This window comes from Athene noctua, chromosome Z (genome assembly GCF_965140245.1).
Source record: "Athene noctua chromosome Z, bAthNoc1.hap1.1, whole genome shotgun sequence".
Classification (NCBI taxonomy): domain Eukaryota; kingdom Metazoa; phylum Chordata; class Aves; order Strigiformes; family Strigidae; genus Athene; species Athene noctua.
Window position 1 is genome coordinate 23,733,527 of NC_134077.1, and position 67,819 is coordinate 23,801,345.

The 67,819-nt window shown below is 41.8% G+C and overlaps 1 protein-coding gene across 1 annotated transcript; it reads right to left on the minus strand.

The window, feature by feature from the left end:
* Positions 1-37,680: 37,680 nt before the first annotated feature.
* Positions 37,681-39,162, minus strand: HTR1A (5-hydroxytryptamine receptor 1A). Its single transcript, XM_074932815.1, has one exon. It carries the CDS (start codon positions 39,047-39,049, stop codon positions 37,808-37,810), a length of 1,242 nt encoding a protein of 413 aa, XP_074788916.1. The 5' UTR covers positions 39,050-39,162; the 3' UTR covers positions 37,681-37,807.
* Between the last annotated feature and the right edge of the window lie 28,657 nt (positions 39,163-67,819).

Below are 67,819 nucleotides of genomic sequence, written 5' to 3' on the forward strand. Positions count from 1 at the left end.
AAGTGTTTCTTTGATACTTAGAGAAGAAAGTTCACCCATCAGAAAGTCTGGTCATGAGATATAGTGCAAGTGCCTTTTCCTAATACAAAGCCTGACACCTTTGGATCAGAATGATGCAGAGGAGTCTGCTTAATGGCCCAGATCACAGGCCATCAGTCTTTCTTGCACTGCCTCATTCCTAGTTTTTAAAATCTTTCAATTTAGACTGCAATATTCATGAATAATGCCCTGATTCAGCTCCCACTGAAGTCCAGGATAGATTTATAATTGATTTAATACAAGCAGAATGAGGTCCTGAATCTTATCAATTGTAAATTCTGTTAAGCAGACAAATAGTTTTATGGTGTATGTGTTATCCATCTAAATACACATTGGTTTCTCAAAACAGTTTTAATCCATTAGGCCATATTAAGTTACAAAGTTAATATAATAAGGTTCACCTCACCTGAATTCTGAATTCACCCTATTCTCTAATCATCAGCAATGGAAGAAAACATGAAGGATAGAAGATTGACTTTGGCTAGATGCATTAACCTCCTTGAAAATTTAATTTGAACTGTTTAGTGCTTAAGTACACAACCTTGCTCTGTTCCTTCTGTGCTATACTGCCTTCTCATTTTTCAGAGCTTTGCCCAATTTGCCTTCACATGAGTAGCTGGAAGGAAAACTTGTAATGACTCTCAGAATAATCTACAGTTTAAAGGAAATCACACATTTACATCACTCTTCTGTGTCTTGAGTTAATTAAATGAAAGGATATACTCAAGAATTCTCCAGCAATAGTGGCTGTGGCATAGCTGCAGCCCACCAGAAAGAAGTTGTGTGGTCTGAATGGTCTTAAGGTTCATGCAGTCCTGCTGATAAATAACAAGTACTGCTCAATGTGGTAAAGGACAACACTGGGGGGGGGGGGCGGGGAAGGAAAATTGGCTATTTTATTAGAGACCAAGAGCTGGATTTCAGTGAGTAATACACTACAGGTATGAGAGCTGGAACAGAACTGATGTGCCTCTTTAGGAAAAGCAGTGCACTTCTTTCACAGGCAGTGAAGAGGGAAAAAGTACCCTCTTTTCTCAAATAGGAAGAAGCTGCTGGTACAGCATGCTTCTCACGGACTAATTACAAGTTCAGCTCCCTGTAAGCTCCCTCTGCCGTCTTGTTGCTGAGGAAGAAATGAGTGATGCTTTCAAGCTGGCAGAATCTCAGTGAGGGTGCAGTGAGCCTGGTCTAGGTTTGTATGGAGCAGAGAGGCTCCTAGGCAGCCTTGCTCATCTGGCCCTGGACTGTGGTCAGTGCTCTCCCCTCCTTTCAGGACAGCAGGCAGACGTGACCCCCACTATATTTCAATCAACACTAGGCATCCTTCACAGAGGCATTCACCATGGATGTCTAAGAGCATCCATGTTTCTTTGTTGAACTATTTAACATGATAGCTCAGTGGATGTGTTTGCGATTTATAGAAGGACTGAATCATTGTGGTGAAATATCAGTGATGTTTCCTTTCTGTAGAATGAAAAAAATGAAAGTTAGCATCAGTTTCACCAAGGCTCCCTGCAGCAGAAGTTTCTGTCCATATTTCATCCTTAAGAAAGATAGACCAAGCCTTTTTAAATTTGTCATATGAATTTTCTTAAAAAGAACTTTACAACTTTAAAAGTGTTTCAGGATGAAAGTTTTCCTATAAACACAAAAATTGTCCCATTCTCCAAGGGAACCACCTGGACAAAAGTTAGGGGACATGTCCAATTTAGCCTACTGCTTGTCAGCACTACTGTGCTGCTAGAAGTTTCTCCATCTATAAACAGTTAGGAGGAAAAAAAATAAAATTGTTGTTTCTCGTTTCTCTCAAGTAATTACATTCTATCTGAAAACACATTTGATACATTTTGATGCAAGCATGCTACATTATATATGTTGCATATATGACTTCTCAGTCATATGAAACCTTTGTATTCACATTTTCCCTTGCAGTCTGAAGGTTTCTGTGAAAAACAAGCAAAAATCCAGAGCAGTTTGGTATCAGTGAAGAAGGTGTACTTTTAAATTATTGATTTACTTGCTTTGTTGATCTCACAGAAACTCTAAAATAAAACTAAGAATTCACTCTCTATTAAGTTTAATTAACAGTGATACTAGAGTATACATACACTTACACCAGATTAATTTCTTCATCACCTCACCATAGTCATACCCTAACAGAAAAGACAACATCTTGATACAGTATTCCAGACACACTGACTCCAGAGGACCACCTTTGGCCTAGGTACCAGAACCAAAGCAGATTTTCTGCTCCAAGCACTCTGCATCTGCTGCATATACTGCAACCTGCTCTAAGAAAGGTTTTTTTAAACAATTGAGGGGTGGCAAAAAGGATTCTGGTATCTTCAGAAGAGAGTCCTCAAGATCATGATAAATAAACACATAAACACAGACACTAACAGTAAAAGATGTTTCCACCTCAAGCAGCTTGTGAACTGTGTGGCTTAGGCCGAGTGTTGGAGGAAAGGGATACAGCAGATAAACAGGGTAAACACAACAGATCACCAGTATCACTTTCTTTTATCTGCCATTCTTTCTCTTTGCTTCTCAAACAGGCCCCTGACCATACACAAGCATGTGACCACAAATCTGACGCTGCCTTTTAACACTTCATGCCTCGCTATTGAAGTGAAGGAAGGGGAAGGGAAAGTTTCTGCTTGCTTTTTCATCTTTTCTCCTCTGCTATTAACACTATTTCATTCACTGGAAATTGCCTGGAGGGCACATCTGAACAGATGGTGGTCCCCCAGCAGAGGGACATAAAGATAATTTGTTTGCAAATAGGAGGGAGAAAGATGCATATTAGAAGTGAGGAAAAAAAAAAAAAAAAAAAAAAAAAAGAGTGGCCATCAAAGTGTTTTTGAGAAATACTGAGTAAGAAATTAATGAGAAAAACTAGAAAATACAAGGTCAATACAGGCCTCAGATGAGAGCATAGATCTGTTAATGAGAAGTACAGATGATAAAATATTAGGAGCCATTATCAATGCAGAAAGATTGAAATATCATGCAGAAATTACTATAGATGACCTCAAGGTCAGGGGTAATTGAGATTGATTACATGAATTCTTACAAGGTGCAAAATAATGTAAATGTAAGAAATGCTTAGAACTTCTCCTATAAGCTCAAAAAAATCATATGGAAATGACAGACCCAATAGCTGATGTCAGACTCTCTATTATACCATCAGTGTAATTCAGCCACAAACAAAGCAAATGCTCCCATAAGATACAACAAGATATATATTTCCTAAGAGAATTACTAGTGCCATTGTAACAGACATTGACTGCAACACTTCTTGAATACTGTCTACAGTATTGCCATAAACATGAAGATTAACTCAAGCTAAGAAAGGTACTACGAAAGGCCACCGGCATGCAGCTAAGGCTAAATGAAGCTGGACCACTTGATCTGCTAGACTGAAGGCTGAGGGAAAAAAGCTGACGTGTTTGTAAGTGCATTGAATGAATAAACACAAAAGAGCCATTTGAGAGGGAAGATTAAGCTGGCATTGAGAAATGTGTAAAACTGCCATGAATAAGTGCAATTTCACCACACTAGGGAGGCTGCAAAACTGCACCAAGTGCTGTGTGTAAGTAAGCTCTCTGGTACCAGCAGAAAAGTCATGGCAGTCATGACATTTCTGGTGAAGTCCACAGTGACTGGAGAAAAGGAAACATTGCACCCATTTTTAAACAGAGTAGAAAGGAGGACCCTGGGAACTATCAACCTGTCAGCCTCACCTCTGTGCCTGGGAAGACCATGGAACAGATCCTCCTAGAAGCTGTGCTGAGGCACATGGAGGACAGGGAGGTGATTTGAGACAGCCAGCATGGCTTCACCAGGGGCAAGTCCTGCCTGACCAACCTAGTGGCCCTCCGTGATGGAGTGGCTACATCAGTGGACAAGGGAAGGGCTACAGATGTCATCTATCTGGGCTTCTGTAAGGCCTTTGGCATGGTCCCTGACAACATCCTTCTCTCTAAATGGGCAGGATGTGGATTTGATGGGTGGACTGTTCAGTGGATAAGGAATTGACTGGATGGTCACATCCAGAGGGTAGTGATCAGTGACTTGATGTCCAGACAGAGATCAGTGATAAGTGGTGTTCCTCAGGGGTCTCTACTGTTTAATATCTTTATCAGGGACACAGACAACTGGATCAAGTGTGTCCTCAGCAAATTTGGAGGTGACACCAAGCTGAATGGTGCAGTTGACACATCTGAGTAAAGGAATGCCATCCAGAGGGACCTAGAAAAGTTTGAGAAGTGGGCCCATGTGAACATGACAAGGTTCAATAAGGTCAAGTGCGAGGTCCTGCACCTGTCAGGACATCAGGCAAAAACCAATAGGGATTGAGACCAGCTCTACAGAGAAGGACTTGGGGTTACTGGTAGATAAGAAGCTCAACATGAGCTGGCAATGTGCATCTGCAGCCCAGAAAGTCAACCATATCATGGGCTGCATAAAAAAAGTGTGGTCAGCCAGTCAAGGGAGGTGATTCCCCCCTCTACTCTTCTCTGGTGAAACCTCACCTGGAGTACTGTGTCCAGCTCTGAAGTCCTCAGCACAGGAAAGACATGCACCTGTTGGAGTAGGTTCAGAGGAGGCCACAAAAATGATCAGAGGGATAGAAAACCTCTCCTATGAGGAAAGGCTGAGAGAGTTGGGGTTGTTCAGCATGGAGAATACTCCAGGGACACCTTATTGCAGTCTTTCAGTACTTGGTAGTAGAAAAAAGATGGGGACAGACTTTTTAGCAGGGCCTGTTGCAATAGGACAAAAAGTAATGGTTTTAAACTAAAAAAGGGATAGATTTAGGCTAGATATAATGAATAATTTTTTTACAATGACGGTGGTAAAACACTGGAAGTTTCCAGAAAGGTGGTAGATGCCCCATCCTTGGAAACATTCAAGGTCATGTTGGCTCTGAAAAATCTAGTTGAAGATGTCCCTGCTCATTGCAGGGATGGGTGGACTAGATGACCTTTAAGGGTCCCTTTCAACGCAAACTACTCTATGATTCTTTGAAAAAGAATGGCATAAGATGTGAGAGGGATACAGCTGGCATAGTGCATGGAAGATGACTGTCTGACTTATGTTCAAGAGATGCAGTAAATTCCTTTTAAAACAGTAGTATATCAGTATATCATAAAAGCATTAAGGAAGGACCTCTGAAGGTCACCTAGACCAGTTGCTACTCAAACACTACACTCATTACCACAAACACTAGATCAGACCTGTTGTTGCTGACTAAAGAAATTCTCTTGAGGTATTTCTGCATATCTCAGGAAAACAAGCCTTAATTAATAATTCTGTCTTTCAAACATCATTTATAATAGTGGAATAATTCTTCAATATCAAAGTACAACCTGGATGAGAAACAAATTTCCAGAGATTCAGCTTTATTACTCTGCAGGCACCAGCACTAGTCTCAGGCTTTTACAGGACTGAAGACCAGATGTTCTTACATAAATGGCTTTCAATCTATGGCTTAGACACAGACAGCATCTTTCCAAGAGTTAAGAGAGGCAATTTAACATCATCTTTACCCTGATTTGACGCCCTGGTCCCCCTTCCAAAAAGAGAAGCTTTATAAGAGAATCTGTATAAATTCTTCAAACAATATCAAAATAAAAGGGGGTGGGGGTGTGAATCTTGCTTGGGTAAAATCAGCAATGTTCTATGGTAAAGGAATTTTCTCCCCACAAAAGAAACAGAAAAATTACCAGATTACTGCAGAATACTTACTCCTTCCTGTTGACTGGCTTCGGCATTGTTCTGAGTTTTCTTACATACAGAAGGCTTACTGGTAAAAAAAAGTGTCTGGTGAAAAAGAATGAGAGAATATGTGAAAACTATAATACCTTATCAGTAGTGATCATTCTTGTTTCATTAATCCCTTGAAATCAAGATCTCAAGTTTTATAAATTGGATTTTCCCAGTTCGCTCCTCATTCCTGCAATGCAACTCTCAGCGATGAGTTGAGCTGAGATAAAAAGATTAAGAGAACTAACATTTGCTCCATATTTTCGAGACTTAGCTGCTTACAATAACAGTCTGTCACTACACACCTAAGAAGAAGTGCTCTTCAGCAATATATCCGGGCATATTGGTTTCCTGGGACAACTGGACTTGCTGGATTGAGTCTCAGGAAACTGCTGAATTGCAGGAAAACTCAGAGCATGTGGATTTCATCTATTTATTAACATTTTTGCCCATTATTTGCTATCAGGATTAATGGTTCATAAGGACTCTCAGAAACAGTTGCCCAAGTTTGATCAGCTGCTGGTCACATGTACCTGCAAAGGATTGTCCTTGTGCAGGGGGCTGCAGCCAAATTATTTGTCTTTGCCCAGCCAGGGTGGGGCTGCCCTTCAAAGTCAGTCCAGGAGCTGGTCCATGGGGCTACAGCAGACAACCTAGTCAGAGTGGGGAACTGGGGAACTCCACTCACAAAGGGACAGAGGAAGCCAAGAAACACTGAGAAGAAGCTATGTAAATTTGGCAGCCCAGACCCTGCTGCACTGAGATGGAGGCTGTAATGACAGTAAGGATTACAGGCCAAGTCCAAGTCAGGGTCTTCTACATAGCAAACTATTCTGACTCAAACAAAATGTTTCTCAGAACTGGGCTTTGTTCAACATTTTATAACAGAAAACTGAAATTTTTGACAGCACTGAAATTTTCTAGGCTGGAGGCTGACAGAAGAAAAAATTATGGTTAGAAACTGAATTTTCTGTCACAAAAGCACGTGGACAGAGAAAGTTCCAAACATTCAATATATTTCTTGAAGGCAATTAATTTGTTCTCAAACCTCCTTCAGTTATTGAAATACCAAACACTCAAACACTGTCATGTGAGGGTGCCAAGAAACTGCAGGGAATGTTATTTTAGCCTGAAATTAAGTAAAACACAAAGTTAAAGAAAGCAGTTTTATTTTTTTAGGTCTTTGTATAATTTTCATCTAGAGCCCTTCCTTGCTCTGTTTTGCTTTTCAAAATTTAAAGAGACAATTCCCATGCTGTCTACCACCCACTGTGGTGTGATCTCTTAATTTGCATGAATAAATCCTGACAGAGTCTGGAGCCCACGGCTGTCTTAAGCAGCAGACAAGCTCACTCTGTTTATGAGAAGCTTTTTAGTTCAAACGGCTCAGCTGATTGTAATAGTGCCTGCTGATTGCAAATATCATGGGAAAGAGAGTCTAGGTGTGGGCACTACAGCTAATACACTAAACCTTACAGTTTCCAACATAAAAATAAAATAACAATAGGATGAAGTACTGAAAGGAAAAAATCGTCACTACTGAAAGGAAGTATTCCACCTTCCACATTCAGCAGAAACAACAGGCATGGTTATCTCCACTGTTCAAGTCTCAAAGACATTGGCAGATCTCCTCCAGACTACTGAATGTTGCACACAATGACTGGTTATTGGCACATTCAGATGGCTGGCTTACATTTCTAACTGGCTGTTTGCTATCAGACTAGTTGTGTATGCAGACTCAAGACATACACTACCCTTACAAGGTATACAAAGTTTTGAAGCTGCATGGCCAGGAGCAGCAAGGACTTCTCCCTAAAGTCATGCAAGCCAGAAGCCAAGTGCAATCCCATCACAGGATGTACCTTCACCCATGTGGGACAGTTCCACCGGGGCTGTGCACACCATGCAGAGCTGGTTGCTAGTGACAGGCTCCATCAATACTCCTAGACACGGTCAGGAGCAAAAGGAGATGATGCCACAGGCAGAACTGAAGGCAAGGCAAGAAAAGGCCACAACATGGGTTCAAAGTTCATCCTACCAACCAGGCCAAAGGCTAAACTGGAGACAAGCTACAACATACGCCTGGGGTACACCAGGACACTACCCACAAACGTGTTCAAGACCTATGCAGGAGATGGAGCTGGAGACAGGGACATCCTTAACGCAGCTCAGACACAAACTGTGTTCCCACACCTGAGCTGAAATCAGAATCCCAGACCCAGGAGCATGGAGCTTGACTGGAGACTCAGAGGAGACTCCTCAGGGCCATTAGCATACAGGAGCTCTCAGGTCCCAGGCACTGGAGACTGCCTTCTTTTTGCTAATATGGAGCTTTAAAAGCCCTTTAGGTTTTGTCCTGTAGATTTTTTTTTTTAAGCAAATGTGTTGAGAACTCTGATATTGGGTTTTAAAATTACTCCATATTTCTCTGACTTCTGAAACTTACATAGAGATATTAAATGGAGAGACTTCTTAATGACATCTATGCAGATTATTGTGGGCTGTACTCTACTCAGATTTGCTGCATTTGATTTCTTCTTGATTACTTGGTCCCCTGCCAGGATACCTGCAACTCTCAGACCTACCAGAATGCAGTAGCCTCCATCTAGGATCTCACAAACTATCTCCAGGTCTCTTGCTTCATTGACAACCTACCAGGGGCTATGCCTGCTGCACAGAGCCAGAGCAGGACAGGGTCTAATGTGTGGTGCTTCCACTGGGGAGGCAAGGACCATGGCATACAGCAGACCCTTGGGTGAAGAGATGTCCATGCAGGCAATACAGTTCCCACCCATAGCCACACACTGTCACTCCACCTCCACAGCAGGACCAAGGGAATTTGTCAGGGCTCAAAGGTCATTAGCATCAGTGCTGTTGTTTGCACAGGTCCTCCATTTCTTCTGCAGTGACTGTTCCAATTTTCTTAAGATACTGAGGCACTTCTAGCAGCAAAATCGTCTAACCTCAGTCCCAGGCAGTGTTAAGCTCTGGCAAACACTTGTGCATCACCACAGCCTGTATTTTATCAGTTGCACCTAACAAGCTATTTGCAGCTTCCTAGTTTCCTCCAGCACATTGCACATTCCTTCAAATTAGAGCAGTGAGAGCCAGAATTGCTGACAGGTTTGCTTGCTGCTTTTACCAACAATTTGCAGAGATTATAAGCCTGTCAGAAAGATATCATTGGAGATTTAAGGGATTGCTTTCTAGAGTCATTCTGAAATGACAGTTAATGTGGAGATAGCTTTCCATCAAACTCTCCCACCCAAAAAAGCTTCTTATGTACAGTAAAAGTATGCTATATTTACAGAAAAAAAAAAAAAAAGAAAAAAGAAGTGCATTATATTATGAAACATGTTTGTGAAGAAAAATGTATATTTCATACAACTTTCCTAATACATACATTCATTTTGGAGCTACAACTGTTCTTGTCATTCCACTCCCATCATAAGTGGTATAGAAAAGTATCACCCACCAGACTGGGAAAGCGTGACATATGTTAGAGTAACTGGTTCATGGATCTAACTTACGCTGGCTACAGCAAGGAAAATCAAACATAAATCTCAGAAACTGTCTGTAGTTTGTTACACTGCATTCCTGTTATGCAGAAACATGAGCATGACCTGTGAATAGTGGACCATAAGATCTTCTGATAACAAGGTTCAACATCAGGAAATACATACAGGTAAAATACTGGTTTCAGCTAAGCAGTATAGTAGTAACATAACTGATGTTTAAGTGGATTTAAACTTTAATGGTGACTTCCTTTATGGTACTATGTACCTAACAACCTCTTTTATTTAGAAGTTAAAAGTTAAAAATTAGTTTAATAATAGACCAAATGATACACTCAAGTTATACCAAATGGAAAATCACTAGCTAAAAATGTCCTGGGTTTCTGCCATTGTTCACCTCAAAGTCAGGTTTCTATAACAAGAAAAGTGAGAAGAATTCAAAATTCTTTTTCCTGTTGTCAATCTATTTTAGACCACAATTCTGGCAGCTGCACAATACATTTTAAATGAAGGGGTATGAGGCATTAAATAACAGTGCTATCAGCTTTTTCGTAAGCTGACAGTGTTAGGTTGAAAGAAATTCAACTGTAGATGTGTGACTGTCTTGATCTATTGTTCCACCACAGCAAAGGGCAGTCAGCCACTGAGAAGCAGCTGGATTAGAACAGGAATCAATTCCTTAATGCTGAACCAGGTTAAGAGTCTTGAACAGCAAGGTTCCTCATATCCTTTGTATGAAAACACAGTGCTCACAATTCATTGTAAAAACGATAAATAAGACCAACTTCTTGGAGTAGAACATATATTCATGGGGCTAAATTATGCTCTTGGAAAGAAAGTGTATCAGGGTAAGGGAGGCACTGCTAGGAAAAAGGCTGCAGGTTTGGGCTGAATGGATCTGAAGCATGTCTTGAAGAAAGCCTATGTTTTATCTGTACCTCAGCCTTCTGAGATATATGTTTATTCACTTTCCTGCCTAGAGAGAAGCCATGCTTTTAATCTTGCTTTATTGCCTGTACAGGTAATTTTGTTTAACTGGTGGTCTGTTTTATCCTCAATAGCTGTGCTGCTTTGGGAGGTAATCTTAGTTTTATCCACATAATTCTCAGCACCACCACTTTCTGCTCAGACTTTCTCTTTATCCTTCTTTCCACATTTTTATTTCATCATATACTGGAGTAGTGATGTGACAGTTACATCTTTTTTATCCCTTTTTTTAGCTCTACATTTTGACCAAAGAATTGATGAGGATGTGATTTTTTAATTTTTTTTTTTTTTTTTTTTGGTCGTGTATGTTTTTGTATGATAAAGCCTTGGGTGTTTTCATATAAGAATATTACAGAGTGGGTAAGTGTACTTTCTGGTGAAGTTAGTGAAAACTTCAGAGGTGATGAGGTCAGCCTGGGCTGACCTTCAGATTGATCTCTCATGGAGCAACTGATAGTAAAAATGAGCATTTTATTTGCTTCTGATTTTCCTGTCCTTGCATGTGTCCCTATCAGAATGATTCCTACTCAGAAGCTAGCATTACCAGGTGTTATTGGAAAGGTAGCCCAGGGACAATCAGGCAGACCTGAAAATCCAAACAGTCATACACATACACAAATAACTTTGAACTGCAGTTTTGTATTTTCTATTTCTGACTTAATGTTCATGTTTGAACTATGGTATGTTTTTAATATGCACATCTTAGCAACAAATTGTAAATTTTTAAGAAAACAAAATTTTCATATCAAATCATCATTGTAAGAGAGTGTTGTTGAACTGTGAAATTTCTTCTTATCAGAGATCTCAAGAGAATAGTTTAATCTGTCTGTTTTCTAAAACACAAAAGAGGAAGCCATCATCCAGCACCCTTTCTGCCTTCTTCCACTCCCTCCCTCCATGCATACTAGTGATATTAAGCTTTACACAGACCATATGCTGTTCAGTGTCAGTAAATATTTATCCTGTTTTCTTTTGAGGTATCTAAATGCATTCTTAATCCTAAAACCCACACCTATCAATAACAAGGGAATCTAGGTCCATCTCTTCCAGCTTTCTTACAGCTTTGAATAAATTTACACATTATTGTACACTACAATGTGACATTTATTAGAATAGAGCAAGCTGATTAAACATATAGATCATCCTTTCAGCTTTAATCAGATACCTCCTCTTCAAAATGCATGTTTTTATGACTCAGTCTCAAGTCTAAGTGAACAATACACACAACTAAAATTCTTTGTGCTCCTGCAGCTAATGGAGGCTCAAGTATTATCTGCTATGCATAAAGATGTGAATAAATTGCCACAGCTCAATCTCTTCTCACAGAGTTTGAGTAATTACTTTCCCAATTAGTCACTATAAAGCATTGCTAAAGAAAATTGTATTACATAGTATTTATGGGCAGCATAAGCACACATGATGCTTTGCTCTGGATGGAAAATGGAAGGCAAATACAATAAGCCTCTCCCTTTGATCAGAGGATAAAGCTTGTATAATACAGTCTCCTTAATAACAGGGCAGAACAAGTGTTTAACGATAATGGTTTTCTTTACAGAACAGATGTATATTTGCAAGTGGTTTTGACAGAACAGCAGGGTATTTTACATGGCAGGAACTCCCAACCATGAGAAAGGCATGAGTGAAGCAGTTAAGAGGTTACAGAAGTTTTAATGCAAAGCTATGTGAAGTAAAAAGAAAGAGTAGAGTTTTTACCAGATATTGGAATGGGCTCAAAAGAACAAAAAAGGAGAGTGAAGAGGAAGCAAGAGACATGGTGCTCCCCAACCATATCTATGGAGATAGACAGATTCTTTGGCAATCCTCGGTGGAACGATGACACAAGAAAATTGCTACAAACAAAACTTTATTCCAACCTGGATCCTCTGCAGATCCAGTCACTTTACAAAACTAGTATCCAAGACCCTCTGCAGATCAGGTCCAACAAGAAGAATAATGTTAATAAAATAATATTCAAAAAAGGACAGTAAAACTTAAACTGCTGTACTACCTCTCAGGAATTCAAAACTAACAAGAAAGAGCTTGAGCTCAGCTGCAGTCTCCAAAGGTATAGACAAAAATCCCCACAATTACTTCTTGTGGTAGTGCCAGTGCACAGGTTGAAGGAAGACCTGATTAACTCAGAAGATGATTTACAAAATCCCAATCCTGGACATCATAGGAGGACTCTTAACTTAAGACATCATAAAATCTGTTCAGTTGTGTTTCTCTTCCAGAGGACTGAAGCACTATTCTCATGTTACAGTATGGTGTGAAGACACAACATGAAATATGAAAAAAAAGGTTGAGTAGTTGCAGTCACAATTCTGGATCGAGAGCCTGGGGAGAGCAGGCTGTGTAACCAGAGCAGGACCACAACAGATGGAGCTTAACTTCAGCGCATACTTCCTTAGTGACCCGCGTGATTCTGCCTTTCCTGTTACAACATTGCTTCCCCTTGGCTGCTGGCAGCCAGTTGGCAAGTCATATTGGTGTTGCACCTGGTTACCTGCCCAGTGCCACCTTCAGGCACTGTGAGCTTCAGCAAAGGCCTTCCTGAAGCCCCAGCTTGGGCCATGGCTTAAAGCCTAGTGCTGCCTGGGATGCGGGAGAGCTGAAATTCTCCATCAGCCTTTAAACTGGGATGGGAGCAAAGTTCAGTAGCAAACCCAATGCAAAACTTGCATTTTTGCAGTTTAGTTGCTTCAGCTGTATTTACATGATACAAGAAGCCTATGCAGAGCTGCTTGGTATGCCTTGACAGTGAGAGACATGCTTGTGAAGGATCCTGCCATCAGTTGTGTTAAAGGACTTTGGGAGAGCATTTGCACAAGAGCTTGGAAAAATAATCAAGTAAGCAGCACTGATTAGTTGACAATCTGCTGCTGAATCCTTATTTAAAATGCTGGTCCACGATTCAAATGCTTCCCTCATGTGCTGCATTCCATTTTACTTAGTAAATGAGAAGTGTTTCAAGATACTATTCAAGTGCTTTTTCTCAGCAAGCTAAATGCATTTTGCTAGTGATTGAGAAAGTCTATTCCAGCCTTTGACAGGAAATGACCAGGGCTGTCAGGTCAGACTGGGTAGAAAAGAATTAAATTCTTCTCATATTCAATCAGCCCCCAATTACAGTTTATCAGAAAGAAGGCAGATCAGAAATGAGTTTCTTTTCAATTGGAGCTCTCTGCATACAGCCATGAGTCTTGGTGCTCCACATCTAATAAATAACCCTTCGTATTTAGTTTCCTTGGATCAGTTTATCTACCTGATCTATCTGCTTCTTCTTATGATCACAGGTTTCTTTAAATGAGAAAAAAATATCAAAATATCCAGCCAATGAGAAATCTTTTGTTTGTTTGTTTAAAGTTTCAAGAAAAAAATGCAGCTTTATTTTTTTACCTTTATTCAAGGATTTATCTATCTTATTTCCTTTGACAGATCTATTTAGTCTATGATGAATCTATCGTATGTTGAAAGTTAAACCTATTCAGACTTGAATAAATCCATGAAACTTGACACAGAAAATCTTTTCTCCTAAATACACTGTGAACTCAGATATTATGGTGTATCTGTCTACTTTGCTGAATATTTGCCTAAAAATGTTTTCCTGCTGTAAATAAACTAAACTCCTTTTCCCCCTTCCTGAAACAATTTTCACGTCTACAGGGTAAGAATAGGTTATGTATTAAAATAAATGTCCGTATTTATTTTGAAATAAAACTGAAAAATAGTAATGAAATCTCTACTATGCAGATGGAGAGAAGCTTTATTTTGTCTGTTAATCTCACATCAGCCAAAGCTTTCCTCAGTAACCAGAAAAACACATATTTTGGCTGCTGAAGGAAAATGCTCAGCACTAGCAAATGTTTTTGCTTTATGCTATGGCCATGCAGAGGTACATATAGTTGACAGGAGCACACACCAAAAAAATGGAAAAGTGTAGTAGAAAGACTATAGAATTTGATTTAGAGACTTCAGTAACAAGGTTTTTTTTCTCTTGATGCACATCTTCAGCTCTGGACTGCCTACTTAAAATTAGAGATCCAAAATCAAACTCTGTTTATTCAGCTAACTGATGCTACAGGCATGTTTTATATGGGTATATATATGCATGTGGTCCTTATTCAAACTTGTGTATTCAGAAAGAGCATAATGCTGTCTGTTTTATACAAATCTATCACATAGTCACATGTATATAATACATTGAAATGTATACTCACAGAATATAATTTACTGTGGATTATTCTGTAAACCTATATGGTCTAAAATATAGTATTATTTTAACCTTTCCCTTCTCCCTTCTGTACAATTTTCAGGTATCCAAGAAAAAAAGAAAAAAAAAAAAAAAGCTTTCAGGAAAGAAATTAGTTCAGTGACTTTAAAGCTTTACTTTAGCACCCGTTCTTTATGTGCAGGAACAAAACTGCTTCTAATGATTAATAATGCCAGCCTTCCCAACCTCGACCATTCTGTGATTCTGTGACCATAATGGCAGCAATTTTTCTAGAAACAGAGAACATCTAGAATATAAATAAAAAAGTCCTAGCTGAAATGTTCACTGATAGGTAGTCTTGAGAGCACAGCAATCAAGGTACTTGATGCCAAGGGCTATCACTTCTCAAGCAGAAGCCAGGATTTCAGGAAGGCTGCTGGCACATACCTTTTTTAAGATCAGCGGTGCTCAGCATCTGATGGGCCAGGAGGAAGCTTTGACATTCAGATCCTGCAGCAATGACAGCAGCATTTATTAGTCCTGAGAGCAGGTCATCCTCTGGCATGAACTGTCACAACTCTGTTGAAATTAATGGAACTGTGCCAAACTCCACCAGCCAAAGGATCTCATTTGGGTTTTGATGTAGAGAAGATGAGGAGCTAAAAAGCTTCATATTAGCAAGTTTCAGTTAAAGGACTGTGTCAAGTTTGTACTATATACCTTTTCTGAAAGAATTGTAGGTGTGGTTGCACAAATTGACTTTTTTTCCTCTAGTAATGTTTAATCTCTTTTTTGGGTGCAGAATATGCTCACTGACAGGTGATCAATACTTCACCTACTCCATATATCTTCCTCCCCATTCCTCTCAGGTTTAAGAAGGAGAAAACTGCTATGCTCTCCTCAATGCAGCGATTTCCTAGCCCTTCATCTGGTCACAAAGGGTGGAAGAGACTCCTTCCAACACTCTGAAGCAATGGTAGCATTCTAGGCCCATGGTGGATGTGGTTCAGATAAACTGTAGAAGGTGGAATCCAGGGAATGCTCTGGGTTTTCTTCTTGGCATAAAACCACTGCTAATGCCTCCCTTTACTGACATGAATCTTTGTGCTGCTGCATCTGAAAGGGGACACCAGTCCCCATGCTGGAAGGTAGAGAGTTGAGAAAAATAGCTGAAATTATAGTAATTTTCTCTCTCTTTTTTTTTTTTTTTTCCTAGTTTTCATCATTGTGGCAAAGAACAAATGGGGTTTCATTTGTCCTGCAATACTCAACAATACTAAGAATGAGTATTCTGAACTTTATGTTTAAATGTTCATGCTAATTGCTGACCTCAGCTGGCTTTTAGGAAAAAGAAGAGGTTTTTATTCCCTTGGACTGCAGAGTGAATGGAGCTGGAGTTTTTCAAAGGTGCCATTAGCAGGGATTGGACACCTCAATTTTTAAATCAAATCTTGGTCTAAATGTAAGAGAAAGATGCAAGGCTCCATTATTCAAAGCTGTGCAGTTGTCCTTTGATCTATCATGGGTAATTTAATACAGGGCTTTGCTGGCTCTGGTCAATTTTTTTCCATTGCTGCTTCTGTTTTAAATAGCTTCTTGCTTTTGAGTGTTTCACACATCTTTGGTACAGATTTCCCTGAACTATAGGGCCCTAGAGAACAAATTCAATGAGAGCAGAGAGATGATTTGCTAATATAATGGTTAAAGTTAAATGAAAGCTGCCATAACAATGTGCTCCCTCTGCCCACAATGCAGCAGCAATATTTCATTGATCACTTTTCAAAGAACAGAGAAAACAAAAATGTGACTAATTTTGACCTGGATGACTGTTGCTTCTGACTGGGGAAAAGCATCCATCAAAATGTAGAAGAGGCTTTAAAACATTCCTCAGCAATGGTGCTGGGGAGAAACATGTGCTGCTTACTGCATAGCAAATTGAAAAAGCAGCTCCCTGACAGTACCTGTCCATGCTGTTTCACTGCACATTTGCACATGGCAGGGAAGCCATGCACACCACAGATTACAGAATCACAGAATCACTCAGGTTGGAAAAGACCCTTGGGATCATCGAGTCCAACCATCAGCCCGACTCTACAAAGTTCTCCCCTACACCATATCCCCCAACATCTCATCTAAAAACCCTTAAACACATCCAGGGATGGTGACTCCACCACCCCCACAGGCAGCCTATTCCACTGTCTGACCACTCTTTCTGTGATTTTTTTTTTCCATAATGTCCAGTCTGAACCTCCCCTGTTGCAGTTTAAAGCCATTCCCTTTTGTTTTATCGCAAATTACCTGTGAGAAGAGACCAGCACCAACCTCTCTACAATGTCCTTTCAGGTAGTTGTAGAGAGTGATGAGGTCTCCCCTCAGCCTTCTCTTCCTCAAGTTGAACAGTCCCAGCTCCTTCAATCTCTCCTCATAGGATTTATTCTCCAGGCCCTTCACCAGCTTCATTGCCCTCCTCTGCACTCGCACCAGCACCTCGAGATCTCTCTCGTATTGAGGTGCCCAAAACTGGACACAACACTCCAGGTGTGGCCTCACCAGTGCAGAGCACAGGGGGACTGTCACATCCCCACTTCTGCTGGTCACACTATCTCTAATACAAGTCAGGATGCCGTTGGCTTTCTTGGCCACCCGGGCACACTGCTGATCATATTCAGCTGCTTGTCAGTGAGAACCCCCAGAGCCTTCTCTTCCACACAGCTCCAGCCACACCTCCCCCAGCCTGTAGCCATGCAGGGGGTTGTTGTGGCCCAAGTGCAGGACCTGGCACTTGGCCTTGCTGAAGCTCATCCCGTTAACATTGGCCACTGATCCAATCTATTCAAGTCTCTCTGCAGAGCCTCCCTGTCCTCATGCAGATCGACATTCCCGCTTAACTTGGTGTCAGCTGCGAACTCACTGATGATACACTCTGTGTCCTTATCAAGATCATCAATAAAGATGTTGAACAGAAATGGTCCCAACACCGAGCCCTGAGGAACAGCACTTGTGACCGGCTGCCAGCTGGATTTAGCTCCACTGACCACCACTCTCTGGGACAATCCATCCAGCCAGTGCTCGACCCAGCAGACCATTCGCTCATCCAGGCCATGGGCAGTCAATTTTTCTATGAGAATTCTATGGGGAACTGTGTTGAATGCTTTTCAAAAATCCAGGTAGACAATATCCACAGCTTTTCCCTCATCCAATAGTCAGGTCATCTTGTCATAGAAGGAGATCAGGTTTGTCTGGCAGGACCTGCCTTTCATAAACCCATGCTGACTGGGCCTGATCCCCTGGTTGTCCATTATATGACTTTTAATGGCACTTGAGACGATCCGCTCTGTGACCTTCCCTGGCACCAAGGTCAGACTGACAGTTCTATAGTTTCCTGGATCCTCCTTTCTGCCTCTCTTGTAGATGGGTGTCACATTTGCCACCCTCCAGTCCAATGGGACCTCCTCAGTCAGCCATGACTTCAGGTAAATCATGGACAGTGGCTTGGCGAGGACATCTGCCAACTCCCTCAGCACCCTTGGGTGTAACCTGCCTGATCTCACAGAGTTGTGTGCATCCAAGTGGTGTAGCAGGTCTCTGACCGCTTCCTTGCTAATTGTGATGACTCATGGCAAGTGTGCCCTTGACTTTTGGAAGGGTAGATTGTATTATTCATGCTTTCTGACCCTTCACTGTTTATGAGAATTCTATTTAGAGAAGGTCCTAGAGATGATCCAAATTGGACCAGGCTCAGATGCATTTGTCCCGGTACTTGCCTGCTCAGGTCATGGACAGGCAACAGGATAATGCAGCAGGCTGGGGCCAGGTACCTCATGAGGCATTGTATTCTCCTCAAAGCAGTGACAGCATCAATGACTGCCCCACTCCCCAATGCACAGTTGAGCTATACCCTTCCTTCCCCGTGTTTCTCCAACACCATCTTTCAAATACTTCCTCTTGCTTCTTCTACCAAAAAATTAGTATCTAAAGTAAGGGTGGGGAGGAGAGGTAGACAAATGCCAGCCTGGAAAGCAGTAAGGCATCACTGTTAGTTACCCAAGATGAAGGGCTGTCATACAAGCAGGCTCTGGTTTAAAATACAAAAAATGCAGAAGAACCAGGGATGCAAGTCCAGCTTCTGCTGGGTAAGTGTTGATCTAGAAAATGAACGTCACAGTTAGAGTTAGTGATGTTTTGTTTGGCAGGTTCAGCTGGGGCTGGAAGAAGACCAGAACAGCTCTGAGGCCTGGGGATATTCTGCTTTTGAGGAACCTAAAACTGTTTCCTGCTGTGGTAATTAGAACAGCTATTAAAAATAGCAGATGCCGGCTCTTTATAAAAGCAAGGATGCCTTTTGGAAGTGCATTCTGTGGTGATTACTCTGGTGGGGAAGGAAGGGAGTCTCTCCTGGGCAGGCATGTGGTGCTATCTACCGCCTCTTGGGCTGAGGGGAATGCATCCAGCAAGAGCAGGTGGCTCCAGGAACCTTTCTTCTTGACATTTTCCAAGAAACAGTAACTGATTTACTCTTTTCCAGGAGATGGTGGCTCTGTGTGTTAGCAAAGGGCTGACGAAGATGCAACATTGGCTGTAAAGGACTCTGTAGTAGTCATAGACAGTGCAGAACTAGGCAGTGAGATGTGGCCCAAAAATGATATATTTTTAAAAAATTTTAAAAGTCTTTCTCTTGTGCATAAACAAGTAAAACCTAAGCAAGAGTCAGACATTGCCACCTGCAAGACATGATAACACAGGAGCAGAAATACACAGACCTTGGGAGGGACAAAATCTGGCTGTTTAAGATAAACACCACCCTAGGATGAAGCCTTTTTCAGCTTGCTGGGTTGTGAAAGCCAGGTGCACAGAGATCCTGTTTCTTCCACTTTTTACCTTCCTACACCTCCTTCAGTTTTATGTAGAGAACACCTTGTATAATTTAAATTTCTTATGTCTATATCCACTTCTTCCTTGAAGTCCCCTGTGAAGCCAGTCCTTCATTCCCCTCTCTGATTCTTTATTTATTCTGTACCCCCATTCAGCTTTACAGCCTCCAAAATCCTTGAGGTCTTTTGGTCTGGGTACCCCACAAGCAATACTGATGGATAAGACATACTAGCTAGAATAGCAGGGTTTCCATTATTTCCTCATTTTGCCTCAAATATTTTTTACAGAGTTCTAATGTGATGCTCCAGACAAACCACTGAGTACTTCCATAAGATATTTCAGTAACAATGCCTTGACAGATTTAAAAAAGTTGCTTCCTTGAACCCTATTCATAATTTACATTAAAAATACTGATCAGTCACTATGAGACCTAATTCTACATCTTATTAAACCTACTTAAAAAACACTATCAAAGAAGACTTGAAGAATTCATCTTATTGGACTGATGGAAATTTCTAGCCAACAGCCTACAGCTGCAGCTTGATAAAACAAAAAATCCTATGGGGTTGGGTCATTAACACCTAGTTCTACAAGTTCAAAGCAGATATTTTCTTAATTTTCATTTATTTTAAAGTCCATCTCAACAGCTGGGCCATTTAAAATTGAGAATTTATAAGGAACTGAAGGAAAAAGCACAGCATATTTACCTCTTATACTGCATGAATGAGATGACAGGCAAGTATATTTTCCAGTCTAAAATCCTGAAGGATGTGATGACTGGAATTGTTTGGTTCACATATGTAATTTTCCTTGTAGAATAAATTGATTAATTTTAAAAACAAAATACTTTGGTTACTTTAAAAATGTCAAACTGTATGTAAAATATGTTTAGTTATGTTTTAAAAGGATTTTTTTTCCCAAAATATTTATTTATAAAGTAAATAATTATTGAAATACATATTTGAAATATGAAAAATCATTATACCAGTTTTAGAGATTATACATGTTGATTTTCAGTCATGGTTTAAGCAATTGAAATAAGTTGAATCAAATTGAGTCACCTGGAATCCCACCCATTTGCTCTTAACTAGCTCATAATTAAGCCTAGATTTAGGAATTGTATACACATGTAAAAAATAAATCAGTTATGACAGACAGAACTTTCCAAATGTCCCTTTCTCCTCAACCCCTTTTCTTCCAGAAAAGTTTCACTTAGTGGTATCATTTGTTAGTGGATTTGTTGATATTTTTTCCTTTTGAACATATTTCCACCTAAAAAGTTGTTATTATTTCCCCTTCATTTAAGTCTTTTCCTTCATGGATAACCCACCTAATATTAGAGAAGAGACACCAAAGCTCTACTTCAGCTCTGAGTTTTCTAAGAGGTTCTTTATTTTTCATCACTGAAGAAGGTTTTGTCTACACTAAATCTGCAATTTACAGTAGATCGTTAAGAACCTGATTTTAAAAAGGGAAAATGGGGTCATGCATCAACATTCTGCTTCATTTTTTTAGTCTTATCTCAAAAGATACTGTACTATGTCCTTAATCCTCTGGGAATGGATGGCTATTAACCATAAATTGTCCTTGTATTTATAAGCTTTGCACTAAATTTAAATTGCCCCCTATTTTTTGCATAATCTCTCCCTCCTTGAATTTAGTCTTTCAAAACAAAAACAAAAATATTCACATTACCTGATTCACTGTCCAGCTACTGGAAAGGTCTTTTCTAAATGGCTTCAATGGTATTAAAGAATCCATAGGAGGTATTTAAGACGGATCTAACTGGAAGTGTCCGTTATGGTCATTTAATAATATGCATGTCTTCCTTTTCGTAGAGAAACATATTAAAGCTGTTATTAAACCTAAGTTAAGATTTGCTTTTATTTAGTCCCACTCCTGCAGGTACAATTACACTTTATAGCTGGCTTGCCAAAAGCTAGAACAGAACATGCTGTCATAGCATTATAACTGTTTAACCAGGGAGACCTTTCAATTAATGTATGACTTCTGGAGATTCACTAGATGGGGAGAAAAGCTGACCTCAGTTTTCTTAAAGAAAATAATTGGGAGTCTGCTAGATAGCCGTATCAAAAATATAGCTAAAATTTACTACATCGTTCAGAAGTTTCTCTTTCTACTAAAACCTGTAACTGATGAAATCCAGGCTGTTGGTGAAACGGAGCAGGCAAGTGTATAAGACCACTTTGCTTTTCTTTGTCAATCTGACAGAACACTTTAGCTGTGCAAAGAATGCCCAGCTGGAGAGCAAATGCATACCTGTCGAGGGGTATGTCAGACGGTACCCATTAAATGCTTTACAAAAGTTCTCTTTAACTTGATCTGTTGCCCTGCAGCCAAACAACAGATTTATTATGTATTTAGGCAAGAGAAAAAGGAGTAGCAAAAGGCTAGAGGATGCAGCTAATTATTCTATAGAAAGTACTGAGGAAGACAAGCAGCAGTAGCTGTAAGTAAAAACATTTCAGACGGGATATTTTAAAATTAAGCATTTGTATTTTTTCAATATCATATGTGTAGATTGCAGCTCTCTGCTTTACTTCCATAAACTGTGTTTTCAGTAAACACTCAGAAATGATGATACAAAGGCTCTAGTGGAATATTTGTTCAACTTCTGGGTCACAAAGCCTGGGAAAAAGTCCCTACTTCCCCCGTTAAACCCATGAAAGGCTTGCTGATTTTTTTACTATATGAGATACCTGGAAATATAAATGCCATCGATATTAAATAACAGGCATGTGTGGAAATGAGCATTTACAGTACTGCTTTGATTCAAGCAGATTAATATGTGGCTTACAGCAGTGACCTGATCATTTTTAAACAGCTACAGGGAAGTCTAACTCATCTGGACAACTCACTTTTTTGCTTCTCTTTAAAACAATACAAAAAACCCCCTTCCCAACCCAAGACAAAAGAAACACCTATCTCTAGAACTGTTTTACCTTTTGCAAACACTGTTTTAATGCTGTCTCTTCACATTTGTTGAGTTACAGCAACACATATCAATACAATTGGCAAAAGCTAAGCAAAATTCCTGGCCCTGCCAGGCTACCTGCCTTGCCCCAAAAATGCCCATGCTCCGGCCCATGCAACTGCAGGAGGGATTGCTGGTTGCTGGTGGGCAGCCAGCAGGTGCCTGGGGTCACACACAGCCAGTCCAGGCATTGCTGTCATTGCACAAATCTCTTCTAAAAGAGAAAAAGACAAGAAAAAAGGGGAACAAAGGGTCAGTTTTCTTGAGCGGTTCTTCTAATAATCATGAATTACCTTGGTCACAAATTTTATAGCAGCTGCAGTGTATGAAGCTAATATGTTTGTTCAAGTCACTGTATACCTGCAGCAAGAGAATCACATGCTTTGCACTACTTAATTTTTGTCATGCTTTTTCCTGATGATAGCCTGTTCTGTTTGTATTATGCAAAGTGAGTAAGCTTCCACACTGTACATAACTTTCTCACAAAAAAATGAAAGTATTTTGGCATCATGAAATAAGCTTCATTGTCTTCATATCAACAATGATCTCATCTGACATCAGGGACTGTAACTATGCTGCTAGATGAGTTTCTTCTGCTGTATTAGATGCCACTGATTTTCTTATTTGTTTGATGCTTTCTTTCATAGAAGAGAAATTGCTTCATTTTGTCAGTTAATGCTTATGGCAGAAAGCAGTTGACTTTGTTCAGGAAAAATAAGTCAAAATACCTCTGTATTCGGCATTCAGAAATCTACAGAGAGAGTAGAGGCTATTGCTTTTTTAATAATTAATTATAATGGCCACACATTTCTGAAAGCCAAAGTAATATATTCATGAGAATACAAAAAACCAAGACTGAATGTCCCCTATATTGTCCCTGTCTAGCAATTTATCAATCTGTGTGCAGTGAATCACTGATGGGCTATAAATTATGAAATGCTACAACTACAGAACATTATGAAAACCAAAAAACTCCCTGTGAATGGGAAAGGAGTAAAATTGGGGAAGATGAAAAAAATAAACATTGAAAATGTGCCAGTTTATATTTGGTTGAAAATGAGCACTGCAGTGTGAACACTGGAAAAATGGTATGTGGATTATTTTCAAAATAATTAGACCATTCAGCTGATTTTGTCTTAGGTGGGCCTTTCATTGATAAAGACTCTGGAGCACCAGTAGGTATCACAACCTTGACTTGAGCAGACCAAACACAAAGGCAAAGGGTAACTCTGACGAGATGTGCTCAGATGTTTGCTTCATTCAGATACTGTTGTGCCTAACACAGAGGCTTGATGCCCGGGTGAGAGGCATACATTAAAGGACAGACGGTTAAAGATAGAGCTTCTGAATTTACTTGTTCTCTGTACTGGTCTGCCCTCATTATGTCACAGTTTATTTTATCTGACTGAAATGGATGTTAGCAGCCCTTGACAATACTCACAGAAAGGGATGGAGTAGTTGGGCAAACATACTGTGTACTTGAACACAGGAAAAGAGACTAAATTAAGAGAAATAGTTGTTTATTCATGTGCAAATATCTTCTTTTGATTAAGGGAAACCATAAACAGGCTTTTCAACATCACATGCATTAAGGTATCAGGTATTTATAGGTAATATACCTATAAGCATTAATTAAACATGACTAACTCCATTGTTTGTTCTTTTAGTTTTGCTTATACAGAAATGTAACATTCATTTTAACTATGTTTTATATAGCAAAAGACATATAAATAAGGAGTCATGTGAAACATAGAGCTAGTTAATTCTGCAAAAACATTTTTTACAAATAGTCATACTCTGAACTGCAGCTTTTAACACCAGTCTTAACTAGCTCCTGTGAACATCTCCATCAGCGGAGCTTTTACTTGACCATTTGGCAAATGGCAATTCCTCCCACAACAGTAGGCACTGCATCTGAGGAAACAGCATATCCATCCACAACAGCCCATCTGCTTCTCGCATCCCTCTGCTGCTGCTAAGCAGTCCTGAAGCAAAGCCTGTACTAAATGACATGGGCAATCAGCTGCACCCACCGATGAAAAATAAGTAATGCCAGTGTTCATGAACATCCAAAACCAGATTGTGTACACCAAACGCTTGGGAGAAAGTGCCTAATGTGACTGTCCAAAGATAGTGGCAGTGCTACGGCACCGGGAAGAGGTGGGTGTCAAAATGGCACGAAGTAAGTTCATTAATATCTTGTGAGCAGAAAAAATAACTTAAAAATTCTCAAGAGCTTGTTCACAACGACCAGTTCATCTTTGCTTCCTAGTAAATACATGTCTCTCAACTTCAACCACTGTATGAAAGCACATAAGGAAAGCAAGTACTACAAGTGCTCATTCTCCATACCATCCTGCTCTGGAAACTACCCCTCCACCCCTAAGCTGCAAGTGGTAAAACACAGATGAAGAGACCTGCTGACCAGCTTTTCCTGAGGTCACCTATTTTAACTGACCTCTCTCAGAATTTTATAGGAGGGCACTTTTGACACACCACTGCCTGGGAGAGCCAGACTTGGCAAAGCGTTCCTAGAGGAAATACTGTTGGGCCATTTACCAGTCATCCTGTATAAGGAATACGGTTTGCAAATTACTCCTGATTACACAGCACTGCAAATCCCATATGCAGGAACTTCACTGAACGGTAAAGTAGCCTTACCAAGGATTAAAATGGAGGGATGTGGGGGTTTAACTAACGTTAAACTTTTAAATTATGCAGCTGCAACATACTAGAGAAAATCTAGATACAGCAATGTGAAGCAGCTACATGAATGTGGTGCCTTGACTTCCTGGGCAAACAAATGCTAAAATACAACCTAGAGACATCTACATTTATCTGCCATTCTAGGTGGAAAAATATTCCCCTTGGTTGTTTCTTTTTCAGACAACTCCTTTAGATTCAGCTTCTGACTTGCGCAATTTACAGCTAGAGAAGTTTTGTACTAAAAATGTAAGACTTCAAAGCTGGGCAGTGTAGCACATTCATCAGAGTCTGCATCTGCTGGCATACAGATAGCCATGCAGTTCAGCCAACCTTATATTGAACCCATTTGAGTTAATGTGCTCTGACTGTCTGCCTGCCAAGTCTTGAAGTCATAAGCCTTCATCAAAACTGGGATAAGTGGAAAAGACTAACTGGATCCAGCTCCAGATACAAACCATTCATCTCTAAGGGATGTATTCTAACCTGCAGGATATCACACCCACAGAACCGAAGCATGAACATCTATAACAATTGCCATACACAGCAATCCGAAATGCATATAGATGGATGATTTTACAATGCTTCCTCTTCACCGACACAATGATTGAGAGATAGTCCAGGTCTGTTGTGTAAAACAGGTTACCAGGATGAGACTGACAAGTAGAAAGAGAGGAACCTGAAAAAACAGGATCCCGGTTAAGTGCAGACAGATAGTCCAGTTCCCAGACTTTGTTTGGCACTTAACTAAACTATGTGACTCTCTCTTGACTGAAGACTGGGCACTGCATCTGAATAATTCCTTCCCTAACATTTAGCAACAGAGTAAGAACAGCCTTCCTCCTGGTATTTAAATCTTCTGCCACTCATGATGGCCATAAATGTTAAAATGAAAGATCTTGCTCCAGGGAAAGGATTCGATTCTTTTTTCCAGTGTGTCCTGCTCCATCTTGCCCCCTGGGGCTTCTCACCAAATTGTATGTGTTGATGTGAAGACATAACACATCAATACATCTTATTGTATGCAAATTTGTCTATCTACAACTGGACTGAGCCACAGGCATTTTGCCTTGAGCATCACTATTGGGAGCTGTCATGCACACTAGGATTAACTTCCTCATTTTTGTTAATTTATATCTTTAACATATAAAACCAATAGTAGAAGGACACTGTCCAAATGTTTTTTTAAAAAATTAATTATATCTGATTTTTAAAAATGCCATCATGAATGATGTGTCTGATAACTGACGCTTACTTCTTCTAATGCTGGTGCTGAGTGCAGCAGGGGAATTCCCTACACCTCCTCATTCTTCCTTCTACCAGAGACTGACTATATCCCAGGCTTGTTTAACTTTTGAATTTCATCCTGCTGCAATACATTTTTTATTAAACTTTTGTCTGGTTGGGGACAGGGATTAAGTGCTGATATTCTCCTTTATTTCTTCCTGCTGCTCTGGTATGCATTGAAAAACAAACAAAACCAAACAAAAGCCAGAGGAATTGTGATTCCTGTCAATTTTTCTATTTTGATGGCAAAATAGAATGAAAGGAAGAAGGCTGCATGGACTGTCCTGGCCATCACTGGTATCAAAGTATTAAATATGACTTGCTGTGCCTTATGATTCTGATCACAAGGATATCTTTAGGCTTCAGGAACAACACTCTTTTTATCAGTCTTTTAGGTTTTCAAGTAAGTTCAAGCCAAAGCCCTTTTTGTACTGAACCTGCTGCAGGTTTACACCCTTCTGCCTGCCTTCTGACGAGCATCTAACTGGCCCCACAGCACAGTCAAACACCATTCATCAACAAGGACCCAGAGTCCTACTCTGCTTGTGATGAAGTAATATCTTGATTAGAAGGAGCTGATATTTTTTTAAAGTTATGCAAATACTTTTAAAAAAATGGCTGAATTAAGTACATATTTTTAAATTTCATATTAAAATTTCAATATACAATAGAAGTAGCCCATTTTAGATTTTTAATTCAGACTTCCTCTGACATGATGCGTCTTTTGCTTTTTTACCTGCTTCCTCTGGAAAAGAAGGATGAAGTCACAAGGAAGGAAAAACATTTTGTTTTCTCACTTCCTTTTCCATTTAAAGGCACACTGTAGGTGCACCCTAATACTGATCTTAGCAGTCTTCAATGCCAGGGGTGCTCCAGCTGTCATACCTATGTCTTAATCTGAATAGCTCTTATGTTCTCGTTTTATTTAAAATTTACCTTGCAGGAAAATGGCAGTCAGCTTTGCAGCTATCAGTGTCTTGAGCTCAAGAGCAGGACATTCTGGCCCAGGATGTAGCAACTATAAGTATACTGATGAGTTGCACTCTGTGTGTGACACTCTGGGAGGCATAAAATGTGCTTGGTTTCAGACACAATCTCTTTAAAGTGATTTCTCTGGGGCTCTAACACAATGGATACAAGGTTACCTCCCTTGGAGAGGTTGGCATGTTTGTGCATGCTTTCCAGGGGAATGACATCCAGAAGAAGATACAACACATCAAGTTTATAACAAGCAGCATGTGGTATGGATCCCCTCTACAATCTTACTGACAAAATTTCATTACAGCAACTACTGTCCCTATTCATAAGCAGTGATGCCAAAACACAGTAACCTTCCAGAATAATAATCCCAATAACTGGCTTTAGAAATGTGGATTTACCAGGCTACTTTACAACATAAGACTAAAATAGTAAAACTCTACATTTTACAAATCAAACAAAAGGGGAAAAAATGCCAATCTTTATTCTGGTTGTAAAGATTTCTACTGGAGGTTATATATGTGAATTATTTTGCTCTATATTGTAATCTACTCTGTATTACATTATTTCACATTACTATTACTGATACTAATCTTCTGCAAACAATAAATCCTAAAATACACCAAGGAAAGGAAAGGAAAATTCAATTGCTCAATAAACAGGAAGCTTTCCATGCAAGGAGAGTGCCAACCATAAGCATCTTTACTTGTTGAAACACAACAGTAAAAGTTGACTGAATTATGAGCAAAATTACATCACTTTTTTTTTTTTTTCCTCTCTTTATTTATCAAATTCTGAAGAAAGTTCTTAGAATGAAATGTAATTTTTTTCTCTTTCCAAGGCATATGTCACTATTCTTCGCTTTTTCTTTTTTGGTAAAATACAGCTACTGAAAATGTTTTGACTGGAGAGGTGAGTCATGATTGGGACTTCAGACATTTGAGTGAAATAAAAAGAGGTCTGTGTGACATATTAGAAGGCTGTTGAAGTTCCCACTGCCATGCAGGTGCATTTCTGATTACCCCATAATCCACTGCTAGTTTTCTCTCTTATCAAGTTTCTCTCTTTGTCTTCAGCAACCGAGTAATGTTTCCTAGTTCCCTAGCACTAGACTGATTTGGACATTGCAAATAAATAAAAAACTAAAAATAAACTAAAATAAAAGAAGTCCTGCTACTTTTTTATTTACATAAGACTTTAATTCCAAATGTTATTCATTTACTTATTCTTCACCTGCTTTTCAGAAATATTGTCACTTAATACAATGACATGTACAGATATGTAAATCTCTTACTTTGTAGTGAGAGTGATGCAGATTTCTGTGGACAGCATCACAACACGGATGTTTAGCAGTGGGTAAGTACTGCAGTATCATACTGGCAGCTGGGAACTGAGCAAGAAACTGTGCTCTCAAAGCAGGTCCCTTACACAGCTGCCCACGCCCAAGGTGATATCCCTGCGAAGGCAGAGGTTTAGCCCCCATGTGCTTCAGGGGTGGGCAGTGGAGAGACACATCTAGAAGCACTCAACTCTCCTGTAAATGACACTGCTACCTCAGAAACTCTTGTGCTTGGGCAGTAATTTGATGGGGAGAAAAACATTTAGCCATAACACAATTTTTGTATAAAATACATTTTTTTTTTAATGAGATGCTGTAAAATTCTAAGCATTGGTGAATTATTTCAATTCTGAATGTGGCTAGTGTCTTTTACATGGCTATCTTCACATAATTCTATTATGTCAATATTAGAAAGATATAGGACATAAACAGTGTGTCATAAGTCACTAAACACAGCTGCTACTTTGCACTGCTTGAAACATTTTTCTCCACTGAGTGGGTCATAAAGGAGATGATTAAATCTAGGTAAGACAAGATGTTACCTGTCTTTCATTTTAATAACTTGTATATTCTTTTTATATTGTTACAGTGTCCTCTTACAACAGATCACATTCTATTGTGATGCTGTGAAAACTTCTAACATCCTCAAAAACGTGCCACACACATTTAAATTCCATAGGGAAGCATTGTTTTGCCTGTCTCTACTAAAAAAGCCACAGTTCTGTTGGGGGGTTCATGCAGAGACAGGCAGCACTTGTTACATTCTGTTTCCCTTCCTGAAGCCAGACTATAATTTGTGCAACTCTGATTTTTTAATTTTTTTTATGGAACTGCAGAAGAAAACGAGACTTCAAAGACAGATTTCACAGTAATTTCATTGCAGCAGTATTGAAAAACTAGAGAACTTTTACCCAGCGATTTTGAGCAACTGGCTAACTTGCCCACAGGAAAGGGGGGAAATAAATCTGAGGGCTACTGAAAATGGCATTTTCAGGCAACTAGCCCAAGGATTTTCACAATTGGTGTCTGTAATTGAAGTACAGTGGGGAAAATTGCCTCTTTGACCTGTATGGTGTTTAGATTAAATGCACGTGCACTGAACTATAACAAAATAAGGTAGTGAATCAGCGGGCTTGAGACATAATAAACTAAATTCATGCCTTCTGCAATTTTTCTGAAAACAGCAGTATTCTTCACGGACTTTTTCAAACTCATTGGACTTGATCCAATGAGTTTCATGCGCCTTTTTTTCCCCCTCAATCTGGATTTTTTTTCCTTTGCACATGAGATGGATAAAACAAAGCTTTGCAAGGAGAGCTTTGAACATGGGAATTCCCAGTTTTACCTCCAAGTCTATTCTAGCTCAACCGCAAACGCACATCAGAGGAACAGAGACAGATGTGATACTAAAGAAAATAGCTGTGTAACCTAAACATAACTCCTATCGAAAAGGACAATCTCTGCATGTGTTTTATAGTTAAATGGACTTTGATGATTTGTTACAGATAGTTTCCCCTTTTAAAGTGTAAGAAAAAGCCAGAGTCTATAAACATTGCACACTCTTGGATATAAAAGTAGTAAATCAAGTCCAACCGAAAAGTGTGTTTACTGTCCTGCCTACATTATCTCTCTTGAAAGTATGATGATACTGATGGATACAACCAGCAGTTTTCAGGTCTCCTTGGTGTTGTGGTTTGAGTGAGTAGCAGGGGGTTTTTGGTAGCAGGGGAGGGGGCTACAACAGTGGCCCCCTGTGAGAAGCTTCTTAAAGCTCCCCGGCTCCAAATCAGACCCACCTCTGGCCAAGGCTGAGTCAATTAATGATAGTGGCTGCTCCTCTGTGGTAACCTATTTAAGAAGGGGAACCTGGGAGGAGTGGTGGGAGTTGTGAGAACATCTGTGTAAACACCGAGGTCACTGGAAGAAAGGAGGAGAAGGGGTGGAGGTTCACTGGAGCAGACACTCCCCTGTATCCCACTGTGAGATGGCAGGGCTGCCCCACCCCCCGCCCCTGCCACCACCCATGGGGGTCTATGCTGGAGCAGATGTGAATTTACAGCCTGTGGGGGGCTCCACGCCAACTCAAGTGACTGCATCCGAAGAAGGCCGGGACCCCATGGGAAAAAGGCCCCGGTGTTGTAGGTCAGCCCTGTGAGATTGCAACATGTGGGGGTGACCCACACACCTGTGGGAACGACTCACGTCAGCGAGTTTGTGGAGGGCTGTCTGCTGTGAGAGGGGGACTGCGCTGGAACAGAAGTTTACCCCTCCTCCAAGGTGGCAGAAGTAGCAGGACTGACCACATCCCCTTTCCCTGCTTCCTGTGCTGCTCGGGGGGAAGGAGGTAGAGATATTGGGAGCAAAGCTGAGCCCGGGAAGAAGGGAGGGGTGGAGGGACGTGTTGTCAAGATGTTAAGGCTTCTCACGGTCCTACTCTCTCTGTTACGCATTGTCGTTGTTAGTGTCTGAAGTAAATTTATGTTCTTTTTTATTTCCCCTAACAAGTCCAGTTTTTGCCTGTCTTAAAGAATGACATCATCCCTCCCTGTCACCTCAACTTTCCAGGTGCTTTGCTTGCGTCCTTCCCAGCACTTATGGGGAAGGGGGGGAGAGTGACCAGCGTTTTTGCTTATTTTCCCCTTCTCAGCATTGAGGGGGGATGGGGGGAGTGAGCAGCCGTGTGGTGCTCGGTTGCCCTCTGATTTCAAACCATGACACTTGGCCAGAACCGTAGGCAATCCAGGGACTCCAGACAGTCAAGGCTGTTTTGGACTAAATAGGTGTGTGCCACTAATTCAATAGCATCCGTTCTAAGGCTCAAGCCCAAGGCTGGCAGAGAGGCCACGGATGAGCATTCAAAGGGAGGTGGAAAAGCCTCCTGCCTGGCTCGCACAGAGCTGACAGTAACTCTTAGGACTGGAAACAATAGAGGCAAAGAGCAAAGTGTGCTGGAGACAATTTTCAACAGGCAGTTCAAACAGATCAGGCCTTCTTCGGCTCAGCACTGGCCCATCTTGAGGTTTACAATAATCTGCCTCATGTGATAAGAGCAGTCATGTCCATTTCAGGAGCAGAAACTTCTGAGGCTGCTATTCAGCATCAGGACTCCTCTCCAAAAGCAGGGTGAGCTGATGCTTTGTTGTGAATGCTCTGACTTGCTGACTGCTCCTTTCCTGCCTTCAAGAGACTGCAAGTGTCAAAAAAACCCCTCAAGGACAAACCCCAAAGACTATCGTAGGCATCTCCCCTCCAGGGCCTTTGCCTGCACAGTCCCACGTGAATTGCCCATGTTATTCATTGCCTATAGAAAGCTAGAGAAAGAGTCTGGAAGGTGATGGAAGCAGAAGGGCCACTAATTTGAAGGAAACATCCAGCCTGGCATTTCATCTACCCTAGACATAACTTTTCCACAAACTCTGACTGAGATCAGCATCTGGGCAACAGGCAGCCAGCCAAACCTGAGTCCAGGCAACACCTCTGAGTGTAGTCCACATTCTATATCTGACAGTTTGGGTGTCTGTCTTCAAACACAAGCCAGCTTCACTTAACCTGGCACCATTCTTCCAAATCCCTCCTCGAAGTGAACATCCACAGAGATCTTGACTTCAAACACATGAGGTTTATATGTCAAATTTAATAGCTTCCTAAATATTTCACAATTCACTTCAGTTCAGAAGACTTATACTCAGTCCATAGCAGAAGATACATCTATTTTCATTTGTCATTGGATAGTCTAAAATCATAACCAGCCTCTTAGATATCAAACTGAAAAATTACATTTTACTTCTGAGCCACTTGAACAAAATACTGTGGTATAAGCCAAATGCATCTTACCAAGCAGATTTCATTTAAAGATCAGACTTTGAATGATACTCCCTAGTCAGGATATGTGTGAAACTGTAGAGTATACTGTATGATACTTTCTCCAGTCCATTCTGTACAAACTGTCTTAGGCCTACTTCTGCCCACCAAACCAACCACATTGGGAATACTAAGAAGTAGGAAGAAGGTACAAGTTAAAATAGTCCATATATCACCTTTAGCTTATATCATCCCCATCACTCCTGTGTATAAGTTATGGTTCAGCAGAGTGGGTGTAAATAGCTCAGAAATATGAAAATTGATTTGGAAGGATTTTATTGACTCTGTCTAATGTGCTATTAGACAAGTGCTGTTTAGTACAAACAATAAAGCAAGATGTTATTACAGCAGGAGAAGATACTGACCTCTACTTATGCTGGCCAGTATTTTTATTACAAGACTTGTGTCTTTTTCATTTGTCTGTCAGTTTGTTTGTTTGTAAGAATATGTCTCCACAATTTTCAATAGGGTTGTGAAGCTTGTGAGAACCATCTGGATAGTCATGTGTCTTTTTCTCTTTTTTTTTTTTTAATATAGTCCTATCAAATTTTGTTCAGGTTTAGTAATTTTAAAAATATTTTATAATGCATCTGTTTCCTGTCCCTCATCTACATTCTGCAGGACAACGCTGACAGCCTGCCAGATTAACTTGGCAGAGACATCTGCAAGGCTGGGATTTGTGGCCACATGTAAGTGTTTGTAAGGAGGTTGAGTCTCCAGTCTTTTTTGTACCTGAGCGTTTGCCTTCTCTCTTAATTGAGAGAGGTATGAAAACATCAACAAATCTCCTGTCACTCACTGCCCAAGTCAAGAAGCCACCCCATTCATTAAGTCAAGTAGTTTAGACTACATTCTTGCATTAAGGGATCATGGACCAAAAGTTTTTTGCTTCCAGTCCAACAGAAAGAATCTCATACTGCAGAGTTACCCTCTTTGTGGCTGGAAGTTACACTGGCTACTCAGAGAGAACAGGAACTCAGCTGCAAGATAAATCGAGGCTCACAGCAAGATATACCCAAGCAGGGTGACCTGAGCTGAGATCCAGAAATACAGATGATACAGTATTTTTTGCCCGTAAGAGAGGCATGATAGTTTTAGATTTTGCAGACCCCCACTAGACTGTTCACATGCTATGTGACAGCCATTTAGGATTTTCTCCAACCATATCCAAACACTCACTTGTACTCAAAAACGCTTTCTGAGCAGCTGTGAAACAGAAATTCACTCCCAGCATTCTTCTCTGTTTCTTCTCTCTGAGGGATTAATTTCTTGATTATGTGTTTATGGTAAGTTTCACAACGTTGCCCTGAGAAATGTTTGAAACTGCAGATTTTTAACTATGAGGACATTAATTGCAGGACATTTGCTGGGGGAGGGGGTTGTTGTTTCTACCAGACCTACAGCATGTTTGTGTTAGGGAACATGTGAATGTTAGGGAAAAGTAGGTACTCTTAAACATTTTATGGGAAAGATTTCTATTTAAACAGATGAAATTGCATGGTCACAAAATCCATTTTGCAGTTTGATCCAATATAAATTATGCCAGCACATCTTTCCCTTTTTTCTACCTCTTTGTCTCCCCAGCCCCAACCGTAAGTACAGTTGGCCAGTGTAAGTGTGCTTGGATTGCTCTGCCAGTATTCCTTGTCAGATTCAGACACAAATGCAGCCTGGACTGGGGCCCCAGAGTGGAGAAAATTCAGTTATGAAATTTTCTTGTCATTTTACAGCAGTCTAGAGAGGCATTTTTAAAGGAAGAAAAGGTTAAAGCCTTTTTGTTTCTGCCAATCTTTGGCATTCACAATTGACCCAAGTTGTTAAAACTCAATTTTCTGCAGTTCTGTTTAAAACATAACACCTTTTGCTTTCTATTTGGATTTTCCTTTATTCATTGCTTGAGCTTCCTGAGGTCCTTTAAAACTGAAACGAAGCTCTCTAAACTGTGAGGAGATTGCTTGTTAATGGAGCAAATACAATACCGCAACCAACCACAAATACTGACTTAACATAGAATCGATTTCTCCTTTAAAAAACATTAAATCCTCTGTTTGGTTGGGGTATTTCTAATCTTAGTGGAAATCAAACTAGGAATTTGAAAATTACAGCACGGAAGCAAAGTCCCATCTTTTAAAGCAGGCCGTTTCCTCCACATTACAGAATTTAGTAACGGAGACAACAGAGGGAGTGAGACGTGTAAACTGTTGAGAGCAACACTGTCTCCGCTGAGGTGAGGGGAGACGCTCCCGTCGCGGCTTGCGCGGCGCCGGGGAGCAGCGCGGGCCGGGGGTGCGCTGGGAGCCGCCCGGGGCGCCGCGGCTGCCGGCCAGGCGTAGCCTCCTCAGGGGTCCGGCCCGTTTGGCCGCGTCGCGGGCGAGGGAGCCGACGGAGAGCCCTTCTCCCTGCCGCAGAGAGGCAGGCAGGCTGGCGCTGGAGGGCGCCGGGGGTCCGGGACTGCGCCCACCCCGGCAAACACCGGCGGGGCCGGAGGGGAAGGGCGCGCATCACCACCCCGTGCCCGCCGCGGAGATTTGCGCTCCCGAAGTTCCCGCCGCTCCCGCCGCAGGCAGCACCGACACGGGGCGGCTGGGGCACCTCGCAGCCCCCGGCGCGGGCTCGGGGGCTGAGCCCCGGCTCCCGCCGTCCCTCGCCCTGCAGCGCGGTGCCGGGAGGCGGATGGAGGGGCCACGGGAGCTGCACCCCTCTTGCCGCCTCTCCGATGCGGCTCCGGGTGGGCCCTGCCTCGAGGTGCCGGGGCTTCTGGCGGAGTCGGGCGGCCCCTGTCCCGCAGTCACGCTCCGTCTCCCGGGGCTCGGGGACGGACTCCGCCCGGTCTGCCGTGTGGGGCCGGAGGGCGGCCAGGCTTCCCCAGGGGGGATCGTTGCCGAGGAGTTTGCTGGAAGGTTCGCAAAGGGGAAAAAAAAAAAAAAACAAAAAACAACAAACAAACAAACAAAAAAAAAACAAACAACAAAAAAACCCCACAACCACCAAACACCACATACACACCAATTTTAAAAGGGCAAAACGTGCAGAAACGCACTTGCAGGAGTCGGCGGGAGGCGGGGGAGGAGACGGCGGGAGGCGCAAACTCCGCTGCGCGGCAGCTCTTCCGCCGCACCGAGGCTCGTCGTGCCCCACCGGCGCGGCCGCGCTCTCCGGTCCGGGTCCGCGGTGCCCGGCGGCTCTGCCCAGCCTGCACCCCCGGCGGGTGGAGTTCCCAAAGTCACGGGATATCCGAGAATTCGGGAGACGTTTCGGCTCCCTAATCGCTGCAGGCTGGCTCTTCTGACACTCCGGCACTTCAGGAATATATAGGACACACGTGGTTAGGAGTGATCAAAGAGGAGATAAGATCAAAGATCACTTTAATTGCGAAAATGAGGTCAAAGACAACTTTCAGAAAATCAGCTATGTATCTGAGGCTGTTAAAAGCAGTATTGTCATTTAATGTAAGCGGTTGAAGAAATGAGTGGGCACTTACATTCACGTGACGCACAGAGTTAACATTCCCTTTTACCTACAGGTAACACAGATTACACAAAAATAAACAGGAAAATATATATATATATATATGTATGTATTTGGTCAAGCATTCATTTCAGGCAGCCCGTCGCAGAGGTACGCGGCAGCCGGCCCAGTGCCAGCGCCTGGCCGGCCCGGAGCCATAACCCGCCCCCCCCCCCGACCCGAGAGCGGCCCCGGGCCCCGGCCGCAGCGGCGGGAGAGCCAGGGGCACGGCGGGCACGGGGCAGGGGGGCTGCGCGGCGGGCAAGGCTGTGCTGCTGCCCTGCTCCAGTCCCGGGCTGGGAGGGAAAGGGGAAGCACACCGAGTTTCCCGGGGCCAAGCAGCTGGGATTGACGGGAGAAGGGGGAACCCTCTGCGGGGAGAAGGCTTGCGGAGCCGCCACGGGGACCAGACAGGCTATGCTTGGCTCTCCCTGCGCACGGCATCGCAGTTACACTGCCTGCTTCTGGCCGCAGCCCTCAGTTTACGGGGAAGGTCGTGCTCCCCCCCGCCAGGGTTGGCCCGGGGGAGAAGGGAGCCTGCCCGTTCCCAGCCTGCGCCCAGATGCCGCTTTCGCCACCTGCGGCTGCCACCGCAGGATGCTCTCGGCCCCTCCCCTTCTGCCACGGAGCACATGGCAATGTTTTGGTTGATCGGTTTGGTTCCTTTTTCTGTTCTTTGTTTGCGGTTTTTGTTGTTTGTTTGTTTGTTTTTCCCGAGCAAAATGTGCCGCAGCTGGCTGCCTCCGAAGCAACCGCAAGGTCTCCGGAGAAACTTTCAAGCGGCTTAGGAAATAAATTAATAAATAAATAAAAGAAAAGCTACTTCGCAGACTGCTTAAACTCCCTGTGCCGCTGCGTGCGCGGAGAACTCAGGGACAGTCGCAGAGCGCCGAGCCGTTCCTTGGTGGGAAACCCTCGGTCAAAGGCATTTTAAAAATATATATCTCCATATAATGAGGCGTGCGGTTGGGGTTTAAGCCCCATCACCTCCCTGCGCTGAAACGAAGGGAAGCCAGATGAACTGGAAAGTCCTAGCATAGCAGGAGAGCTGTTAGACACACGTAATGCAGACGAGGATGCTGCCGTAGGTACCTTGCAAGGTACTACACGGTCGCTTTTCCCCGAAGAAAATCCCCTTTGTGATTTCACAGCCCGGGAAGCGACGAGCTCAAAGCCCCTTCCTCCGCTCGGGGCGTCGCCTTCAGCCTCCATACTCACGCTACCGGGCGGAGGTCGGACTCTGAGCCCCCCGCCGTCTCCTCGTAAATCCAAGGAGAACCCCCGACACGGCGGTTTTCTGCATAGGCTGGTTTATTTTTACCGATGCTACTCGGGCAGACACTGTGGTTTACAGTGACCACAAGCAACGATCTGCAAACCCTAAGTCTACCCAGAACGATGGAAGGGAGGGAGAAAGGGAGGAGGGACGGAGGCGGGAGCGCCGGCGCCCGGCAGCGGAGCCCCGGCGAGGCCAGGCGAGGCGAGGGGTGCCGCGGAGCCCTCCCGGGCCGGGCGTCTCCCCGCCATCCCCTGGAGCCCTGCCCTGCCCTGCCCTGCCCTGCCCCGCGGGCCTTGTCCGACAGGCGAAGGAACGACAGACTCGGGCGCTCTGCGGAGGGAGGTCCCCGAGCCCCCCGCCCTTCTGCCATAGTAGAGGGACTGGGCGGGGGGGACACTGCAGCGGGGCCAGGCGGACGGAGCGAGTGGCAGGACCCCGCTGCCCTGTCCGGCAGCGGCGGGCTTCACTGCCTGCAAAATTTGCACTTGATAATTTTCTTAAAAGCACTTTGGAAGTCTTTGTTGAAATAGGCATAGATGATGGGGTTGAGGAGGGAGTTGGAGTAGCCCAGCCAGTTGATGACTGCCCCCAGCCACTCGGGCATGTAGCACTTACTGTCACAAAAGGGCAGGACCAGCGCCACGATGAAGAACGGCAGCCAGCAGAGGATGAAGGTACCCATAATGATGCCCAGAGTCTTGACAGTCTTCCTCTCCCGGGACAGAGCCATCCTCCGCTTGGCCTCCGTGTTCTTCTCGTTGCGCCTCTCGAAGGAAGGGGGCGGCGGGGAGCCGCACGCCTCGCTGGGCAGCGGCAGGTGAGTCTTGGAGGAGCTGTGGCAGCGCTGGACCTCGATGATCTCCAGGGCGGCCCCGTCCTCGCCCTGCCGCACCGCGCCGTTGACACAGGCACCGGGCTTGGGCTCCACAGTCCGCCGGAAGCCCTTGCCGGGCTCCCCGTTGCTATTCTTCTGCAGCGCAGCCGGGGAGAGGGTGAGGCAGGTGTCGGCGATTTTCTTTTTCTCCACTTTCTTGACGGTCTTGCGGATCCTGAAGCGGGCCGCCTTGAAGATGCGGCCGTAGAGCACCAGCATGAGGAGGAGAGGGATGTAGAAGGCGCCGAAGGTGGAGTAGATGGTGTACCCGTGGTCCTTGCTGATGGTGCAGGCGTCGGGGTCCGAGCGGTCCTCGGGCGTCCTCCAGCCCAGCATAGGTGGGATGGATATCAAGAAGCCGATGAGCCAGGTCAGGCTGATAAGCGCGGCGGCCCGCCGAGGAGTCCGCTTGTTGACATAGTCGATGGGGTCCGTGATGGCCCAGTACCTGTCCAAGGCGATGGCGCACAGGTGCAGGATGGAAGAGGTGCAGCACAGCACGTCCAGCGAGATGAAGATGTCGCAGGTGACTTGCCCCAGCGTCCACTTATTCAGCACCTGGTAGAGAGCCGCCATGGGCAGCACCAGCACGGACACCATGAGGTCGGTGACGGCCAGCGAGCCGATGAGATAGTTGGCCACGGTTTGCAGGGAGCGCTCCAGGGCGATGGCCGCGATCACGCAGGCGTTGCCACTCACGGCGCACAGGATGAGCGTGCCCAGGAGCAGGGAGGTGAGCAGCTGGTAGCCCAGGGTCACCTCGGCGAGGCCGGGGCCGCCTGCCCCCTCGGGGGACCGCTCTGGGGAGGTAGTGTTGTTGGCCACATCCATGCCGGGCGGGGGGGGTCTCTTCAGGAGACGGACATGGGAAGAGGCGCTTGTCACTTGTGCGCTCCCCTGGCAGGAGGCATCGCCGCCCTGTGCGCTTTGGCCACGCCGGGCACCCCCCCGCTCCGCCACCCCTCCCTCCCCTATATAGCGCGGCGGGGGGCGGCCGAGGCTCGGAGGACGGCGGCTGGCGGAGCCGCCCCGCGCCCGCCCATCCCCGCCGCCTCTGCCCAGCGCGCAGCCCCGGGCGGCGGGGGCGGCCCTCCCGCCGCCGCTCGCCGAGCTGCTGCCCCTCGCTCCGCCGCTCTCCCGCGCCGCTCCTTCCTGCTCTGCCTCTCCGCTCTCCACTCACTTTCTCCCTCCCTCCTTCCCCTCCCCTTCCGTCCCCCCCTTCATCCCTCCCTTCCGCGGCAGCGGGGGAAAGGGCGGGGGGGGTCCTCGCTGGGTCGCCATCGTCCCCCGGCGCCGCTGGCGGACCGGGCGGGCGGGCGCCGGTGCTCGTCACCGCCCGCCGCCCTCCCCGCTGGGAAGACACCGTAAAGAAACCCACCGCGACTCCCCCTCCCCCTCCAAATCTCCGCCCCGCAGCTCCGCCCCGGGCAACCGGGGCTTTGGGCTTCCCCTCGGGAGCGGCGCCAGGAGTTTGTGCGGGGTGTGCGAGGCGGGGGGGGGGGGCTTTCCAGTGGCCGGTGCACGGCCGGGCTGGGGCAGGAGGCACGGCACACCCCGGGGCTGCCGGCGGACGGGGGGGGGGGGGGGTCCGGGGGTGCTTATCGCCACCTGCAGGCAGACGACGGCGGCCCGAGGACGCGGCGCCCGGGGGGGGGCTCGGCCGGGCACCCCCGGCCGCGGGGCCGGCGGGACTTTCTGCGGGTCTGCATCCCCGCCCCCTGCCCGGCCGCTGCGCTGGCCCCAGCGAGCACCGTGCTGCCGGGGTTGCCCCGGGGAGCAGCCGCCGCGGAAGCGGGGAGAGGGATCACAGGCAGCGGGGTCTCCCCCGGGTGTCTTGGAGGGGCTGCTGCACAAACCCGTGCCGGGGAGGGCTCCCGCTCAGTCGCTGAGGAGTGCTGCGACGGTGACAGTCCCGTCCGTGAAGATTCGTGCCTTCACTCCGGCGTCCTGCCGCGGGGAGGGCGGTCGCTGCCGTCGGGGGCTCCGCGCCAATGCGCTGCTCCCCGCCGTCAAGTTCCTCGCAGGAGGAAAGACGGCATCACCCCCTGGCACTCCCGAGGCGGGAACGACAGCGCAACACCCACTGAAATCATTGTCCTCTCGAGACAACAACAAAAAGGAAAAAAAAAAAAAAAAGAAATAAATTGCGTTACAGTTCCTCCCGACAGAAGGGGGAAAGGCCGAGTCTGAAAGTGAAATGAGAAAAATATCTCTGGGAACAATCTTGAATAATAAAGTGTTAGATTGCCAAATCATAAGTAAATCAGTTAATACCCAGTAAATAGAACAAACAATCGCAAACCTGGGAATCATCTGTCATTTAAAAGGGAAAAAGGGAAAAACAAACAAACAAACAAAAACAAACAAACAAACAAACAAACAAAACAACAAAGGACGGTGTTATTGACAGGCTTAACTCTGTCCGTGAAAGGTAAAAGGAAGTCCTCTGACATGACTTCTGTGGTAGGCTTTCTACTATCTTGTGGATCAGTACTTTTAATGATGTGAGATATTTCACCCTGCTCTGTAATTGTGCCATGCAAGCTCAGAAAACACAAAAAGCCAAATGAGTAATTGCTTAACAGGAAGATTTGCCAGATTCTGCCTTAATCAAACTTGAGATGAGGATCACAGAGCCTGGCTTGCACACGCTCAGGTTCCTCATCTTCTCTCAGTCAGCACTTAAAAAGAAGGCTGAGTTCACAACTTCATAACATTTGGACAGATTTCAGCCATTTCCTCTTTACGAGGGGACCAGGCTATATTTCTCTGCCTCTAGGCTTGTGATCTTTACTACAAATGATCAAGGCGCAGAGATGCGCTGGGTAAACGGAGCAAAGCTGCACCCCAGAAAGCGCACTGTGTTAGCCAATGGTACTAACATTTACATTCTCTGTGCCCTATTGAATGAAGACTTACACCGTTGAGACAAGCCAAAACAAAACGTGATCGATATTTAAGTATGCTTTGCACCTTCACTATCAAAATCTATTGTTTTTTTTAATGTCTCCTCAAATGCACAGCACGGTTGGCTTCTAAGCGGCTGCCTATTTAAAGATCCTTTCCCTTCAGTGAAATGAAAGTTTGTGCTTCTTGCTGTTTAGAGCCAGCCTGATGCAATGAGAAAAGTGCAAGCCTGGGAGGTAGGGAAATCTCAAGGAGATTATCCCAGCTTTCTTGCATGGTGGTGGGCAAGTCATTAGCCTAATTAGATTAGTTTGAAATTAGAGTTTCAAAGACACGAGGGATGCGGATTTTAGGAGTTCACAAAGGACTTTTGGGAAAACTGTTTCCAGGGGTATTTTGCACTCATATGGCCCAGGGAAGTCAACCCCAGACACTTTTTTTCTGAGAAATTCTAGTGGCGAAAGGTCGTGAGGGTCCTTCTTCAATTGAAATCTCTTAAATCGGCTTTATTTTTGAATTTATTTTTTGTTCAGAGACTGAAAGTCATTTCACTCTGAATTAGATTGAGAAGCAATTTAGGCAACCATGGAGGGAAGGGAGAGAGTAGGAGGTGGAAGATGTAGAGGAACGGAAAACTCAACTCTTTTGATGTGATAGTGTCTTTAATCCTACTAAGCATTTAAACAGCAAAATGCCAGTTAAACTTTCAAGAAACTAAATGATGTGCTAATGTCTTTAGATAACCTAAGTGAAGCACCTATGGAAATTTTTTAAGAAAAGCCATAGCCTCATAAAATCCAAGCTGACGAGAGTAAATGAAACCTTAACACCGCACAACCTTAAAAAGTCTAATTAAAATATTAATGTTATTCAGTTATGACACAGCTGCAGCAAAGAGGTTCCTCAGTAAGTACGAAAAGAAAAGGCATTAACAACTGGCAGAAGATGCTTTCCTGAGCAGTTTCATTCTACACATTTCAAAAAAAAAAAAAAGGAGAGCTACATATTCTTGATGCTCTCAGATTATGACTGTATTATATATTTGCCGAAGTAAAACAGAAATGCTACAATTTGATTGCAGCATTTTGTTCATGTTACATTTGGTTTGAAAAGGATTTGGGTCTTGGGTTTTTTTCACTATTCACCAGGATAAGATGCAGCATTTGTGTTATACGAGAAATTATATTGCAGTAATGTTTTCAAAATGAATGGGCTTTAGAAGGGAACTAAGGAAATTAACGACTTCAGTTCACTGAAACTGATCCAGTATGTGCAGTTTTCTGTGGGAGAAGTTCCAAACAGGTGGAAGGAAAGATGTGCCAGGAGGCAACCTACCAACTGCAGCCTTCTTGAATTTTTTCATTAGGGATCTTGGAAATAAAGCCAAAAGGAATTAACACTACTTTACACTGTTCAAAACCTTGTGAAGAGCATCTGTAACTTTAAAATACAGAAAAACAAACAAGAATTTAATGAGTAAAGTGACTATATCATTGAAACACATCCCTTTCACACATGCACATGCATTTAACTATGAGATCCCCTTAAGGATACCTGCTCCCACCTTTTATAAAGCACAAAATGTTTCACAGTACTTTAACAAATTCAAGCTTTGTACTATTAACAAAAAAAAAAAAAAAGGTGGTGGTGGAATGGAGCAAGAATGGACAGAAATGTTTAAGGCCGTTGCTACTGTATCTGCATAGTTCTCAGCCAAACTGCTCTGAATCAAAACGAATGCAAATTTGGCAGTCTGCTTAGCCCTGCTTTGTGGACAAGATGAACCAGCCAGAAATCTAGGTGACTTTCAGTACTAGTAGCAGAACTGTTCCCTGTGTCCTACCTCTAACTATGGCCAGTTTGTGAAGCCCCACACATCCAACCCATATATATGAAGAAGGGGGAAAATCCCTCTTCAATCCTACAATTAGTCTGCTCAGAATCAAGACACTAAAAATTCAGTGAAATACCTAAATTTCCAACTTCTGGATTACCTTTGTGCCACTTCAGTATTTTTTCCCTTTTGGTGCACAGAGGTGGGCTGGCTAGTTCTCCATGCAGGCCTGTTCAGCCAGCTCAGAGATGGCGAGCTGTAGCCCACTAGGAGCTGCGTAGCTATGAGGCATTCCAGTAGTTCTGTAAGAATTATCTCAGGTCTAACAGAGGTAACATCAGCACAGCACTCACCTTCAGGACTGAGTTAGGTCCTGCAAGGTACTGTGGTATCTCTTAACTGGCTCCTTAACTCTCCCCGTCCTGCAAAAATAGAACAGTTACACCCAAGGTCAGGCCTGTGAAGATCGCCCTCTACAACTACTTGAAAGGAGGGTGCAGAGAACTGGGTTTGAGCCTCTTTAGCCTAGTAGAAAGTGACAGGACAAAAGGGAATGGCCTCAAGTTGTGCCAGGGAAAGTTCAGACTAGATATGAGGAAGCATTTCTTTCCAGAAGGGGTTGTTGGGCATTGGAATGGGCTGCCCAGGGAGGTGGTGGAGTCCCCATCCCTGGAGGTGTTCAAGAGTAGGGTCGATTTGGAGCTTAAGGAGATGCTGTAGGTGGAAACTGTGCTGGGTGAATGGTTAGACTACATGATCTCCAGGGTCCTTTCCAACATAGATGATTCTGTGATTCTGTGATCTGCTAGCTCTGGTGCCAGTCATGCCAAAGCAGTATTGATGCTTCATGGCTTTAGCGGGTCTTGGAAGTGGTACAGCTGGGTTCACATGTTGCTAACTCAGCTTCTGGTGGCTCTGCACTGAACCCACAGAGTTTTCTGTTCTCTCTTCATTGCATAGTTAAAGCCAGATCAATAATCTGGGCTCAATAACCCAGAGGAATAACCTGGAAGATGCAGGAATAGCCACCATCTCAGAATGCTGGAGTGCCTGCCTACTATGTTATTTCCATTGCCTGAGATATCCCAGCTGCCACCATCATTCTAGACAATGGTAAGATGACAAATTCCACTGTCCTCATTATATTCAGCTGCCTTATCACAACTCTCATGTTCGTCATTTTTATTAAGACCAGAAATAAATTTTTTAGATACACAAATATTTATTTGCTACTTTCTCTGCCAAGAGTTTACAGTAGTAACTAAAATTATAGCAAAACTCAGCATAACCCACAAAAGGTGATAATTCATTCCACCTCACAGTCTTAGAAGTAATAGAAGAGTAGGTAAACATTTCATCCAAAATGAATAAATGTTATGTATACTTGAGCAGCATAACTGAGGTGAAACTGTTACTAGTGATGCGTGCTGTCAAAATCATGGGGCAGCTTTTATTCAAGTCTAGAAGTTTAAGATTAATTTTGAAAGATGTTCACTTTAATATTATTCCTCTGTGAAGGAAAGAGACTTTCAAGCATATTCATGCAAACATAAGTTTTCTTAAGTTTATAGAAACTTCTCATAATTTTGACATTCTGGGAAAATGCTAAGCTAGAATTTTTGTGTTGCTCCTTCTGTACACAGTGCAGTTGTGATGCAGAAAGAGCTAGAAGATTGTCTCTTAACCATTTGTGCATTTTCTTGATACTTAAGCTGCTAAGCACGGATTTGATCCCGGAGAAACTCTGGGAAAATCTACTTAGTCAACTCTAATCATGCTGTGGAGAACAAAACAATGTTCCGGCTGTGCTGAGGTTTTTATCAGCACATCTCCTGTGTCAGAGACAAGGGAGAGCAATACACAGAGCTGGTGCATTAGGAGCTGGTCTCTGTGAAGAAGGGTTCTGTAGCTGGCTAAGAATCACCTGTGTGGTGCAATGCAGTCCCAAGAATCCAGAATATGGCTAAATGTTTTCTTAAAAACTATAATCTGGTATTTGTGATTTAATTACAAATACTAGCTCACAAGTATTTTTTCTCAAATGAAGTTTGCAAAATAAATCATCATAATAACAAATCTAAAATTGCTGACAAGCACTGAACAGCTTTTTGGTTAAATCAGACTTTTTTCTTGTAGCCAGTTAAGATTATTCCATCTATTTACCTAACATTCACATTCATCTTATAGCAAAACACACACTGTCTTAAAGCATTTGCTAACAATACATACCAGACTCCAGTAGTATTCTAGACCTTAAGCATTTTTCACAGGTTTTAAACAATATTTGCATGATTATTTTAAAAAGGACTGACAATATACTCCAAGCTTTGCAAACATTGTTATTGTTTCACTTGTTGGTTACTTTATTTATGGATACTTTAGTGGACACACTCAAGCTTTTTTTGTTTTGGTCTCACACCCCACCCCACCCCCAAAATATGGACTAGCTTCTAGATGAGAAGGAATTTTATACAATGAGCATTAAAAGACTTTCAAATAAATTTTTGCTTAAGGAGATTTATGCTCCAATATTTTTTTATTGCAAAGGCCATTTTTGCCCCTTTTATATACACACATTATTTCACTTCAGTGGAGACAAAGTAAGAGACAAATTTCTCAAATAATAGCAAGTTATGAAAAAACATCTCATTTCTCTAACTAAAATTCTACAAGTCTCAGCTTTAAATATCAGGCCAATCTAAATGAGTTTATCAATAACTTCTAAAGTAAAGTTAAGGTACTTAAATCTTACAATTGGGTTGCAAGTGTAGCTGCTGATGACTTCCTCTGCTCTTATCATGTCAGAGCTTCAGTACTACACTAGAGATTAAAGGTAAAATAGCATCATTGTCTCCTTAATCAATAAAGATGGCAGCTAGAGTTTCAAAATTATTGCCTATAAAGATATAAACTCTCCTGTTTTATGCACACTGACTGGAGCCCAACAGTATTGACTGCAGTTCAATAGTTTATTAATCCAAATGCATTTTTAAAAAAATATAATTTCCTTATATTAAAATGAATATAATAAAATTACTTTAAAAAATACAGTTTGGAGAAGCTAAAGCTGATGCATAGACATTACATTTTAGGAAGAACTTGTCTCTGCAGACTAACTTTATCCTTTTAAATTAAAACAAAATATATTTTATCTACACAGAGACAATTCACATCTAGTCATAGAGGCCCACACAGATTCTGTGTTCAGAGTGACCTTGACAAGGGCTATAAGGATATTGCCTTTCCTGATCTATTAATCTCCTTTACTTAGGGCATTAGTTGGCACAGTACTAAACAACCATGTCTTCCAAGGAACCTGGGACCTTGTTCATGGAGAAAGGTTGTATTGTTTTCTTGCTGGAAGTAAATGTTCTCTTGAGCAATTACTCAGCTGCAAACCCCTTCTTTTTTTTAATGAGTTTTCCTAGTGCAATCAGTGTACCATGCACAAATGCTAGTGCTTAAGACAACTGATATATATGGCCAAGGATATGATGTAAGCAGAAACACCCTTTTTAGAAGCATCCCATACTTGATGTCAGTTTATAATGGTTGACTCACTGCTGCTGCTCATTAACTTTTAAGCATCCAACTAGCAGGGTTCAGGTTAAATTAATCACTCAGGACTCCTGTGTAACAAACGGAGTTCAGAAATCCCCCCAAAACAGATCCACAGAAGTTGGCACATTGAGCATACAGTCTCTTAATCCTTCCAATAGCAAATCCTAAAGAGAAGAGTGTTACTTAACCTCTTCTTATCAAAGTGGTTCAGATACCTAATTCCATCAACAGAGCTCGAAAACTCAGGAAGATGCTGTCTATTTCCAAATTATTTTAAAAGTTGTTTTAAGTTTCTGTGTTTAAGATGATGGGAAGCACCACTACTACCTCCTCTTGGTTATGTCTGTATGGGGTTAGGCCAGTTTAAAATAAACCTGCTGGACAGAGATCACAGTCTGTGAATGCAGCCAGAGTTTAGATGTGAGCTTGGTGTTGCCAGGAAAAAATCAGTTCTGTGTGTTCATCACAGCAACAATGTGGGCTCTCTTAAGCTGACAAGGGAAGTCACCAGTGGAAAAGTCCAGGATAAAGATGAGTAGTGCAGACCACTGCACCCCACCTCACTTTCAGTCCATTCACCAGATGATTCTTAAAGGAGGCCAACAGGTGTAAACATATACTGAGGGCAAATAGATATTTTGGCTAACCACATCTTAGAAGCACATAAAAACACACAGAAATACTTAGAAACACAAAGAACATATTATATAACCTATGGGTAAGCCAAACAGACCTGGTCTATGACAAAGAAACAAAGCTAACAAGGCCACAGTTTTATGAGATTTGATCAGATCTTAAGCATCATCATAAGAGTATGCAGGTTTTGTGTTATTTCTTGGGTACTGGTGCTGTTCATTGATGACATTAGTTCTTTCCCAATGTTTTTTTCCTCTCTGCTTTCCTATCCCATTGAGCACTCTTTATAAGATCATAAGTGCTAGGCAAAATTTCTGTACTCTTGGAAGCTTTAGCACATCTGTCACGGACATTCAACATTCCCTTTCTAGCTGCAACGGTCATCTGAACTTCCTATCCACAGTTTCTGTTACCATTCAATTAGGTTCAAAATAACTAGAAATAGGGGTTTTGTTTGTCCTGAGATCACCTAGTTATCAGTTCCTTATTTTTAATCTCATCTGACCAAATGGGATCAGATTTTAAGGCCCTCAAAACTATCTGAATGGCACATTACAACCATGGAGACTGTAAAGTGTAATTGTAGTACAGTGTCCTGCTATAACTTTTAGGAATCTTCATCTACAAGCAGGCTTGATAAGGATCAAAATTTTGCCTATAGGCACATGCTACAGTAATGAACTTAGTTGCAAAACTAGCCCTTACTACTTTTGTTAGATGCTATCTCCAATTACTTATATCCAAGATCTCAGTATTGTAAACACCAGTATCTTTACCACTATAAAACAAAATCTGAGAACAAGATGTTAAGAAAATTCTAACAAACCAGACCCTTCCCCTCCATTCTCTCTAATAATTTTATATTCGTGACTGTTCATATAAAAGCGTCACAATATGTTTTACATCTTCACAGTTCTTGATAGGAGGCATTTTACATTAGTCATGAAAGGCTAGATAAGCTTTCCTTCATGTGTGCTCTGGTGCAATGCATAACTGAATTTCTCTAAAGAAGCATAGAATTATGCCTCTGTGAGCAGCAATTACCTTCCTCCTTTCCACTTGTCCAGAGGGGAGAGTAAACTGTCAGTTGTTACCTGTTTCTGTCCATCTCCTTTAGAAGGAGTATGGCAAAAACCTCTTTCTTCCTCCATGTCTGAATACCTGCGAAGCGTTGTCCTTTCCCCCATCTAACACTGATTATGTGAACCATGAAACAACATAGTTTATTCACTAAATGAACAAAGTTTTTCTTAGATTTTTCTAAAGACAGTTCCATGAAAATTAACATTGCAGCTGTACATGTACATCATGTATCTGTTCATTTTGTATCAGTCCTCTTCTCCATCATATTCCACTTTTAGTAAGAAATCAATATTATGGTACCACACTTGAATTCAATTGCATTTTGCTTATTCTCCATTTGTGTTTCTACAGGACTTTGGTAAGTAATTATGCTGGCTAAGGCTTTTCAAACAAAAAAGGAAGTAAATTGTTTTCTGCATAAATGCACATATCTGGTTTTGTTTATCTTGATGTCAGAGTAACATTGCCATCATGGGGATAAATGTACTGATTATTACAAGACAATGAGATAGACTAGAGCTGAGCAAGATGGTATTTATGACTCTGTGTCTGCAATATCATTCAAGTGATATTGCAGACACACAACAAGTAAACCACACAACAGAAGATCACAGGAAGAAAATAATTACCCACTCTGTTCCTTACACAGATCAAATCCTGGATGTTCATTTAGGAATTCATATTTTAAACTGTGGCAGCTTCCTCCACTGTGGGGACTTCTCTATGATCACACAAGTCAGGTGTCAGCTGTCAGGAAGTCGGGTAAGAATGCCAGGAGGCCTGCATGGGTGAACAAGGACTTTCTGGACAAACTCAAACATAAAAAGGAAGCCTACAGAGAGTGGGAGCAAGGATAGGTAGCCTGGGAGGGATAGAGAGAAATTGTCTGGGTAGCCAGAGATCAGGTTAAGCAGGCAAAAGCCCTGACAGAACAAATATGGCCAGGAACACCAAGAGCAACAAAAAAAGATTCTACAGGCATGTTGGTAATAAAAGAAAGACTAGAGAAAATGTGGGCGCTCTCCAGAAGGAAACAGGAGTTTTGGTTACCCAGGATATGGAGAAGGCTGAGGTAGTGAACAACTTTTTTGCCTCCGTCTTCACCAGCTCCAGCCACTCCACTCAAAATGTAGAAGGCAAAGGTGGGAGCTGGGAAAATTAAGAACTGTCCACTGTAAGAGACCATCACGTTTAAGACCATGTCAGAAACCTCATAGTGCACAAGTCCATAGGACCTGATGAGATGCATCTGTGGGTCCTGAGGGAACTGGTGTATGAAGTGGCTAAGCCACTGTCCATCACATTTGAGAAGTCCTGGCAGTCCAGTGAAATTCCCTCTGACTGAAAAAGAGGAAACACAACCCCCATTTTTAAAAAGGGAAAAAAGGAAGAGCTGGGGAACTACAGACCAGTTAGTCTAACCTCTTTGCCTGTCAAGATCATGGAGTGGACCCTCCTGGAAACGATGCTAAGGCACATGGGTAATAAGGAGGTGATTGGTCACAGTCAACATGGTTTCACTAAGGGCAAATCATGCCTGACAAATCTGGTGCCTTTGTACAACAAGGTTACAGCAATGGTGGATGAGGGAAGAGCAACTGATGTCATCTATCTGGACTTGTGCCATGTGTTTGACTCTGTCCTGAATGACATCTTTGTCTCTGAATTGGAGACACATGGATTTGACTGATGGACCACTCGGTGGATAAGGAATTGGCTGGATGATCTCACTCAGATTGTTGTGGTCAATGGTTTGATATCAAAGTGGAGAGTAACAAGTGGCATTCCTCAGGAGTTGGGTACTCGAAGCAGTGCTGTTTAACATCTTTGTTGGTGGAGACATAGACAGTGGGATTGAGTGCGTCTGCAGCAAGTTTGCTGATGACACCAAGCTGTGCAGTGTGGTCAACATGCTGGAGGGAAGGGATGTGCCATCCAGAGGGACCTTGACAGACTTGAGAGGTGGGCCCATGCAAACCTCATGAAGTTCAACAAGGCCAAGTGCAAGGTCCTGCACATGGGTTGAGGCAATCCCAAGCACAAATACAGGCTGGGAGATGAGTGAATTGAGAGCAGCCCTGCAGAGAAGGACTTGGGGGTGTTGAGTGAACAGAAGCTCTACATGAGCTGGTAAGGTGCTCTCACAGCCCAGAAAGCCAACTGTATCCTGGGCTGCGTCAAGAAAATTGTGGCCAGCATGCTGAGGGAGGTGATTCTCCCCCTCTAGTCTGCTCTCTTGAGACCTCCCGCCTGGAGTACTGCATCCAGCTCTGGGGCCTGAAGCATAAGAAGACATGGACCTGCTTCAGCAAGTCCAGAGGAGGCCATGAAGATGATGGGGGACTGGAGCACCTTCCCTATAGGACACCCTGAGATATTTGGGATTGTTCAGCCTGGAGAAGAGAAGGTTCCAGGAGACCTTACAGTGTTCTTCCAGCACTTAAAGGGGGCTACAGGAAAGATGGGGAGGAACTCTTTATCAGGGAGTATAGGGATAGGACAAGGGGTAAATATTTTAAACTGCAAGAGGGTTGATTTAGATTAGATCTAAGGAAGAAATTTTTTCCTGTGAGGGTGGTGAGACACTGGAACAGGCTGCTCAGAGAAGTTGTGGCTGCCCCCTCCTTAGAAGTGTCCAATGTCAGGTTGGACGGGGCTTTGAGCAACCTGGGCTAGTGGAAGGTGTCCCTGCCCATGGCAGGGGGGTTGGAACTACATGATCTTTAAGGTCACTTCCAGCTCAAACCATTCTATGATTCTATGAGTGGTAGGTAAGTGCATAATGTTCAAAAAGGGAGAGATGCCTGTCCTTCATTTCTGTCACCAGAAATCCTGCCTTTTAAGTCTTGTGGTGTCAGGACACTATTTCTGGCTTTTCTCTATACTTCAGTGCATTTTTTTTTTCTATTAATCTACAAAAGGTCAAGTCGATTAGAGTGAAATTTCTGAAGTCCAAGCAGCTTTGTCAGGATAACTCAGAGGGAGATTTGGTCTCATCCCTTTTATTCTGAAGTCAGGTAGTCTAAGTGCAGCCTGCAGCCAGAAGTTCCACTCATTGAGACAAGTCATGAATCTTTATCTGTCAGTGAACAGAAACTGGAGTTTCAGAGGAAGGCATAAACCCTCACTGGGCAATTGTGCACAATATACCTATTGGAGAAATTACTGAAAAGTTTTTCAGTCCCACACAGTTAATGATTAATGTATGTTCAAAACCAAGAGAGAATCTATTCATATCTGTTTACATTCATTTTTACCGTAATGTAATTATGGTCATAAAAATGTCAGGTTCAGAAAGAAAGCATATTTTGCTCTTGGCCCTTATTTCATATTTGGCAATGAGTTGTATAGTTTAATTATATGTTGTGCAAAGGATTATAAATGGATTTTTACCTTTTTATTAGCAAGCCTTCTATCTGTGTATTAAGAAAACCCTGAAATACCTTTTATATTCTTATTTTATCTACCTCATATATAACTTTCTAATAAGTTTCTGTCTGAACAGAATTAAGTCAGTCTGTTCACATTATAGGGAAGCTTTTCTAGCTCTCTAAGCTCTTCTCAAAACTGGAATGACTGTTATGTCTCTTGGAAGCATTGTTCCAGGAGAAGAGAGCCTGTAAAGTTCTTTTTCCTGAGAGGACTCACTTCAGCAAATGTGAAATTTTCATCTGAGAAACTAATTTAATTATTGCTTCTAGTCTCAATTTTCAGAAGAGCATTATCAGTAACTAGCTCTATAAACAGCTCTTCTCTCTCCTTGAACTACCTTACTCAATGCATCTATACTTTGGAGCAAACTTCTACTTCTGTATAATATTTAATTCCTCTTGCATCCGTCTTTCTGATGGTTAGATAGAGAAATAGCCTTTTCAGTAACTAGTAGCATTGGCCATGTTATTAATCATGAGTGCAGATAGAAATTAGTAATCTGTATTTAAATTTAAAAGTATAAAAAAAGCTCCTAGGTTAAGAACAGTTGAAATTGGCTAGAATAAATGTAATTTTTAAGAGATGTGGGTTTGGTTTCCCATATGCTGTAAATCAGGATAGTTAAAATGTAATTATCAATGGCCACAAATTATAGCAAAAACTGAGAACATAGTAAGATTCGAAGAAGTCTATGACAGCTAAAATAGAATATCCTCCGTCACATGAGCACAGACAAAATGTAACACTGGCTTCCATTGCACTAGGTCACCAAGTGTAGGTTAAAGATCTTGGCTGCTGTAAATAATATTCCCTTATTCCACATTTTTAAGGTAGTTGAATGGCAGAAAGAAGATGGACTGAAAAATTTGCTGTTGAAAGGAAATTGTTTCTTGCTTACTCTGTGCCACAATAATAGTTGCATAAAGCATGTTCCACCTTTCTTAGTGAGATGTAAATGAGGGTGATATCATCAGATGAAAGGGACTAGATGCAAATGTGTCATTCCTTTAAAATACATCCAAGACCATGAAAATAACTGCAAACTGTTCTATGAGACAGTGCTGGAGTATCTGCTCTGCTGCATGATGGCTGTAACTCTGCACCCATCATTCTTCATCTGCAGGATCATTGCTGCTAAGGTTCATTCCTGACTTGGGGTATCTGCCAATTTTTGCTGTAATGTTTACCATGTCATTCTGAATCAGCCTTTAACAAATGCTCTCTCTATAATAGCTGTTACCTGTACAGCAACTCCGTTTGCTTGTATTGGGAGTATAGGCCAGTAATGAGGATCATTGTAATGAAGATCACCTTAAGAGAAGTTCTGGTATGTACATGTCACTTTTCCTAACTCCTTTTTCCATTTTTTATCTTCTGTTGAGGTTCACTGAAGATAGATCTTTATCAGTTTCTTTCTTCTACAGTTATACTAGGCTTCTGGTTCCCTTCATACCTGAGGTGGATGTGCCATTTATCCACAGGATGATGTTCCCAGAATGGACACAGGATGAAGACAGTTAGTCAGAAGGTAAAGCAGCTCTTACCTTAGGGAATTCCTCACTCATTTTAATAGAACTGCTGCAATCATAAGGGCCACATATATGGACAGCTTTACAATACCATTTTTCTTTATAACTATGTGAAAATAAAGACTACGGCAAGCAAAAATCCATTAATAAATGGCCTCTTGGCATAAGAGTCTTTGTTCAAACAACAAAATATTTTCTTCTGTTCATGACTTGAATTCATTTCAGCCAGAGGGAGCTGAAGGTGCAGGTTTTACGAAGTATTTTAAGCACATACGCAATGCTTAGCAAACATATATAGGCCTGTTTGTATGGGTATGCCCCGCTGACATAGATGAGCAAGCATACTACCCCACAAATATTCAGAATTCAGCAGGAAACAATGGATGAAGCTCTGACCATGTTAAAAGGAAGATGTTTTTGCACTGAAGTTCTTTCCATTGTCTTCAGTGAAGACTGGGTTTCCTTCAACAATTTCTTTTCATGTTTATTATCTGTTGGAACAGATTCTCTTTTATTTTCCCAGAACATCAAAAATCCCAATTCAAAAACACTTAATAAAAATTAATATTAATTACTAATATTAACAGAAAATATTACATTTGACTAAATCTAAAAGAAAATTACACCCAGTAGTCACAATTCAAATACTGATGCTTCTGTTAATGTATTGTTGATACTATCTGATTGTTCATTTCCTAAATGGTAGAATGTTAACAAGGGAGTCAGTAGAGTCAATATTTGCCTCTCTTATTCTCTCTTGATTAAAGCTATTTTACTTTCTGTAAATAAATAAATAACCATTAGTCCACAGGGAGCATGATTCAGTGGCTTGGTGCATATAGCCATAAAGTGCTTTCAGATTCCTATCCCTATGACAAGTTAATTGTTTACAGAAAGTGACACAGCTCTAACAAGCTGCTGAATATCTCTACCATGAGATGAAAAGTTCCTTACTTCAGCATAGCCAACAGCCTCATGGCCAGAATGCCTTCTGAGCATGGAGAAGACCTAGGTTCAACACCTGTCTGAATTTGTCACAGTAACAATTTGGTTCCAAGCAAAAAGGATGAGCTTTCAAGATTCAAGATTTTAGACTGACAAACCATGAGTTATGTAAGAGGCCAGAAGCTTTGGATACCTGTAGACTGGATCTTTTTTCACAACAGGATCCTTAACTGGACCAAACGGCTAATACTCCGTAAGTGCAGGCATGTGGTCGTGGCTCTTTATCTGTGCACTGGATACTAACTGTATCCAGTATTTTTCTGTATATATTTTTCAAAAATCAAGTTGCAGCCCATAGCTTGTCCTATAAATGACAGTCCCAAAAATGAATTCCTAGGATCACAGTCTCTGTCAAGTCTCTAGAGGCTTTCAGCCATAGATAGTCTGACAGTCACTAGGCATTTTCTTCTTTCCTGTGCACCAGATTCACTCCAGTATAATTCAATGTACTTTCTCCTAGACTAGAAAAAGGGGGTGAAAACCAAGCTCACAGCATCTGGAAAAGTCAGAGAAATGAAATAAAAAATTACTTAGAACCATGAAAAGAAAATAAATCTCACAGATAAGAGTATGAAACTTGTGAATAAAATCCTGGTTCCACCAAAATTCAAAGTTCCCATCCACTTTCACTGGGTGAAAATTCTGCACCAAATACAGACATGATCAGCTTTCCTAGTCAGAGCCAGACACAGTTTCAAACATGAACACAGTAAAATAAATCAATGCCTATCTTTAGAAAGATAAAATACATTTTATTTGCTGGAAAGAGACTAGACTGGTAGAATGCATTAGGTAACAGGCTGGAAGAAAAAGCTCCTTCTTTTGAAATTGAATGAAAATGTGCTTAAATGTATTTTAGCTGGTAATCAGGAACTGCCAGTCTGACTACTTTTTAAATATAACTCATCTGCAAGAAGGCAATACAAATTTTGAGAATTCTATTCAGAAGCCAGCTAATAGGTATGAAAAAGAGCAAAGAAGTAGTAAAAGCTATACCAGTTCTCATTAAAATGGGATAATATGCAGATTAAAATGGACTGGTATATGTTCTGCTTTTGGCAAGTCTTTCTGTGAAGAGTTTAAAGCCCACAATTACAGAAGCCAAGCACATCCTTTAACTCCTAGTGATTCCAAGGCCTGCAGTGGGACTATTTGTATGCTTTGAGGTAACTCCTCGAAAATACTTGAAAAAATGTTGAAACTTGCAGGAATCTACATTCTTCAGTGCTGCTGAATAAAATCACATAGCCGCATGTTAGTTTAAGGATACAGGTCAGTACCCTTTATTAATTTCAGTGGTGTTTCTGCTGCAGGGAAGCAGATAAATCTGTCAAGTCTCTAAATCAGATCAACACATCAAGGGGTGATATAGACATGAGAGGGAATTACTAGAGCACACAGTCTTAAACCATGGGTAGGTGAGAATGCCCTTTGCATATATGTGTCCAAGCAGTCATCAGAATGAACCAGCATGTGATGGTACTCCAGACAGGTACCTCTGCATTTTTCTTTCAGCCACATGTGATTAGGAATCAATTAATAGATAAAATGCAAGAAGCTTTAGAGTATGTAATACATAATCCTCAGTAGTTCCAGGATGAAACCACTCAGTTTTGAGCCTGGCAAATAGCATTTTATAAGCTTCCTATAGAGCTTGCTGGCTCTTAGACAGCATTCCAGTTCACGTTAGCAATCCTAAGATTAAACAAGATCTCAGCTGCTGCCTGGGCTGCAGTGATATATAAAGAATTGCCAGAAATACTGCCAATACCCTCATGTGCACTTGAAAACACCAAACAGGGTAGAAATTGATGTGGGAAATTTCATACACTGTTTCAGTTTTAACAGAAGTGATCCAAGAAATACACTACCTGTGAAATACATTGCAATAGCTCTAAACATCAAATTAGTTCAGTTTATATCATATTCTCCAGGGACCTTTTCCTTGTTTGGGACTTGGAGGGGGATTTTTCTGGTGACGAAATAATAAATATATTTGGAAGTAATGGATACAGGACCAGGGGAATATAACTTAGTAAATATTTAAAGAGCAACCTAACCAATTGATTACAGACCTCAGGAAGTCAATTGTGCAAAGACAATAGAAAGAACAAGAACAGTTTTCACACTGTAGAAGAAACAACTCATCAGCACTCAAATGAAACAAGTCACTGTTTTGGCTGACTTGAGCTGCTAAAAGTCATCATTTAGCTGGGAACATGCCAAATGTTCCTCATTAAAACAGGGTGGAAATGCTGGAGAAAAAAAAAAAAAAAGCTATTATGATATGAATCTCTTATGCAAAAAGGTCTTCTAGCACAACAGAATGAAGCTGGGAAGAACTTTGTCACTAAATTATCAGTAACTTGACTTTTAACACCCTGGTCAAGATTTTATGTTACATGCTTTTTATAGCTAGAGTTGAAAGACGTACCATAAAAAATATTGGCTGGAATGAATATAATCCACTATAAAAGAAAGTAATAGTTTAAAGAACAATCCGTCTTTTAAAAGAAAATGATTGACTCTACTGAGGCTATAGCAGTCATATGGTATATATACAAGTATTGGAGCTTGTGCGGAAAAAGCAGACAAACCATAGCCATTTAGCAATCTCTCCTCCAGAAACTCTTTCTTCTCACACTTAGTACATTTCTCATTCCCATAGGCATAGAAGTCAAACACTGTAGAGTCTGGCTGTGTGGAGGGACCAAGAGACAGCAAGCTCACATATATGTGTACTCTCCAGGATTGTCTTCCCTCAGCAAGCCAGACTGATTTTGGTAAATGGCCAGAGATTGGACAGAAATATGTCTGATCAATTTCTAGCTACACATATCCACTATTTATTACTCTGAAATATGGGGTCACACTCGATATACAATAAAACACATTTTTGTAGATGCTGCATGTTTATGGGCTGGGAATTTCATGGACATTAGGGGGGGGAAAAAAGGGTTAACAGTGAGTACATTTGAAAATGTTTCCCTAATGGAAAGAAAGTAGTAATAGAACAAGTAGACATTTGAATAAACTTAATTACTCTTTCAGTTATTATTTTCTATTAGTAAATTAAACAGCTTGGGGAGCATCAGCTATTGTCAGCACCCAGTTCTGCAACCACACAGTAAAAAACAAGGCAGTCAGCACACTGTCTGTCTGGTCAATTAAATGGGAGTGCTCTTGGCACTGAAGTGAAATGTGTGAAAAGGCCCACGGCTATGCTAACAAACTCTCTTAGCACCCAGAGGATGGTAGTTGTGTGCAGTAAGTCTTTTACTAACCGTCCCAGAGAAGGCACAGGAATTGACTGGAAGTGGCAAATTACTGGAGATGAAGGCATCCCAGGGAAAACTCATGCAGAACAAGGGGAGATATTCTGGGGCGTGGGCACATTTGGGCTACTGTTTACCAATTCGGCAATCTGTAAACTGCAGTGGCAGAATTAAGGTGTACTGTTACACTTATAATTTGTTGTCTGATCTCTCTCACACACACACATAAACACATGATGTGCAAATCTGAACATTTACAATTGCACAGCTCAAGAATCTTCTGTGATAAACTGCCCAGACTAGAAGAGCAAGGACTGCTCCTTAATCTATACAGATACGAATTTAATATAATTCTAAATTTTGGTAATGTCCTTTGCTTCCACACCCAGATTTTCTTCTGTTCATTTTATTTGATGCTGGCACTGAACTAGACTACAGTTACTAGCCTTTGGCATAAAATTGCTGAAACGGGATATTGCTGAAATTAGCAATATTCATAAGATGAGACAATGTGCAACAGTTGGTTCTGCAGGATCCTCAGCTAGCAAACAGGCAGGTTTGTCAGTAGTAAAGAAAGAATTTTTCCACAGATTGGTAAAATTAAGTCCTGAAGGAATTTCTGATCATTTAACCTGGTCTTCTACAGGCCATTTTATTTCTGCCAGTTACCTTTATACTTACCCAAATAATATATTATCCAATTTTTATTTGAAATCAAAAGGTATTTGGTCATTAAAAAGAGGACATAGTTTTTTTCCAATATTTCACACCTTCACTGTTAAAGCTTATGCTTAACATCCAGTTTAAATTAGTCTCATCCCAGCTTCCAGTTCAATTTACAGCAATTACAATTCTTAATAATATTATTTTTCTCTACAGTCAGGGAAGAGAGTTTTTAGTTGTAGGATATTTCAAAGAAAAAAATAATGAAAGGAATGCAGTAACTTTCAGAATAATCATCTCCTCCAGTTTGAAAAATATCTTTAGAAGTTTGTGTTATATTTTTTCACTATACTTATCCATTTCAGAATCATATTCACTAGCAGTGTATTTCTACATCTGTTCATAAGCACTCTGCTGCTTCCCCCCGATTCATTGTTTGAACACTAAATCACTCAGTTGTTTTGAAAATAAAACCATTGAAAATCACTTTTTCTTTTAAAGGAAAATTGAGACCTAGTATATTTTCAACCTTAACAAAGCCTTTTCCAGTCTGTGATGCTATCATCAGTTGCCAAGGATATTCACACTGGCTAGGTATGATAAATGCATATTTAATACATAGCGCTTCTCCAAATATCTAAACAAAACAACTGTAGTGATCAGTAATTCAGTTATGCTGATTCCACTGCAAAGCAGAGGCTTTTGGGTCATCTGCAGAGTACTGGCCATTTGAGACAATTCAATAACTGGTAGGCTCAGGGCAAAGCTGAGGATTTGGCTGCAGTCAGGTTCAGTAGTATGTTACACTGCCCCCTTCTTTTTTCTTTCCATGGTGATTTCAGCTGTCATATATGGTTTTGCCCCCTCCTCCCAGATGAAACTTTTTTGTTTTGTCCAGAAGACCACCTTAGTTTTATTGTGGGTGATGTTCTATGCACATTTCCCGGTGACAAAGCTAACCTAAGTGACTCCTGTCTCTGACTACTCATTCCTACCTTATGCCACAAGGCATCACTCCTCAGCTGGTTTTGAACAGTTTAGTGCAGTCCCACTGCAAACTGAATCACTGAATCACTGAGATCACCCAGCCTAAAAAAGAATAAACAAGCAACAACATTTTGTGGGAAATTTCTTTCCCATGGCCCAGGGTGTAGCATAGCTCATGCATTCTGGCACTGCCAAAAGTGAGGTGATGACCAACTGCAATGTAGAAATAAGAACACGCATTCACAAGCAAAGCAGAGGGAAATTTTTACAGAAGCTGGGATATACTTGGGAAAATAACTACAACTATGCTATCAGCTTGTAGTTCCATCACACACTGAGTCTAGCTTTAAGGCTCCCAGTACCAGGTCAAAATGATTACCACCATGACATAAAAACACTGCTCTAGCACAAATTCCTTACAGCTTGAGAAGTTTTCACACATTTGATGGGCTGGCTCTGTACCATGACAAAAGTATCATATGACCCCCTGTATATGGCTTTTGGCATAAAGCCAGTCATGATTTCACAGTGTGCCCCAGCTAAAGCAACACGAACACAGCCATAAACTGTATGCTTGATTTGGATCAGTTTCTTATAAATGAGAGATTCAACAATGTGTTAATTTGATATTGATGACTGTGAAACTACGGCCTCATTCTGGAGTGAGACAGTTTAAAACAACAGCCATTAAAGACGTGTCAGAGGTACAATTATCTCACTATTTTTCTAACTTTGATATCTGATGTGGATTTCCAGCAAAAGCTGGAAAAAGCTCCCATTACATAGAATTTGGGACTGCAGAGTGGTGGTCGAGTCAAAATCACCTCTTCTTCTATATATTTATACATGCATATACTTCATTAGTCATGAAAGAGGAGTGTTGCACAGTGGTTGGAAGGAAGGTTTCCAGCCATACGGCTGGGGAAAAGTTCACAGTCCATTTCTGAAGTCCTTTTCTGCAGAGAAAAAAACACAAAGGAAAAACACACATGAGGAATATCTTGTTTTGCTGTGATGAAATTATTCTTCATCCTGGTGTTGCCAATTGAGGCAGCCTGATGATGTGTTTATGGATCTTCTCCCTAGCATTAATAATATAATCTGTTGTGTACAACATGACATTAGCCATTCTTTTAAATTTACTTATTCACTGCAGTTCCATAATAATGGACTCTATCAGTTCCGTTATCGTCCCATCATGTTCCATTAGTATCTTATCTCAGAGTACCCAATTCTGTGAATTTTCCCCATATATCTTATATGTGATTATGCTTCACTGCTTTTTCCTAAATGTTCACCACAGTTTATTTCATCTATCTGGACTGGTTTGTTTCTCTGGGTTAAGTAAAAATAGCTTCTAACCACCTCAGTTGCTCAATAGATTATGAAAATCTTACTCATGTATTCGTCAGAAAATATGTACACTTCTTCTGTCATTTTGTGGGGTTTGGTGCAGTGAAATTCAGGATCATTCAATTCTGCAAAGATTGCTGCATGTTTGTTAAGATACTTTCTCCCAGTGTCTATACAATCCTGCCATGAATTTAAAGAAAAAGCTAACCTGTAAAAATAGAATATATACAAAAGAAGGGATATTATTTGCATTTGTTTTATGGATGTGGTTCACAAAAGGAATGCTCTTTTGAGTTTGGACTCTCTATTATAAGAATAGTATGAATTCCAGTCCTCCTGTCTTTCCTTCAAAGTATTTAAAACCTGCTGTAGTCCAGCAATATCTGCAGAATTTCTCAGTATGTTCTTTATTTCACCATCCAGGCCATTGATAAAATTCTTGCACAGAAGCATGCCCTAGACAGACTTGTGCAGTACTCCTGAAACAGCCTCCCAGACTGAGAGCACACCATTGAGAATCACATCCCCACTGGATGACTATTTTATCTGGACAATATTTCCTTAGTTTACAAATGAGAATGTCATGCAGTCTTGCTGAAGCTGGTTGTCATGGTTTGAGACCAGAGGGCAGCTGAACACCACACAGCCACTCACTCCTCCTCCCTCAGAAATGGGAAGGAGAAAAATACAACAAAAGGCTCAGGAATCAAAGTAGGTACAGAGATGGATGATTCACCCATTAAGGTCATGGGAAAAAGACAGACTCATTAGAGGAAGAAAAAGAACATCAATTTAATCCAAACACTAACAACAAGAACACTTAACAAACAGTATACAACAGTGAGAAGCATTACCACATGTTAAAAACACTTTCTCCTCACCCCTCCCTTCTTCCAGGGCTCAGCTTTCCTCCCAGATTCTCTACCTCCTTCCTCCCAGAAGCTCAAAGGGGCAGGGGATGAAGGTTACGGTCAGTCCCACCACTTCTTCCCCCTCAGGGGGAGGACTTCTCATATGCCAGCTTCACACTTCTCTTGCTCCAGCACAGGGTCCCTCCCATGGGAGACAGTCCTCCACAAACTTTCTCCAACATAAGTCTTTCCCACAGGCTACAGCTCTTCCTGAACTGCTCCAGCGTGGATCCCTCCTGTGTATTGCAGCCCTCCCATCACCAAACTACAACAGCGGGGTCTTCTCACCACAGAGTCCTGACCTTCTTTGGGTGCAACCACTTACTCCAGTGTGGGGTCCTCCATGGACTGCAGAGGCACAGCCTGTCCTCTCACCATGGGCTGCAAGGGGGGTCTCTGCTTCTTTGAATCTCCCCCTCCTCCTTTCTTCCACTGACCTTGGTGTTTGCATAAGTGTCTCTTTCACAACTCCTTACAACTCCAACTCCTCCTCCCAGGTTTCCCTTCTTAAACAAGTTACACAGAGGCACCATCGCTCATCATCTCGGCCTTGGCCAGAGGCAGGTTCAACTTGGAGCTGGGGGAGCTTCCAGAAGCTTGTCACAGGGGGTCACTGCTGTAGTCTCCTCCCCCATGACCAAAACCCTGCCACACATAAACCCAACACATTCCGCCCCTCAACTCTCTGAATCACATATTTAATAATTATCATTAAAATCCACATTCATTTCACAAGACAACATTCACCAACTTCACTCACATCAACACAAAACCAAAAACCAAAATCAAAAAAACCTTCCTCATGTTGAAATAAAAATACCAAACCAAAATCTCACAAAACACACCCCTTATCCCTCCACCCAAATTACAACAACAGAAGTTCATATGATCATTCTGCTAACAGGGTTCAGTCTGTATTTTACCTGTTACCTCTCCCATTCCTCTGCCCCACACTGGGGGCCACAAAGGACAAAGAGCTGTTGTGGTTTGAGCCAAGAGGGCAACTGAACACCACAAAGATGCTGCTTCTCCCCTTCCCCCTCAGTAATGGGAAGGACTCCCACTCCTCCCATCATGTAACCTGCTTCTCCCTCATTTACTAGACTGGTTCTCCTACCAGAATTGGAAATTACATTGGTTTCCACTACTTGATCTTGACAAATCTACACTGGATATTTTAATTGGCATTGTTATTCCACAGGTGCTCAGAAAATTGATTGTTCTAGCACTTTAACCAATACTGACATTAGGCTGATATAACTGTATTTCTCCAAGTCCTTCCTTGCTCCTTTGCAAGGTATGTGACATATTTGCCTTCCAGATTCAAAGTGATAATCTCTACTGATTCCAAGGTTGTTAAGGATTTCTTCAACAAACCAAACTGAGTTTCACCACCCTTTTCAAGCTGTAGTCATACAGCATATACATATGCTTTATTTGCTTTTGTGTTATGGTCTGTTTATCCTTGTAAAGAAATGTTCATTAAAAAGTGGTAATAAATGACCATTTGACAGATTGTTTCATCCTTTTGTGCACCCATGATGATTTAACCACAGCTTCCCTGTGCGGAATAGGCATATCTCTTCCTCTCTCTTACAGAAAAATGTCTGTTTCTTGATGGGTTTTGGTGTCATTTACTGTCAAGTTGAGCCTTTTAATTTTGTCTTTATATATCTGTGTTTGCTTGTCCATTAAAGAATGGCAGACACAGCTGAATTAATTCTGAGTATTAAAGTACTCCCAATTTCCAAAGTAATGGAGGCTTTTTTATACCTGCCTTTGTACTCTTACTTCTGCATGCATGGTTATGACTACTAAATATGCAAATCTAAACAGTTTCTACTTACTATTTAGCAATTTCTGTTCCCTAAGGAATTGTCATTTTCTTCAATAGTATTGTTATTCCCATGAGTTCTCTGATATAACATATTAATAAATACCTCCTACTATTTTTTTTCTAATGATCTATTGGTTTCTCCTAGGTAAGACTCTAGCCACCAATTCAGATTCATTCAGGATCATGTGTTGGAAGAAAACAAATTAAGTGAGGAGAAATTATATTTTCTCCTATCTCAAGCAAACACAGGTGATTCCAGCCAAAAGGTAATGGATCTGTAGTCTGTGGGTTACTTATGCATTATGCTACAAATTAGATAAACAATCATATGACTGATAGGTAAGATGTTCTCGTGTGGTGTCTGACATAGGCAATGTTTTTCATGTCCATCTGCTTGCATTTATGTGAAGTGAGGCTTAATTTGGTAGGCTGAGTAAAAACTGAGCTGGTTCATGAGTGATCAGGTGGGTTTGTTACAGAGGTGGCAGTAATATCGAGGAGGTAGGTGGAAAGGTTAGGGGAACAAGATTTCTGGTTTTGCTCTGACAACACACATCTCAAAATGCCCAAAGGAAGTCAACAGTGACAACTTGCTCAGGACTACTATACATTCCAGCTGTATGGAGCCATTAGATTAGGACTTCAGTTAGCAGTAGATTTGATGAAAAATCCATATATACATAAGTATCTAGGTCTTCGGCAAAACTAATTTGAACATTACCAGCACCCAAGTTTTACCTCACCTCCAAGATAGGCCAGTTGGTGAAAGCTTAAATCACTACTTATCTCTCCCTAAGGAATTCGTGATTCTGCTAATGTTAAAAAGATGAACACAAGATTTTACACTGTTATGTTTTGTCTTCATGCTATGTGAATCATACATGTCCAGTGTAACAGGGAAGAATGTACAGACATGCTCAAATATTACAAAGGTAAACATATAAACTTAACCACATCATACACGTAAGTCTGTACTATATGGAAACTCTTCCTGTTTTGTGGATGATTTCCTTCTTTATTACCTATAAAATTCTTTATTTTACAGTAATACACAGCAAATGTTAAAATGCTGACAAGATCAGATGACAGTATTTTATGTTCATTTTGTTTGATGCACACCTCATCATGTAGGGTAGTAGAGAATTACTCTTTTAAGGACCTAATCTTCATATAAAATGTAATAATAAAAAAGAAGTTTCGATTTCAGCATTTCTTAAATGTGAATAGAAGAACGACAATGTTTGTAGTTTTTGTCTGTCTAAAGGTTGTGAATCACACTGCTATGCAACACTTAAAGGCTGTCAGCAATGCCTTTTAAAGGCATCTAATCTTTTAAAGTCTCCCTGCAGTATTTACTGATTATTAAAGTAATATACAGCTGCATGTCGTGCATCACATGGCAGGGAGAGTGTATTCTTTAAAACGGATTTATTGAGCCATTGTGCAATAGCCTTTGCAATGAAAATCATGTTCAGTGATTAATCACTTTCTAATGGAACCATCTGTATCTGCATACAAAATAATAAAATAATTAGTCAAGATTGACACTTAAGGCAAATAAACCTATTAGATATAATACCAAAGATTTACTTGTTTTATTGTTTCTCCATATTTTTCTGACTCAGCAGGATACCAGAAAGAATAAGGCAGGTACAGCTTCTCAAAACTATAATAGACTTTATACAGCCAGAGACACAGTAAATACAGCCCGACACACAACATAAAAAAAAAAAAAAAAAAACACAAAACCTTCTCTTTCCATTAGTGATCCTCAAGCTTGTTAGAAATCAGTTAAATTAATAAGGGAACATAAACCCCTTACACTGCTCCTTTTCCCTTCTCAGTAGATCTGTAGCACATGCGGTATGTTTTCCTTCAACAGAGCAACCACTCCATTTCTGTAGGCAGAATCCCAAAGAACATGCTGATGCCACAGGTGGATTGTAGTTCCTTTGGGAATGTTGGACTCAAATGTCTGGCAGGACTCCACAGGCATTCACAGGTCTCCACTTGTGTTATTATCATTTTCCCAAGGCATGTTCCCATGAGGCCTAGATAATCCAAATGCAGTAGCTTTGGCCTGTGGGAGAAACCCTTCCCTGGTCATTAACATTTGTCAGGTGTAAATTCAGAAGGAATCTGCTAACTCCAGCATATCTTCACAAGGCAGTCTGAGTATGAATCTTGCAGGTCATACCTACTCCTGTTGAACAGATAGTTTTTCCTTCCAGTACCCAAAGTATGTCTGGTGATTTTTGGTGGCTTAGCTAATTCCTGCAGATGTCATCTTGTGTTTCTTCTTCCTAGCATCTGTTCTGAGGAGCAGACACGGGTGACATGGCCATTTCAGAAAAAAATCCTGTCATCGCAGGTGCTAATTCCATGTTTAATCAAACCAGTTCAAACTAAATTTTTTAATCTGTAGGAATATGCTTGCCTTCTCTCCCCTTTCCACCCCTGGACTGCTATGTTCTTTCAGTCTTCTCCCTGCATCCTTAATTTTGACATTTACGGCAGCTGTGTTTTCAACTTTATAGAATTATAACTCAAGAAATGAAACTCACTCTGAAACCCCAAATTTTCATAGTCACAATGGCCTACACAAGCATATTTGTGGCATAGTCTTCTAGGAACAAAACTTACAGTATTATCTGTGATCTGAGAAGTAGGTTAATGCCTGAATGCTAATATGTCTCATCTACGCTTCCTGTGACAACTTCAGGGTCTGTTTTTCCACCAGTCAAGAGACCTCCCTCTCAGCATTTGCCACCCAACTAGGTAGATTTTGTAACATCAGCAAATGCTAACATTTACACCACTAGTGCGTAAGAGGGCAAGGGTCTGGCATGAAGGACAAGAGATGTCAGTGAAATATATACAGGAAATATTTTCCAAAAGCCTGAAAGAGCAGACAGAAAACACAGTAAAGACACTGAAACTTCGACAGTCAAGCACAGATAAAATCAGAGAACATTAAAAAAAATAAGCAGTTTTGTTTCTCTGTACACAGTTCTTAACAGTGAAAATAATTAAGGACTTTCTGCTCAAAGTAGGACTTGCTTTTAGTCCTAGCAATGAAAATATTGTGTATTTTCACACTTTTATCTGTATCCACAGCACTAAATTTTATTCTCTTTAGATCACAGCTGAGTAAACTTTCCCATCATTAGTAAATTCTCATATGCATTAACAGAAATGTGATTCTGCACATTTTCCCTTTATTTGATTGAAATTCATGGCTGTTATACGTTGTTTTCTTCACCTCTATTTTATCCAACCTGATCTCTCCTATGCTGTTCACTGGCAGAGAATCATAAAATCACAGAGCAAGATTGGGCTGTCCTTTGAAAACAAGTCTTTCCTTTGAGTTCCCTCTGTTTGCTACTACAACTGTAGAAACTTTTCCCCAATGTTTCTGTTTTAAACATTTACCATAGTTTTGTTACTTTCAAAATCCTGTCACCTTTAGACAACTACAATTTGGTAAAGCTAAATAAACTGATTCCCTCGAAGGTATTGGTGCATTTTTTTGCTCATAAAGTCCCATAACAAACATACTGTAGCAGAGTTCTGTAAGAAGCAAGTTTTCTGTGTATCTATAACCTGATTATCTAGACAGAAAATACAGAATGAATCCACAATGTCTCAAAAAATGTTATATATTTACTGTTTAGGCTTAAGGAAAAGAGAAAAAAATCCTGACATTGGCATTAAGCCTATATAAAGTTGCACAGTCTTCTATATCCAACAGATTCTTATCTCTTGTAGTCAAAACCAGTTTTTCAATATTCAGACATCTGTTATGATTTATGATGGGAGGAGTTGTTTAGTGTAACAGCAAGTACCCTGGGAAATTCCTACAGAATACTGCAAAAGTGAAGAAATGAAGGAAGAAATTAGAAATTCTGATTGCAGAAGTTGCTCAAACAGGCTATGATTTCTACTTAAGAAAGACATCCCTCCAAAAAGATTTTATTCAATAATTGTATGCTCTTGGATGATTATTAAAAACCTCTGTAACTCAATCATTTTTCTGTCAAGTTCTGTGAATACTTCCACCATAAATGTTACTTCTGAAAAAGCTAATAGAATCTGACGTTATGATAAATTAACTTGATATAAACCTTAAAGAAAAAAAAAATAGGAAGAGTTTAAATCCACCTGGAAGTTGAAAATATAACAAATGGTAGCAGAAAGGTACTGTCTTCAATAACACCAGGAAATAATTCTATTGTTGTAAAATGTTACCCTTTTTTTATACCTCAGTGTACTGGGTTTGAGTGGCAGGCTTTTGGTAGCGAGGGAGGGCCTACAGCAGTTGACCCCTGTGAGAAGCTTCTCAAACTCTTCCCCCTGCTCCAAGTCAAACCTGGCTCTGGCCAAGGCTGGGACAATTAGGACAAATGGACAGTAGCTGTGCCTCTGTGATAATGTATTTAAGAAGAGAAAACTGAGAGAGGGTGGGGACTTGGAGGGTGAGTTATGAGGAGGACACCAATGCAAACACTGAGGTCAGTGGAAGGAAGGAGGAAGAAGGCGTGGAGGTGCACCACAGCAGAGACCCTCTCTGTATCCCATGGTGAGAGGG

What these genes read in the sequence shown, in the direction of transcription:
- HTR1A (XM_074932815.1), bottom strand. Translation starts at nt 39,049, where the DNA reads ATGGATGTGGCCAACAACACTACCTCCCCAGAGCGGTCCCCCGAGGGG.